This window comes from Lathyrus oleraceus, chromosome 7 (assembly GCF_024323335.1).
Source record: "Lathyrus oleraceus cultivar Zhongwan6 chromosome 7, CAAS_Psat_ZW6_1.0, whole genome shotgun sequence".
Taxonomy (NCBI): Eukaryota; Viridiplantae; Streptophyta; class Magnoliopsida; order Fabales; family Fabaceae; genus Lathyrus; species Lathyrus oleraceus.
The window spans coordinates 388997494-389069582 of NC_066585.1; the positions used below are offsets into that span (position 1 = coordinate 388997494).

Here is a 72089-nt window from a genome sequence, read left to right on the forward strand (position 1 = left end):
TGGATCTTTTAGAAAAAGTGCAATGGCTCATGCATAACAATGTTGTGTCACATAGGATAATGAATGTAATTTTTAATAGGATTGGTTTTTCCATACAAAAGAGTAGCGATGCAACTTATTGTTCGTTTACCTATTATTATGTATAATCTTGATTATATATTAAAATTATTTTTTATTTATTAACATTTAAGTGTTTTTGAATAATAAATTAGTCAATTTTACAAGTTTATTAACAAATGAAGTTTACAAGAATTAAAGTATATCTTCTTAATAATATATTATTTTGGGAAAGGTTAAACATGTTTTTTAGGTTGGAGGAAGTCAATGAAATGACTGGAAAAAAACGCGATGAATTTTTAGAAGGATTCACAAATTCTATGTTTTTAGCACATTTTACATCATGATGTATGTGTGGCATTTAGATCATATCTAAAGTGTAGTAACTTTGATTGACGTGCGATAGAAGGCAAATGAAAGCTAACATCAAGAAATATAACTCTTATGAAGACACCAAAAGCTAATTCGACATTTTCTTCTTCTTCTTCTAGTCATACGTGTTTAGCCACCCTGTATGTGTTTCCAAACACTTACAAAACACCCTCAACCGCGTCCCAACATGTCCAAACGTGTCTTAACACCTCCAAATGCATTTTTAAACGCGTTCTTCATTGTTTGGGTGCCCAGATCTAGTCCACATGCCCTCAGATGTGTTTTGAAGCATCCAAATGCCCAAAAATCGGTATTTAAATGAAGGTGACCTAATTTTATTAAAAACTCTTGAATTCTGACGGCAAAATATCATCTTAGAGCAAGGAAAACACGATATGAATAACATGAAACACCAATTCAATGGATTCCTCCATTGAAGCTTCATTCTTTGTGATCATTGTGTAATATTTATGACTTTTATTATGACTTTTGTTTAAGTTATGAGTAACTAAACACTATAGTGCTAGGGATGAGTCACTATTCTTGATGAAACTTGTAATTCCGAATTATTATTTGTAATGACTGATATTTTATTTTGTTATGATTTATTTTTATCCGATTTTAATGTTTTTGCTCTCTGGTCAATTGTGAATTGTTCTACGGTTACTTGTTAGAAAGGAATTTCAAAAAGTAACACTTGACGAAAATATTCTTGATTAGCTATCACCTAGGCCTAGGTATATCAACTGGAAACTAAATGGTTCTTGATAACTGCATGCTTGATTTATCTATGGTTGACTAATATCGATATGAATCAATTTAAAATTCAAAGGTTTATTCGCTAAGGAATTATGAACAAATCATCTAGAGAACTAGTAATCATTAGGAATGAAGTTTAGTTGTTACAAGGTCAATTTAGGATAAAAAAGAATTCAAGATCAAATCTCATCCCTAACATGTTTTTCTTATATTGTTTTATACTCTGTTAAATTTATTTCCCAAAATACCTTTTTGTTCAACTAAATTAAAATACGAACCATATAATATCATACAGATCTTGAGATCTACATACTAAGATATTAATACACTTTCTGATTTACCGATCAGGTTATTTTTAGTTACTCCTCTCAACAAAGAGGCTCATGCGAAGGTTTGCACTATAAAGACATAACTAAGTATCGTTGTACGTGTTTATTAAGTTTTGGAGCCAAGACCATTTTTTAACGAGAAACTAGTCATATGTCTACAGAGAAAGTGACGTGTCTCAAGAGGAGCTCTATCTGATAAAATGGTTAATCACTTTCTTCAAATAATTAGGTTATGTAGGATGTTGCATCATGAAAAATACGATCCCTCGCGATGGTCGCGGAAAAAATGATTCGAATAGAGTCGCCACCAAAATTTATTTATTCCAATGAAGGAAAGGAAAATATCGATAAAACCTTTGAAAATAGAAAATGGTCATCACAACAATATTTGGGTTCGGGAGTCAATTATGCAAGGGGAAGTTATTAGCACCCCTCACGTCCGTTGTATTTAATGGAACCTTTTAGTCTAATTTGCAATTTGAATATTAGCTAATGTTATTGTTTTCTTCGAGTGAATAAAAGATTTAAAAGAGAAATGAAAGAAAACCTCAAAAGGGGAAAAAGAGAGATTTTTTATTAGTGTGCTCGCCAAGATCTCGTAATCTCGTGCCTACATATCCTTATAGTGCAATAAGGAAGTCACAACATTCGTAGTTTGGGGGTAGCTAAGAGTGTTGGTTGATTGTTTTTAGAGGACAAGTGTTTAGGTCACATTCTAACGGTTAAACATTGGCTTGTCTACTCTCGGTGGAGGCTTAAGTGCTAGTTTATATCCGTGTTAGAAAAGATTAGACAAATGTCCTATTATGAAAGGCTTTCAATCACATGGAGGCGAGAGAATAAGTTAAATTTGATTTGTTGTATGATTTTTAGGTGAATTACGGATACTCGGTAAGAACTAGACGTGAGCCTTGTAACCAATGAATCAGGGTATTATCGGAATGCTAGACTCCAACAATACATTTTCCATTCAATGTATTCATGAAATTGTTTGATGAACAATGAACATTCAAAAGATTGTTCAAAGGTTCCACTGGAATGCTAGACTCAAATGACCCCTATTTTCTTCCAAGTAATTAGGTATTTTAGAAACGAAAAAAGTGAATGAAAAGATAACTCAAGACGTGTGCCTCGAAAGAAACCTTCAAGGATTCAAGGATTGCGAGATTCCAAGGACCCATTTATTTCGTATTTGTTTAGGAAAAAAGTTTAACGAGTTGAGAAAGCGGAAGAGAAATTCGATGTTGATCAAGTGTTTTATCACATTAATGAAAATGGTTTGTGAAATGATTTGAAATGATACGGGGTACTTATTAAAGAAAAAAGCTTAGTGGGATTTTGAAAAATGTACTTGATGTTGATCAAATACCTTTTATCTTAGTATTTTTGAAAGGTTAATTTTAATGGTCATTTTGTCTTTTTGGATTAACAATTATGCATCAACTAAAAATATAATAAAATAAACTAAAAAATAAAGTAATAAAAAAGGTAAAAGAAATCCTAAAAGGAAGAGGGCACACTATCAATGCAAGAGGTAAAAGAATTAAAAAAAAACTAAAGGAAATAAAAGAAAGAATAAAAATAAATAAATAAAGTAATAATAATAAAATAATAAAAATATATATACAAAAGATAAAAATAAGCTTAAAATTGGGGGTGTAGCTAGGAAAATGCTATAGGCCTAAAGAAGGGAGCCTCACAATGGTGCATTGAGCAATTAGGAGGTGTCAGAGAGACTTCATCTTCTCCAACCCCATAATTGGTTACTATTCCCGTAGCAACAAAAGTGGAAGAAAATGGGTTCCAACAAAAACGTAAAAACACCATACCTTTCTCAAATTTTCAAGGAATTAAGCAAATAAGTAATGGAAATTTATCTACTTGATCTCACGAACATAATGGTATGTTCAAAATCAGCAAATAGACAATAAAAATTTTCAAAAATCAACAAAAATGCAGCAATATATATTTACTTGATTTGACCATTTTATCCACCCTCATGACAAACGAACTAGGAATTCATATTCGGGGTGATGTTGAGAAGTTATTGAATATATTATTTATGTAAAACAAGCATCAATTTTCATTTGACCATTTTTGTTCATGGAGGTTCAAGAACACTTAAACTCTTGATTTTGAAATCAATTGAGTTTCCATACAAAATGGTGATTATTAAGGTACTAAATAAATAAAGTAATAGTAAAAATGCAATATAATTAAATAAAGAATAAGCATAAGAGTTATTTAAACAAAAACATATCACTTTTGCATATGGAGGTTCAAGAACACTTTTCAACTCTTAATTTAAAATCAATTGAGTTTTCATGCAAAATGGTGATGATTAAGGTACTAAATAATAAAGCAAGAGTAAAAATGCAATAGAATTAAATAAAGACAAGCATAAGAGTCTACTTATTCAATAAAAAGAAAGAAATGACTTGAAAGAAAAGGAATAGAGTTTTGGCTTAGTTTTTGTGAATGATTGATGGTGTCATTTGTGAATGGAATGTGATTTATTTATTTATAGGCTCTAGAAAGGATAGTTTAGGAATTATACAAGAGTGTGAGTGTCTTCTAGAAACTTATTTAATTAAATAGTGACTAATGGTGTAATATATGCATGAAATAATAATGTAATATATACATGGAATAATGGTGTAATAAATGAGAGATATTTTGGACCTTCTAGAAACATTGATTTTTATTTTATGATGCATGAAAATGATTAATACAATTCAAATGGATATTTTGATGATAAATCAAATGATCATGGATTTATTTTTTCAATATACATAATGAAAAAAATGCAATTTTAGTCAATTTCTTCAACATGTAAAATGTTGACTTTATGTTGACTCTTTTACTATATGCATATATGCATGATTATTGTGACTTTATTTGATGATAAAAATGCATATATCTGAAAAATATAAAACTTGACAAATGGACATATATCAGATAAATTTGAAATACCCAGACAAAATTGGGGTATGGCAGTTGCCCCTATTTAATTACCTTGAACCAGAAGGTATGAATGACAACGGTATTCGTACATTTATGGTGAGAGATAATTAAATACGAAAAGACCCGGGTTTATCCTTCGAGATGCAAGGAAGAAGTGCGAAAAGAAAATGGAGTGAGAAATATAATGAGAAAGTTTATCATAAGGTAAATGAAATAATAAAGACTCTATGAGCATCATCGAAATAGTATCTTGGATGACATAATTGAGATATTCCAACAATGGAATGATACCTAAACTGTATCTAGATTTTCTGAACATTAACAGAACAATATCTTGAACTGAACACATGAGATTCCTTGAGGATCAACGAAATAGTGTCTTACATGATATAATTGAGATATTCCAACAAGGGAATGACACCTCAATCGTATTTAAGATTCTTCGAGGATACTAGAGTAGTTAAATAAGAGCTTATGAGATTCTCCGAATCAATAAAGTAGTATCTCAGGCAACAAATGAGATTCTTCATATTATTGAAGCAGTATCTCAAATAGGTAAATGAGATTCTCCGAATACATAAAACAGCATCTTATATGATCTAATCGAGATATTGCAAACAAGGGGAAATAATACCTCAATCGTATCTAAGACTCTTCGAGAATACTAGAGCAATATCTATAAAATAAATGAAATTCTTCAGATAAATGAAGCAGTATCTCAAATAGATAAATGAGATTCTCTGAATCGATGAAGCAATATCTTATATGATATAATCGAGATATTCCTGCAAGGGAATGATACCTCAATCTCATATAATACTCTTCGGGAATACTAGAGCAGTATCTCTAAAACAAATGAGGTTCTTCAAATAAATGAAGCAGTAACTCAAACAAATAAATGAGATTCTCTGAATCAACGAAGCAATATCTTAAACGTTCACCTATTGGGGGGGAATATTTCAGAAAAGACTCCCTTTTGGGGGAGAATTACTAGCAAAGCTCTGCAGGGGAAAAACTGATAAGAGACTTTTTAGGATATCCTCTACTTGGGGAGTAATGATAGCAAAGATGTTGGGGAATATCATTATCAACCATAAAGATTAAAAAAGACTTATTGGGAAATAATTCCATGAGCATATGCAGGGTAATAACACTACCGCTTTGAATAAGGACTGTCCTGGATACTTGTGATTGACCATGGATCCTGAATTATGTTATGTTTGATGTTTTGTATGACATTCCACTTTAGATGGAAGTGCTTATGCATGTAATGACGCATGAGATGCATGTGGTATACAGTTGTTGGGGATATTTAGGATGTGCATGCAGGAATGTGAATGATTTTTTTAATATTTTGTATAAGGCTATGCATAAGTATGCTAATGATTGATATGATTTTGTTTTTGAATCTTCATGTTTGGTAGGAAAAACATTTATGAATGATGCATGCGATGCATGTGGGAATGCAAATGGGAAAATGGGTAATTGGGATTTTATAGGGTTTTATTCTTGATCACCAATGATCTTGAACTTTGAAGGTGAACTTCCAGATGAGAATTGGTGAAAACGATTAAACTGTCAAACGAGAACTAGACTTAAAGGATAAGTTACCATACGAGAACTGGTGAAAAGGATTAAAATGCCAGACGGGAACTGACTTTATTTTTGTTTGTCAGACGGAAATTGACTTTGCTTTTTGTTTTTCATACGAGAACTGACTTTTAAAGTAAGCTACCAGGCGAGAATTAGTTAAAAAAGATAGAATACCAGACGGGAACTGGTATCAAAATAGGTGACCAAATGGGAAATGGTTTAAGAAATAATCTACCAGAGGGAACTGGTATTTGGTAAATGAATTTCCATACGTGAACTAGGCTTTGAAATGAACTGCCAGACGAGAACTGGCCTTTGGAAATGGTGTGCCAGACGGGAACTAGGCTTTGAAAATGATTTTCCATATGGGAACTGAACTTTTATTGAACTTCCAGACGAGATCTGGACTTTGGAAATGGTTTTCCAATGAATTTGGACTTTGAAATGGTTTGCCTGACGGGAACTGGACTTGAAAATGACCTGCCAACGAATTGTACTTTGAAATGGTTTTCCAGATGGGAACTGGACTTGAAATGGTTCGCCAGACGGAAACTAGTTTAAAAGATATTTACTAGTCATGAACTGGAGTTTGAAATGATTTTCCAGATGGGAACTGGACTTTGAATTGCCAAGCGATGTTGGGCTTTGATGTCAGATCTTGTTTTACATGGTTCTTTTATGTCAGATTCATGTTGTGGGGTTATGCTAGATGAATGATATGATATGCATGGCTTTATGCTTGAGCGAAGCGACATCACTAATGAATGAGGATGATTTATGCAATGATTGGAAGGTTTCCAAAAATGCCCTTGTACGGGTAATGAAAGAGAAGGTTCTTTGTAGCAAGGATTATATAGGAAGGCAAAGGTTATTGGATGGGGTGATAACATGATTCCCCGACACTTGTCTCAAAATCAGCGGTTGAGACACGACAAAAAATGCTTGAGCAACTTGAAAATATGGAGAGGGCTTGCTCCTATGTGGCTCATCTTGCCCCATTTGGTTGGACTTTGCAGAAGTTTTCCTTGAAAGGATGCTTTGGGAAGTAATCATACTAGAATGATGGTTTGAGATGGTCTGCCCCAGAATGAAAGGAGTTGTCCCTAATTAACCGACTTTTAGAGTGGTTGAATTTGACGTGCTTTTGAGGTAGCTTGCACCGGTATAAACTTTGAAGCAAATTAACTCACACTGATTGAATATTGAAGGGATTTTCCTTGGGTCAACAGAACCTCTAGGTGATCTACCCCTGGTTGATAAAGTTTTGAGTTGGTCTATTATGGATCAACCGATCCTTTAAATGATTTGCCCCCTGATCAACAGATGTTTGGAGACTTGCTTTAGACTGGTCAATTCTTGGAATAACCTTCTTATGACCAACTTGATGTTTTGGGTGGCATGCCCCTGATTCATGGGTTATGAAGTAGTCTTGATTATGGTAAATAATCAAGTTTCTCTGATTGCTCTTTGTTGAAATTTCCCTGATGTCAAATGTTGAATTGAAATTAAAGTTGTTCATTCATAACTGGTAATTTTAATGCGATGCTCATGCAAGTTTTGAAAAGAATCATTTATTGGAATGATGTGATAGTGTGTGATGAGTGGATCATGAGTCCAAATGCAATGTTGTCTTAACAATTTAAAGTGTGAAAGATACAACAAGAATAATAACATCAATGTAAAAGATTAGCAAATCTTTAGGAGTTAGTTTACGCAACCTTGCTATAAAGTGCTTTTAGAATAAAACCTTCTTCAATTAGGTCTTTTAAGGGTTGTAACGTGGCCTAGTTCATGGTTATCGAAACAAAGGATATGAGGCTCAAAATTGTTTTTGTACCCACCCTTCTTCTTGATAAACTCCAATCCTACGCTCAGTTAATTCAACATACACACGTCTTTTAAGAGAGTTTTGAAGGTGTAAGGATAAAGATGACGATTCAAGGTCTCTTGAATTGGAAGCCATCTTATTTCATTTTATGGATGTTGGTGACCCTTTGATTTTGGTATAGTGGTCACTAAATCTTGTTTTGTTTTTGATGAGGATTTTCATGACCTCTTTTGATTTTTGTTTTAATCCCTAACTTTTTCTTGGACCGCTCTTTGAAGCTTTGAGTCCATCGGGATTGCCCTGATTTTTGCCTAAGTCGTCTCTTGGGTGTTCTACTTAGCGATCTTTTTTATTGACTTTTTTGTTGCTGAAGGGTTGTGACTGCCAAGACATTAGTCATTGAAGAACAACCGACATAACCTTTGGATGTTTTAATGGTGCTTTTGACACTTAAAATGTGTTCTAAGAATATCATGCGGTTGATCCTCATATGAGATGTATTCTCTTGTAATTCGATCGTGTACTCAAATTAACTGAACACTATCCTGCCCCGAGTTAAGCGTAAAGGTTTATAGATCCGAAAGAAACACCTAATTCTAGGCTCAAAGTGGTTAACTAGGGATTAACTCCTTATCTCTCTAGTGTTTGGGGATTTGAAACAATGCATGTACATCATTAGCAAGATTTTATCTGAAAGCATACAGTCAATAATTATGGGTATTTTGTTATCGTCATCCTTCCTCAAATCTTTTCTAAAACAACAGTTATGATAAAGAAAGGTGAATGGGAGAAACACAAATGTATTTTTTGTTTTTGATATAAGAGAAGAAAAATGTGTGAATACGACATAATTGATTCAAAACATGCATCATTACTTCATTAATATTACCATTAAAAGCAACAATGTTTAAACACAAGTAGCTTTTAACAACAAAGAAATTACAAATGCAAATGAAAACAAATCAGTCCAATGATCGCCAATGTTGAGGATATCTTCATGTCTAGACCACTGGTTTTAGGAGATGCCCCTTGAAGTCTTCGAACTCATTCAGACGAGAGGTTGACGTGCACCAACAGGTTTCCTTCCGGAAAGGACATGTACTTTTTGTCCATCAACTGTTGTACTTTGGCCTTGAAAGCATTGTAGTCCTCAGTTGAGTGTCATATTGATCCATCATGATATCCACATTGCACCTCAGGATCATATCCAGATGGGCATGGTTCCGACAACGACCTAAGAGACTTGGGCTCCACCAGCGAGCTTTGAATCAGATATGGCAGAAGTTGACTGTATGACATAGGGATTGGATCGAGAGGAGCATTCCTTCTTTTCATATTATTTCTAGTCCTGGGTTGGTTCTGATGTTGATTATGATATCCTCGACCACAATATCTTTGATTTGCATAAGGAGCAGTCCATGGTTGTTGGTATGCCGCTCTAGGAGTCAGTGATTGTCCATAAGAATAACATGGTGTTGAAAATGGTGATTGTTTGAAAAAATGAGGGATCATAAGGTCTGGATGGTGCACCATAAGAATACCTAACATTTGCCATGACTGCCCTGATTTCATATTCCTTTTCCTTTTGGGAATTGTTGAGGGATTATATCTCGCTAGCTTGGCTGCTCGAGGCGCCTTGGATTCTTCTGCTTTTGAGGGCACCCTCGATACGTTCTCCAATTGTCACTAGGTGGGCGAAGTCTGATAACACATTACCTACCAACCTTTCAAAGTAAGGGTTCTGCAAGGTATCCATAAAAAAGTCAACCAATTCCTTATCCAAGAGGGTGGTTGCACTTGGGCAGTCAATTCTCTCCATCGTTGTGCATATCCTTTGAAAGATTCGTTGCTCTTTTGAGATAAGCTTTGCAGCTGCCTTCGGTCTAGAGCCATGTCCAAGTTGTAGTTGTACTTCTTTAAAAAGACATTAGCTAAGTCTTCCCATGACTGAATATGGCTTCTTTTCAACTTCATATACCAGCTCAAATATGGTCCAATCAAATTGTCTTGAAAATAGTGAATCATCAGCTTGTCGTTGTGAGTATGTGATGCCATTTTTTGGAAGAACATCACCAAATGGTGCCTTGGACAACTATCCCCTTTGTACTTATCAAAGTTGGGTACTTTGAATTTTGGCGAGATCACTAGGCCTGGAACTAAGCACATATCCATGACATTGAGACCATGGTTGTCATGCACCTCCATTGCTCGGATTTTATCCTCAAGGGCACGAAGCCTTTTGTCATCAAGATTGGTCAATGTCATCAACTGGGATTGGGTAGGAATGTTCACTTGTGGAGGATCATAGTTAGGGAGAAGATCGTACATTGGGTTGGTCATTACAATAAAGCCTGACGGGGAACCAACATTCTCTATGACAACATGCTAAAGATTGTTCTTCGACTGAGCTAGCATAGCTTCTAACATCTGGTCTACCTTGCCTTTCAAGTTGTTCATATCCTTTCTCAGCTCAACTTGATTTTGTTCCAAACACTCCCTTATCTTTTAGTAGCTCTCAAGATTCAATACAAGTATCGGGAAGTCAGCCTGTTGGTTATGGACAAAAGGTGGGATAAGTTTTTTTTGTTTATGAAAATGAAATGCAATTCATGTTGATGAAATGCGAATGCATGAATTTTGTATTTTGGTATGCAAAGAAATTGTAATGTAGGTATAGTCAGGGTCCAGGATAACATGAGTATCATAGAACAACCTACTAGGTAGGCTCCCTACAGTGGATAGTTTTACGCTCTCTACCCATAAACTACTCACATGGTTGGCTTTGAGGTTTTGGATAAGGTTCCAAGAGTCATGGACTCTAATTGTATCAACATCCTGCAACAGGCTAGCTGTTTTATGACAAGAGTAACGAAAGGTCAATTATGGGCGGGGTTCTCATGCTAGGCACACGAGGAGAGGTCCTCAGAGTCTAACACTACACAACCATCAAGATGGACACTGATTCTAAAAGTGGTTCCCAGAGTCATGGACCCTTCATGAATCAAGTCGTGCAATAGGCTAACTATTTTACAACGAGATCTACAAAAAGGTTTACTCTAGGGGAAGACTTCATGCAGGCACACAAGGAGTGGTCCTTGGAAACTAATACCACACAACTTCCAATTCTAAACTTAGGCGTTCCCTCTTCTTTTTCCAAAGCTCGGGTGTAGAGCTTTACTCATGGTATCATCCTAGATTTACAAACAAACAAGATGACAAAGCATATAATGAAAAATAAAGCATAAATCAAACAAATAAGCAAACAAGCATAAAGAAAACAATTAAGCAAAGTCAATATTTATCGCAAAAGCAATTATTCCCCAGCAGAGTCGCCAACTGTCGCATCTCGAAAAATACGATCCCCCGCGATGGTCATGGAAAAAATGATTCAAACAGAGTCGCCACCGAAATTTATTTATTCCAATGAAGGAAAGGAAAATATAGATAAAACCTTTGAAAATAGAAAATGGTCGTCGTAACCATATTCAGGTTCAGGAGTCAATTGCGCAAGGGGAAGGTATTAACACCTCTCACGTCCGTTGTACTCAACGGGAACCTTTTAGTCTAATTTGCGATTTGAATGTTAGCTAATGTTATTTTTTTCTTCGAGTGAATAAAAGATTGAAAAGAGAAATGAAAGGAAACATCAAAAGGGGGGAATGAAGTTTTTTTATTAGTGTGTTCGCCAAGATCTCGCAATCTCGTGCCTACGTATCCTTATAGTGCAATAAGAAAGTCAGAGCATTCGTAGTTCAGGGTAGACACGATTGTTGAGGTTGATTGTTTTTAGAGGATGAGTGTTTAGGCTATATTCTAACGGTTTAACATTGACTTGTCTACTCTCGGTGGAGGCTTAAGCGTTAGTTTGTGTCCGTGTTAGAAAGGATTAGACAAATGTCATATTATGAAAGATTTTCGATCACACGGGGGCGAGAGAATAAGTTAAAGTTGATGTGTTGTATGATTTTTAGGTGAATAACGAATATTCGGTAAGAACAAGATGTGAGCCTTGGAACCAATGAATCAGGGTATTGTCGGAATGCTAGACTCCAACAATACCTTTTTCATTTAATGTATTCATAAAGTTGTTTGATGAACAATGAACATTCAAAAGATTGTTCAAAGGTTCCACCGGAATGCCAGACTCCATTGACCCCTCTTTTCTTCTAAGTAATTAGGTATTTTAGAAACGAAAAGAGTGAATGAAAAGCTAACCCAAGATGTGTGTCCCGAGAGCAATCATCAAGGATTCAAGAAATGCGAGATTCCAAGGACCCATTTATTTCGTATTTATTTGGAAAAAAGTTTAACGAGTTGAGAAAGCGGAAGAGAAATTCGATGTTGATTAAGTGTTTTACCGCATTAGTGAAAATGGTTTGAAATGATATGAGGTGCTTATTAAAGAAAAAAAAACTCAGTGGGATTTTGAAAAATGTACTTGATGTTGATCAAATACCTTTTATCTTAGTATTTTTGAAAGATTAATTTTAATGGTCATTTTGTCTTTTTGGATTAACAATTATACATCAATTAAAAATACAATAAAATAAACTAAAAAGTAAAGCAATAAAAAAGGTAAAAGAAATCATAAAAGAAAGGGGGCACACTATCAGCGCAAGAGGTAGAAGAATTAAAAAAAACTAAAGGAAATAAAAGAAAGAACAAAAATAAATAAATAAAGTAATAATAATAAAATAGTAAATAAAAAATATATACAAAAGACAAAAATAGGCTAAAAATTGGGGGTGTAGCTAGAAAAATGCTCTAGGCCAAAAGAAGGGAGTCTTACAAGGATGCATTGAGCAATTAGGAGGTGTTAGAGAGACTTCATCTTCTCCAACCCCATAATTGGTTACTATTCCCCTAGCAACAAAAATGAAAGAAAATGTGTTCCAACAAAAACGTAAAAATACCATAATTTTCTCAAATTTTCACGGAATTAAGCAAATAAATAATAAAAATTTATCTACTCGATCTTTTGAACATAATGGTATGTTAAAAATCAGCAAATAGACAATAATTTTTTTTGAAAATAAACAAAAAGGCAGCAATATTTACTTGATTTGACCATTTTATCCACCCTCATGACAAACGAATTATGAATTCATGCTCGGGGTGATGTTGAGAAGCTATTGAATATATTATTTATGTAAAACAAGTATCAATTTTCATTTGACCATTTTTGTTCATGGAGGTTCAAGTACACTTTAAACTCTTAATTTTGAAATCAATTGAGTTTCCATACAAAATGGTGATTATTAAGGTACTAAATAAATAAAGTAAGAGTAAAAATGCAATAAAATTAAATAAAGAACAATAAATAAGAGTTATTTAAACAACAACAAATCACTTTTGCTTATGGAGGTTCAAGAACACTTTTCAACTCTTGATTTAAAATCAATTGAGTTTCCATGCAAAATGGTGATGATTAAGGTACTAAATAAATAAAGCAAGAGTAAAAATGCAATAGAATTAAATAGAGAATAAGTATAAGAGTCTACCTATTCAATAAAAAGAAAGAAATGACTTGAAAGAAAATGAAGAGAGTTTTGGCTTAGTTTTTGTAAATGATTGGTGGTGTCATTTGTGAATGGAATGAGATTTATTTATAGGCTCTAGAAAGGATAGTTTAAGAATTATGTAAATAGTGTGAATGCCTTCTAGAAACTTATTTAATTAAATAGTGAATAATGGTGTAATATATGCATGAAATAATAATGTAATATATACATGGAATAATAGTGTAATAAATGAGAGATATTTTGAGCCTTCTAGAAACATTGATTTTTATTTTATGATGCATGAAAATGATTAATAAAATTCAAATAGATATTTTGATGATAAATTAAATAATCATGATTTTTTTTCAATATGCATAATGAAAAAAATGCAATTTTAGTCAATTTCTTCAACATGTAAAATGTTGACTTTATGTTGACTTTTTTACTATAATGCATGATTATGGTGACTGTATTTGATGATAAAAATGCATATGGCTAAAAAATATAAAACTTGACAAATGGACATGTATCAGATAAATTTGAAATACCCGGACAAAATTAGGGTATGACATAGGGGACATTGTCCCTCGGGATGAAACCTCAAGGAATCGTTTAAAGCACCTCATTGAAACACTTAGTTGATGGATGATAATACCAAGGAGGAGATAAGGGTCTGTTTTGGTAACTTTTCACCATTTTACCTTTTTTATCTTGTTACCTTTGTCTATAATATTCACTGATGATTTGTTAATTATTATGTGTATACTTGATGAAGTGTGAAAGATTAATTCAACAAATGAAGAGGGAAGCTCGAGATATCCCATCGATGGTTGGTCATTTGAATTCTCCAAGACTTGCCACCATCCCTATTCTGAATGGAGTGACGAGGCAGATAACATGTCCTACTCTATTGGGTTTACCGAAACCCCAAAGGAGAAACGGATGTGGTTGGTTGAAAATATACATGTTGATACTCTTTATGACCGAGTATGATTGTCGGTGAAGACAATGAAAGTTTATGTATTATTTTCAATCAAGGTGGAGGTTGTCGGGGTTGGTTGAAAATATACATGCTGAAGAAGTCCCACGTTGCTTAGTTTTATGAATGAAGAGAGAGTCCAAGGCTATATATCAGATACAATTTTTTTGAAGTCCCACATCTCTTAGTTTTGTGAAGGAAGAGGGAGTTCAACGCTATATATATGATTCAAGTTTTTCATTCTAAGATACATCGGTCAAAAGCATTTTAAGCTTGTATTTAACTTTCTTTGTTCTCTAATACTCTTGTATTAGAGTGTTGTGAGATGTAGTTAAATATTTGTTTTGGAGGGTGTGTGTATTGAGGGGTCTAGGTTAGTTAAGGGTATATTATATGTTGTAACAATTTTCACATAGTGTTATTCTCTGGTTGTCTATTAACAATAGTCCTGGGTTTTTCTCCGATTTTGGAGTTTCCACGTTATGTTCTTGTGTTGTGATTATGTTTCTTTTTTCTCTATGCTTTGTTTTTTTCCTCAACAACTGGTATTAGAGCCCGATTCGATCTGGAGATACGTGTTCTTAGTATGCTTTATGATTGGAGTTTTGTCTGATCTTCCACATAAGAAAAGAATCATACCATAGCCAAAACATCCAAGGAACATATAACACCAACCTTTCCTCATACCATAGCCAAAACACTCAAACATTATACCATAGCCAAAACACCCAAACACCGCACCATAGCCAAAACACCCAAACATCACAACAACCATATGACTATCAAACACCACAATAACCATTTCAACATTTCTCCAACGAACCGTTCACACTAATGCCCCCTCCAATCGTCCAGGCCGCACACCAATGACCTCATCAACACATCCACACTACTCTGACATAGGTCGCAAACTAAGTTACGATAGTGTGTCGCTCCATACACAAGACTTCTTAGAAATGCAAGAACTTCTTAGGGATTCTGGTGATGTTCATAAGACCTAAAATCCTCAAACACATAGAGTGAATCAACAATGAGTGCAACAAGTTACGATAGCTAGGGGTATGGAACTGATGACCGGTATGACCAACTTGATCGTCATCGTTAGTTTCTGTAAAAGTATTTTTAATTAAATGTTAATTTTTGTTATTTATACTAAAATGATTCACAATGTACACGGGTGTTAGGCCAATTGACACCTCCATTTAAAATATGTACATTGACGCCAATTGAATTGTCAACACCATGTAATCCAATTGGCACATCCATTATAAAATATGGAGTTGTCGCCAATTCGTCTGCCAACAACACTTCGTCCTAAAAATTCTTTGTTTGAAAGTGGGGTACTTTAATAGTTTGTTTGAAACATGTGTTACTTTGTGAATTAATTTAAAAAATGAGTTATTTGGGTAAAAAAATGGACTCTTCCGACCCATAATTGAGTGATCAATTTGCAAGAAAAAAAGTTTCAAAATGAATGATTCGTTTCAATATGTAATACAATTTTTTTTTCAATTATACTATTTAATTATTATTATTTTCATAAGTTTCAATAGTTAATAATAGACACTTTAGTAAAACTATTGTTTTCTCTCTTTTATTTATTTAATTTTTTTAATATGTGTGAACTAATTCGTTGAGTCATTTATCATGAGACAGAGAGAATTACAAATAGTATAATAAATTAATGATAAATATAAAATTTTAAATTATATTTTAAATCATAGTATTTGAATACACCAATTTGATGAGACATGTCAGAAGAAACAATGCTTAAAGGAAATACAACTCTTTTTATCTATTTTTCTAATTGTTATTATTAAAGTTTAATGTTATTTATTAGTTATTTATTGTGGCAACTTTTATTTTATTTTTACTACATTATTCTGTTTTATATTTTTTTTAGGGATTAATTACTATACACTGTCAACGTAAAAGGTTTTACACTATCGATTCATCATCATCACCCGTTTGTATTACTTTATATGTTTTTAAAATAAAAGTCAAACTTGTTTCAATATCCAACGTCTATGATTAACTGACACTGTAAAATCATTTTACACTGTAGTATATATCAATTAAATTCTTTTTTTTAATCCAAATTAATATTATATTTGAAATATTGAACTTTGTCAATATAATTTTAGTTTAATAAAACACTATATCAAATATTAACTTGAGTGTATATTTCAAATATTACACCATTATAAACTTCATTATATATAAATACCTTATATTAATATTACTTTATATTCTAAACACTATATTAATATTTATATGATGATAATTATATTTTAAATATTTTTTCTCATTTTGTTGACTTTATTGTACTGGAAGGGTCTCTTACTAGTATAATTGAAATAATAAACGAGTGCATAACAATTAAATTGATTTGATACGAATCTGTAATTTATTAATGTAAATTGGTTTGGACATGGACGAAGAATGTAAGTTAAAATTTTCATTTTACGAAACAAACCCTGAAGTTTAGGAGTCCATGATAACATGAAATAATATCACATTTTTGGACTCGATTTAATTAAATTATATTATTATTTGATTCGATTTATTTCATATTATTCGATATTACTTGGTATTTTCCTTCTATTTATTTCAGGTCACACTATTTGAAGCATACGTGAAAAAGAAAGAAAAGGAGGTGCAAAAAGAGGATAAAAAGCAATCAACTAAAGCCCAGCCCACAACTACAAGGAGAGGCGCTGTGATGCTGTGACGATCGCCACACAAGGTGTGACGATCGCCACACAAGGTGTGACGAGCGTCACACCCTCCTGCTAAGTGTTACGAGCGCCACACAAGGTGTGATGAGCGTCACACCCCATTCCTATATTTTTGGCTTTGACGCGTAACAGAAGCACGTTCACCCTTTTCTTCGCTTGACCAGTTGACGTGTGACCAAAACCTACTGAAGGACGTTGGAAGAAACGGTCACTTGATGGATTGGTATAAATAGATCCAATGGTGGAACCCTGCGGGGGCTCTCTCAATTTTCCAGTTTTCGGCACCGTGCATTATTTTTACTGCTTTTTAATTTTCCAGCACTCTACTTTCCTAGCAATTTTTATTTCCTTTTCTTTTCCAGTCAATTTTCAAAGCATTCAATTAATTTTCTCACAATAGTTTCTACACCGGAAACTATTGTGTAACTTTTACTGGATCTAACCTTACGTTAGATCATAGTATTTTATTCCTTCGCCTTTATTTTACTGTCTGATCGAAGATTGTGAAGAACAAATCCAACCGGTCTGTGGTGGAGTGTTCAAGCATCGAAGCTAGGAATAATCAAGATCTCTATTAATTTTACAGGTTCTTTAATTTTATTGTTTTAATTTATATATGCTTTGTACTGCTGTTTATCTATACTGTTTGTCTGACATGGCTGTATTTAAGCATAATTATTGTTTAGGCTTGTTTAGCATGTCCGGCTAAATAAACTTAGGTATCGGTATGTAAAGTAAGCGAAATAAAGGAATCAAAACTAAGTTGGTTTAAATTTATTTAAAGATATAGTCACTCTTTTTATGGTCTCAATTTACAGGGTTAATACCAAAGTTTTTGTACGAGAGTAAAAGACGTAAAGAAGTTAAAATCAATAGAACGACGGTTTGAGTTTTTAACTGGACAGTGTAAATTGGACATTAACTTTAAATCAGGGCGAAAGCAATTTTTAGAGTTAATTAAATTCTAATCATTTTCAAAAAGTATTTTTAAAGGTTAAATGTGAGGACGAGAGTTAAGCATTTAAGTTTAATCATATAATCTAAGTCAACAGAGCGAGAGTTTGAGACGAGGGTGTTTAAACGGTTAGTATTTTAATAAAAAGAGTTTCTATAGATTCTATTGTTTTCAAAAAGTGATTTTAGTTTTAACTAAATAGTGAGAGCGTACGTTAAGGTAAAATCATAGTCTATTCAACAGAGCGAGAGTTTGAGAAAAGATTTTTAATCAATAGTGTCTAATGAAAGGACTTATTTTAAAACTAAGAAACCAACGAAGATTTGATTCCCTAATTACGACGAACTACATACCGATATCCGTGTTATTCGATATTTAATCTAGATCTCATTTTAGTTTTACTTTTCCCCCTAATCATCAAAGTATCATCCGCCTTAGCTTTACGAAGTGACCTTAGAAAACGGTATATCGATTCATAAGTCCATGTGGGATCGATATCTTTTATTACTACGCGATTAGACTGTGCACTTGCAGTTAATACCCCAATAGACTCATAAAGTCGCGATTCAAGTTTTTGGCGCCGTTGCCGGGGACTTTTATTTAGTCGATATCGTAACTCTTCTGTTACGCTGTAGAGACTAAGGCAATTTTTTATTATTTTTTTTCTTGTTTTTCGTTGATTTGTATGCCACACACTCGCTCACAAGGCGAACCGTATTACTTACGAATCAACGATGTTAAACGATATCTCCGAGTCTTACGACGAATTCGGGAGTATCGTGCTACAAACAATCTTCCTCCAATCGAAATTCCTGATCTCAAAAATCTTCTTCCTTCTCCGATACCCGAGATGGCAGAACCAGCTCGTGCTCTTCGAGATTACGCCGCTCCATCGCAAGATGAGTCGCATTCGAGTATTGCTCCACCCGCAATCGAAGCAAACAACTTCGAACTTAAACCTTCGCTGTTACAGGCAGTGCAACAGAATCAATTCTCTGGAAATCCTACCGAGGATCCAAACCTTCATTTATCCGTATTTGTTCAATAGGCTGATACTGTTAAAGCTAATGGTGTCACTTCAGAGGCAATTCAACTTCGTCTCTTTCCTTTCTCGTTAAGAGATAAAGCTAGAAGATGGCTTCAGTCTCTTCCTTCCAACTCAGTCACCACATGGAATGAGTTGAAGAAAGTCTTTCTTGCCCGATATTTTCCTCCAAGCAAAACAGCTATGTTAAGAGCCCAGATAAATGGATTTAAACAGAAAGATAACGAGTCTCTTTTCGAAGCATGGGAAAGATACAAAGACATGATGAGACTTTGTCCACACCATGGTTTAGAGGACTGGTTAGTAATTCATACCTTCTATAATGGTCTCTTATACAACACAAGATTAACAATAGACGCCGCCGCAGGTGGTGAGCTTATGGATAAACCTTACGCTGACGCATATCAACTTATCGAAAGCATGGCCCAAACCCGTTATCAGTGGGGAAGCGACCGAACAATGGTAGAAAAACCTCAAACGAAAAGTGGCATGTACGAGATAAGTAGCCTTGATCACGTTAATGCAAAAGTGGATGCTCTTGCCCAGAAAATTGAAAGTTTAAATGTATCACCTCCAGCCACCGTGGTTGTCGTGACTCAAAATTGCGAAGTCTATGGAATCCAAGGGCACACTCCTACAGATTGTCAACTCCTAACAGGAATCCAAGCAGAGCAGGTGAACTATGCTCAAGGAAATCCTTACTCGCATACCTATAACTCAAACTGGAAGAACCGTCCTAATTTTTCATATAAGAGTAACAATGCCTTATACGCACCAGGACAAGCTCCCAATCAAGCCCCAGCTATACCTCCTGGATATCAAAAGCCGACCTCATCTACACCTAACAATAACGTTCCTAGGAAATCCAACTTGGAAATCATGATGGAGAACTTCATAGCTTCTCAACAGCAAACCAATAAAGATTTCTTAAACCAGAATGTACACACTAACGAACAGATTAAACAATTAGCAAGTAAAGTAGATGCCCTGGCTACCCATAACAAAATGCTGGAAACACAAATCTCACAAGTAGCTCAACAGCAAGCGCCTACTGCTGCCCCAACTGGTACATTTCCTGGACAGCCCCAACCTAACCCGAAAAGCCACGCTCATGCAATTATATTGAGAAGTGGAACAGAGGTAGAAGGGCCATCTGATCCAAGAGTTGAGAATCAAAACTCTAAAAAGTCAACTGAGGAAGAAGATAAACCTAAGGAAAAGGAAGAGAGTAATAAGGAAACCGTAGAAAAGAAAGAACCTTATGTACCTCCACCGCCTTACAAACCACCTATCCCTTATCCTCAGAGGCTAATTAAAACCAAAGACGCGGGCCAATTTAAAAAATTTGTTGACCTACTAAAACAATTAAACGTCACCATTCCTTTCACAGAAGCTATTACACAGATGCCCTTGTATGCTAAGTTCTTAAAAGAAATTCTTTCTAATAAAAGGAAACTTGAAGATAGCGAAACCGTTACACTCACTGTTGAATGTAGCGCTATAATCAAGAATATGCCTCCTAAACTTAAAAATCCCGGTAGTTTCTCTATACCCTGTCACATAGGAAAATTTGTCATAGACAAAGCTTTATGTGATTTAGGAGCCGGTATCAGTGTTATGCCCTTGTCCATATGCAAGAGACTTGAAATGGGAGAATTAAGACCAACTAAAATGTCTATGCAATTAGCAGATCGTTCTGTTAGATATCCCGTAGGAATTCTTGAAAACGTTCCTGTGCGCATAGGTCAATTCTACATTCCAACCGATTTTATAATTATGGACATAAGAGAAGATGAAGTTACCCCCATTATATTGGGAAGACCATTCTTAGCAACCGCCGGTGCTATCATAGACGTAAAACGAGGACGACTCACTTTCGAAGTAGGAGAAGAGAAAATTGAATTCATTCTTTCCAAATTTTTGAAAGCACCTGCAATAGAAGACACATATTACTTCATGGATATCATCGATGAATGCATAAAAGAAACAGAATTAGAAAATGAAGAATTAACTGACTGTCGTGTAGAAGACAGACTGAACCAATGTTTAGCAGTAACATCGGATCCTACGCAATGCCTTAAGAAACCTACCCTCGACTTGAAAACACTTCCCAAAAATCTGAGATATGAATTCCTAGACTCAGAACTTGAAGGACCCGTGATAGTCAATGCAGACCTAGGAAAACTCGAAACCGAAAAACTCCTACATATCTTAAGAAAATATCCGACCGCACTAGGCTACAACATCACCGATCTTAAAGGGATAAGTCCTTCTATTTGTATGCACCGCATCATGCTAGAAGAAGACTGTAAAACTTCTAGGGAACATCAGAGGAGACTAAACCCGATCCTGAGTGAGGTAGTGAAGAAGGAAGTAACGAAGTTATTAGAGGCAGGTATCATATATCCTATATCCGATAGCAAATGGGTTAGTCCTGTACACGTAGTACCAAAGAAAGGAGGTATAACAGTTATCGAAAATGAAAAAGGAGAAACTATAACCAAACGAATCGAATCGGGATGGAGAATGTGCATTGATTATAGAAAGCTAAACAAAGCAACCCGAAAAGATCATTTTCCTTTACCATTCATAGACCAGATGTTAGAACGATTAGCCAAACATTCTCATTTCTGCTATATGGACGGTTACTCAGGCTTCTTTCAAATACCAATTCATCCTGATGACCAAGAAAAGACAACGTTCACATGTCCTTTTGGTACCTTCGCTTATCGACGAATGTCGTTTGGCTTGTGCAATGCTCCTGCAACCTTCCAAAGGTGCATGATGGCAATATTCTCCGATCTTCTTGAAAACATCATGGAAGTCTTTATGGATGATTTTTTCGTATGCGGACAAAGTTTTGAAGAATGCCTTGAAAACCTAGAAAGAGTTCTAGAACGATGTGTAAAAGTAAACCTAGTACTTAATTGGGAAAAATGTCACTTTATGGTACAAGAAGGAATTGTTTTAGGACACATCATATCAAATAGAGGAATTGAAGTAGACAAAGCCAAAATAGAAGTAATCGAAAACCTTCAACCTCCGAAAACTGTGAGAGAAGTACGAAGCTTCTTAGGACATGCCGGTTTTTATCGACGATTTATTAAAGATTTCTCTAAAATAACTAAACCTTTAACCGGATTATTAATGAAAGATGCTGAATTCATCTTCGACAATAAATGTTTAGAAGCATTTCAAACGCTTAAAGAAGCATTGATCTCCGCGCCCATAATGCAGACTCCGGATTGGAATGAACCATTCGAAATAATGTGTGACGCAAGCGACTACGCCGTAGGCGCTATTTTAGGACAACGAAAGGATAAAAAACTTCATGTCATATATTATGCAAGTAAAACTCTAGATGAAGCACAGATGAATTACGCCACGACCGAGAAAGAACTTTTAGCAGTAGTGTTTGCACTTGATAAATTTCGTTCTTACTTGGTCGGAGCTAAAATAATCGTTTACACTGACCACGCTGCCATTAAGTACCTCCTAACAAAAAAGGACGCTAAACCTAGACTCCTAAGGTGGATCTTGTTGTTACAAAAATTTGATTTGGAAATCAAAGATAAAAAAGGAACTGAAAACGTAGTAGCAGATCACCTTTCTAGACTTGAAAATCTGGAACCGGAAAGAACATCGATCAACGATGACTTCTCGTACGATAGACTTATAGCTAATTTGGAAGAAAATAGAGCTGATGAACAGGTAGAGACCACCTTGGCTATATGCGTTACACCATGGTACGCCGACTTTGTCAATTATTTAGCCGTCGGGATGGTTCCACTTGATTTGTCCTACCAACAAAAGAAACGATTCTTCCATGACATAAAACATTATTATTGGGACGACCCTTTACTTTTCAAAAGAGGCCCCGATGGTATTTTCCGTCGGTGTATACCTGAAGAAGAGATAGAAAGTATAATCCAACATTGTCATTCCGCTCATTATGGTGGACACGCAAGTACATCCAAGACCTGCTCTAAAATTCTACAAGCCGGTCTTTATTGGCCAAACATATGGAAGGATGTGCATGCTGCTGTCAAGAAATGTGATAGATGTCAACGCATAGGAAATATATCTAGACGTGACGAGATGCCACAAAAGGGCATTTTGGAAGTAGAGATTTTCGACGTGTGGGGAATAGATTTCATGGGACCTTTTCCACCTTCTTTCGGTAACAAGTACATACTCGTAGCGGTTGACTACGTATCAAAATGGATTGAAGCTATAGCTTCTCCAACAAACGACACACGAGTAGTAACTAGACTCTTTAAGAATATAATCTTTCCAAGATTTGGTGTCCCAAGAATAGTAGTCAGCGATGGTGGATCGCATTTCATATCTAAGATACTCGAAAAACTATTGTTTAAATATGGTGTAAAACATCGAGTAGCGACAACTTACCATCCTCAAACCAGTGGACAAGTGGAAGTGTCTAACAGAGAAATTAAACAGATATTGGAAAAAACAGTCGCCACGTCAAGAAAAGATTGGTCATCAAAATTACCTGAAGCTTTATGGGCTTATCGAACTGCTTACAAAACTCCCATAGGAACAACCCCATTTAGGCTTATTTACGGAAAATCTTGCCACCTCCCGGTAGAATTAGAACATAAGGCCTATTGGGCTATTAAAAATTTAAATTTAAACTTTAAGGCCGCCGGTGAAAAGCGAATCCTTGATATAAACGAATTAGAAGAACTTAGACAAGACGCATACGAAAATGCCAGAATCTACAAGGAAAGAACGAAAAAATGGCATGATAAGCGCATATCAAGGAAAACTTTCAAACAAGGCGATGTAGTCCTTTTGTTTAACTCTAGACTTAAGTTATTCCCAGGAAAACTACGCTCTAGATGGTCAGGCCCTTTCCAAGTCACTAATGTTTTCCCTAGTGGAGCAGTGGAAATTAAGGGAAAATCTATGGAAACATTTATCGTAAACGGGCAGCGTCTGAAACATTATCACTATGATGAAAACAATGAAGACTCGCAAGTCCTGAAATTAGACGTATTGTCTCCTAAATCTATAGATTAACATTTACTAGTTTTATGTCGAGCTTGCGACATTAAACAAAGCGCTTCGTGGGAGACAACCCACAAATTTTTACTATCTTTTCTTTGATTATTCTTTTGATTTTATTTCATATTCATTCTTCATTTATTTTATTTTATAAAACTTTTCTTCTTTTCTTCTTTCGGCATCTGGCCAATCCCTGACTAAATTCTTGTTTTTTCTTTTCTTTAGTTAACACTAACCTGATGGGACAAATTGATCGTATGGGTATCAAATTCAGAGGGAGAGCTCAGAGACAAAAATTTGAAGAACTTTCTGAGAGAGATGCACCCAACCTTCTATGCTGATGAAGATGCAATGATCGTACTTGGGCTAAGAGATAGTGTCCTGTATCTGCTGAATCAAATAGGGTGGGAAACCACTCCTATTCGCAGATAATTTGTTACTTACCGAAGGCTAACTCTAGAATTACTTAGCTCCCTGATCTATTTACCAAACCACGAAAAAGGAATAAACTGAGGTTTCATTCAATTCAGGATGTTCAATATGGAGTATCAATTTAACATTCAAGAGTTTACTAACCTTTTAGGGTTCCCTACCTCTTTTGATACATTCACCGTGAGCCAAGAAGAGCTTTTTGAGTATAGAGAGCTTGAACATTTTTGGGGAAGTTTGACGGGTAATGACGACCCTGAGGAACATGAGTTTCTCTCTGGAAACATACATAACCCGGCTTTTCGCTATTTCCACAAAATCCTAGCACACACTCTTTTTGGAAAGAGATCAAACATTACCACAGTATCACGTGATGAACTCTTCATAATATTCTGTGCTTCCCAGAACCGTCCAGTGAATGGTGCCACCTATATGTTGGCGAGTTTCGACCGCCTTATTCAAGCTGACTGGTGTGACGAGCATCACACAATCCATCATGGTCGTCACGCAAGCGCAATGTGACGCCCGTAACACCTTCTGTCACGAGCGTGACAGCTCCAGAATAAGTGAACGTTGGTGACCATTGGGGACACGACCGTTACCCCCCACCTTTTTATTTTCCCCATTCATTCACCTCTTTACTCCACCCCACTCACATTCCTCCACATTTATTTTTCTCTCACCCACTCCTCTTCCAACTTCCAAAAACTTTTCCTATAAATACCTACACTCCATTTCTCCCTAAACCACATCATTCCAACAAACCACTCTATACAAATACATTTGCATCCTCTTTCCTTCTTTCAACCCACCTATCAATATGGCGGAAAACCAACAATTCGGAAATATCATCTTCCGATCCGAAGATGATAACTATCAACGAGAGCAATTCGATTGGTTTCAACAACGAGGTGTCATCTCTACCAGGTATCCTGATTTAAATTGTTTACAAGAATTAGGATTACTTCAAGGTGTGCAATGGATGCTTCGGCTTGCTGATTTAACTTTTCTTTGCACACACAATCAACCTACCTACCCATCACTCACCTTAGAATTTTTAAGTTCTTATTCGTACACCACTCCAACCGGTGAAGACGAGTACTTAACCGGTACCGCAACTTTCCGCATGTTCAACACCGAGTACTCACTATCCCAAGATCAATTGAGTTCCATGCTACAGTTCCCTGTAGGAGACCAAGTCCACCCAAGAATCCCTCCGAACTCACAGTGGCCCATAAACGCCTTCGACCTCTTTAGAAAAATATCTGGTGTGGAAACCGATAATTGGGATGCACTACTTGCTTCACACATACATAACCCAACCATCCGGTATTTTATCCGCATTCTGCAAAACACCATTTTTGGTCGACCCAACAACAGCAAAGTCAATGCCAAGGAATTATTCTTCCTCCACTGCGTCTTTGCAATGGATACAAAGGTAAACGCCGCTTCTTTCTTATTTCACCATATCCGCACCCTATGTGCTAGAGGCCGCCAACCTTTCGTGATTGGAGGATTAATAACCTCCATAACACTTGGTTTGAATCTAGGGGACCGACTTCAAAATTTACAATCTCTGCCACCCCTATTTATGGATATAAGTTATTGTCGCTCCAGCCGCTTAATCAAAAATAGGGTAGGCGGACGGTATTATCTTATGGTGAATAACCAAGAAGTCCCAAGCGTTGTTTTACCCAACATTGCCCTCACAGATGTCACCAACCCCGACCGATTCATCTACGACCTTAATGCTCCCGAAGCTACCGAGCCTACACAAGCAAACCCGGCCCCGAGCGAGTTTGAAGAAATGGAGCAAGGTGATCAAGGTCTTGAACAACAGTCAGCCCCGCTTAACCCTTCCGATAACGCAACTGGTTCATCCTCCCGACGTCGTCGAAGAAGAAGGCCAATAACTAATGATGACATCATGGATGCTATTGATGCCATGCATGCGTAGAATAACGAAGTGATGCAACTGATGCGCCAGATGCAACATCAACAGGAAGCAAGGAATGCAATAACCGACCAGCGGTTCACTGATTTGCTCAACAGGTTTGATGACTTGGAAGTACGTCAACGCTCACCGGGCCCGAGAACAAGAGGGCGCAGGCAAAATTGAGCATATTTATTTTATTTTCCTTTCTTTTCGCTTCTCTTTAAAACATTGGGGACAATGTTTCATTTAAGTATGGGGGGAAAAACTTTGTTTCCGTTATGATTATTTCTTTTCCAACATTCCTCTTTCAAGTATGTTATCTTCCCTTTCATTGTTATTTCCTTATCTAAATATAATACATTTATTTTAAGTCGAGTGAGTCCCTAGTGTGAAAATTTTGTATTATCTTTTACCCTCAATTTTCTTGAGCCAAAAAAAAAAATAAAAAAAAATAAATTTTTTTTAACACTTAATACACTCAATAAGTATAAAGGTTGCTTATTTTATCAAACTTGAGTAAAATTAAGACGAAAATTATTACCTCCCCAACGCTCTAAACACCTCAACATGCTAGATCAGAAAAGTACCTATTATACCAATCCCTTGAACTTTTAGTTTTATAGTAACCCCGAGTAGTTTATACGAGAAGTCGGCACCATCTTAATAGCAAACTACGTGGAGAGCCGATGAATATAAGTGAATGATTCCCAAAACAACATAAAAAATATATATAAGGAAATGCACTAATTAAGTTAGGTGATCCTTACCTGATCATTTAATCCAAAGGTTGCGGACCCTACAAAAAAACGATATGAAAGATCCATTATGAGTTGGTTCAGCTGGTATCTGGTGCTGAACTTGGTAGGGCGAACTACGGTCCGATCCCCCGCAATTTACAATGGACTAAATAACGAAGTTATCCAACTTATGTACCAAAACTTCCAGCTAAAAAGGGAATCAGAATCGCTAACCGGTTACTCCACTATGTGCGCGAAAAGATAAAGGGCTTAATGTGATTTCGCTAGAATGAAAACGGGTGAAATAAGAGTAAAAGAACTAGGATAGCTACAATAGCGTGACTCGAACTGGTTTGCATAAGGTGGGGTTATCTGAGGTTGTAACGGTAGTTGTTGATGTTGAGATTAAGCTCAGGTTATTCCTAAACAAGATTTACTTGCAACCTGGTACGAATTGATGTGTGTTTTGAAATTTCATCTGGCTAATATTACAAATCGATTTATACATTGTATCTTGCTTGAGGACAAGCAAAAGTCTAAGTATGGGGGAGTTTGATAACATGAAATAATATCACATTTTTGGACTCGATTTAATTAAATTATATTATTATTTGATTCGATTTATTTCATATTATTCGATATTACTTGGTATTTTCCTTCTATTTATTTCAGGTCACACTATTTGAAGCATACGTGAAAAAGAAAGAAAAGGAGGTGCAAAAAGAGGATAAAAAGCAATCCACTAAAGCCCAGCCCACAACTACAAGGAGAGGCGCTGTGATGCTGTGACGATCGCCACACAAGGTGTGACGAGCGTCACGCCCTCCTGCTAAGTGTTACGAGCGCCACACAAGGTGTGACAAGCGTCACACCCCATTCCTATATTTTTGGCTTTGACGCGTAACAGAAGCACGTTCACCCTTTTCTTCGCTTGACCAGTTGACGTGTGACCAAAACCTACTGAAGGACGTTGGAAGAAACGGTCACTTGATGGATTGGTATAAATAGATCCAATGGTGGAACCCTGCGGGGGCTCTCTCAATTTTCCAGTTTTCGGCACCGTGCATTATTTTTACTGCTTTTTAATTTTCCAGCACTCTACTTTCCTAGCAATTTTTATTTCCTTTTCTTTTCCAGTCAATTTTCAAAGCATTCAATTAATTTTCTCACAATAGTTTCTACACCGGAAACTATTGTGTAACTTTTACTGGATCTAACCTTACGTTAGATCATAGTATTTTATTCCTTCGCCTTTATTTTACTGTCTGATCGAAGATTGTGAAGAACAAATCCAACCGGTTTGTGGTGGAGTGTTCAAGCATCGAAGCTAGGAATAATCAAGATCTCTATTAATTTTACAGGTTCTTTAATTTTATTGTTTTAATTTATATATGCTTTGTACTGCTGTTTATCTATACTGTTTGTCTGACATGGCTGTATTTAAGCATAATTATTGTTTAGGCTTGTTTAGCATGTCCGGCTAAATAAACTTAGGTATCGGTATGTAAAGTAAGCGGAATAAAGGAATCAAAACTAAGTTGGTTTAAATTTATTTAAAGATATAGTCACTCTTTTTATGGTCTCAATTTACAGGGTTAATACCAAAGTTTTTGTACGAGAGTAAAAGACGTAAAGAAGTTAAAATCAATAGAACGACGGTTTGAGTTTTTAACTGGACAGTGTAAATTGGACATTAACTTTAAATCAGGGCGAAAGCAATTTTTAGAGTTAATTAAATTCTAATCATTTTCAAAAAGTATTTTTAAAGGTTAAATGTGAGGACGAGAGTTAAGCATTTAAGTTTAATCATATAATCTAAGTCAACAGAGCGAGAGTTTGAGACGAGGGTGTTTAAACGGTTAGTATTTTAATAAAAAGAGTTTCTATAGATTCTATTGTTTTCAAAAAGTGATTTTAGTTTTAACTAAATAGTGAGAGCGTACGTTAAGGTAAAATCATAGTCTATTCAACAGAGCGAGAGTTTGAGAAAAGATTTTTAATCAATAGTGTCTAATGAAAGGACTTATTTTAAAACTAAGAAACCAACGAAGATTTGATTCCCTAATTACGACGAACTACATACCGATATCCGCGTTATTCGATATTTAATCTAGATCTCATTTTAGTTTTACTTTTCCCCCTAATCATCAAAGTATCATCCGCCTTAGCTTTACGAAGTGACCTTAGAAAACGGTATATCGATTCATAAGTCCATGTGGGATCGATATCTTTTATTACTACGCGATTAGACTGTGCACTTGCCGTTAATACCCCAATAGACTCATAAAGTCGCGATTCAGTCCACCCGAGTGAAAACTCTTGTCCCTTGAAAGAGAGTAAAAATACAGAGAGAGATGAAAAATTGAGAATAATCCTAGGAAGAAAGACGAGATAGATTAACAATTTCGTTTCGAGAAAAAAATGGAAGAAGCAAAGGCAATGCAGCAGTAGCAGCAGTTGATCCAAGAACAACATCGACAACAACAACAACAACATTTTCTGCTCTTACAGCAATTGCAAAAGCAACATCAATCATCCGCAATTTCTCGCTTCTCTTCCAACATTGACGCTCACTTGCGTCCCATAAGACCCCTCAATCTTCAACAAAACCCTAACCCTAACCCTAACCCTAATCCCATTCTCAATTTACACCACAACCCTAATTCAAACCATCTACCTCAGCAACAGCACCAAAAGATTATTCGACCCCCCGGGAATCAAATCGAGCTCCAGATGGCTTACCAAGACGCCTGGCGGGTCTGCCATCCGGATTTCAAGCGACCCTTTTCTTCTCTCGAAGATGCCTGCGACATGTTCTTTCTCTCATCTCTATTCAGTGTCGTGATTCGTGGAAAATGCTAAACAACTTAGCATGACCCATCTTTCGCTATAACTACCTTTTCAAATTCCAACTATATTTTCTACTTTTTTCATACTTCCATTTTCTATAAAATTTATGCAATGTGGTTATGGATCTTTTCTTCAAGTTAAATGACAAGTCAAACTGTCAATTGTATTTTATTAGTATTAGTATTAGGAGTATAGACTAGTATCAAGGCTACCTATAGTAGCTGGTTGTCAGGTGTTTCACATCGGTCATTGGGTCACTACAGCTTGTTCAAACTCATCCTTTGCGTCGTCAAATCCATGTTTCTGAATAGATTTCCCTGTTGCATTGCCCAACAAGTAAAAATGTTTATTCAGAATTGTCAAGAGTCCCATATTGGATGAGATAAGGCCCAAAAGCATTTTTATATAAGTCTGAGCTATTCCTCATCTTACAAGTTTTCGTTAGGTTGAATTCTAAGATTTTACTTTTCTCCAAACTGATTTATATTGGGAAACTTTTACTTAATGATATTGAATTTTGTGCTAGCAAAATGTAAGTATGGGATGTTATTGCTAGTTTTTCTTACTGTATGTTTGGTTCTGCGGTGAGTGGTTCTGCGGTGAGGAGAATTGATTCTAAGTGAATTAATTTTGTAGAATTGATTTTGATTAAAAGTGACTTGGATGTAAAGTGATTTATGTTTGGATACATTTCTATAAAACTGAGTTGAACAATAAATTTCAATGTAAAAATCACGTTTAAAGTCAAAAGCTACAAATTGTAGTTTCAAGTAGAATCAATCATGGAGGCCGAATCAGTTCTACTTTAGAAAAACCGAACACCTCAGAATCATTAAAGAATCAATTTTGCACCTCTAGAATTGCTTTTGCCTATTCCAAAAGCCAAACCAAACATACACTCAACCTTATTGGGATAAAAACTATGTTGTCAATCCCGGATAGTGAAGCGGAGCATACGAACTCAAAACTGGGATAGCAGGGAGATGGGTGGCCATTATTTAATAAATTTTGGAATTATTATAAATTAACACTAATAAACACATAACTTCTGAAAAATGAAACACTTTACTCAAATCATGAAATAGTAAGAATTAAAAATAAAAGTCACAGCTCTTAATCAAAAGATACTTGTAAATAACAACCTATGAAGCTCTGACACGCCATTCACACGATGTGTCGCCGTGTCCGACACGCGTACGACACGTATCAGACACATTTTTGAAGTGTCCAACGAGAAAAAAAATATTTAATTGTTGTGGACACGGACACGACACCTTATTTCAAATAAAGGACACGATCCAATTCAGAAAATTCCAGAATTTAAAAAAAAAACTCAACTCAATTTTTCAAAATTTAAAAAATAAATAAGTTTTTTAGCTTTCATATTCCACTTTTTTACTATAAAAACAACACAATTAGGATTCCTTATTTTTTTATATTTCACTTTCACTGCTTTTGTCTCCACAAAATTCTTTTATCTTCTCCGGTTATTTTCATCTTTGCGCACCATTGTTTCGGTTTTCACAAGGAATATATGAATATCAATTATCATGTTTGAAATTTGTTTGAAAGTATTGAAAGAATTTTTTATTGTTTTATCTTAAATAAATATAAATTTTGCTTCTCATTTTAAACTTTTTACAAATTTTGCCCATAAATTACATTATTATATTAATATATAAAATATATATAGTCGTGTCTGTGTCCTATAATTTGTACATTAGCGGGGTCCCCGTGTCCGTGTCCGTGTCCGTGTCCGTGTCCGTGTCTGTGTTTGTGTCGTGTCCGTGTCCGAGTCTGGGCTTCATATTAACAACAAAGTTCAAGGAAACATGCAGGTGAAGCCAAGCTTAAATTAACTAAACATCAAAACTCAAATAAAAGTTCTCATCAACAAAGCCAATTATCAGCATCATGACATAACTTCAATCAAATTTCAAAACAAAAATGAAACACGGGCTGAAAAACTGTTAACAGAGCCAAAACCAAAAATGGAACAGAAATAGAGGGAGGGAGATCTGCAAACCAAACCAGAAAAAGCAACGAACCAGAAACAGAGACAAATAAAGGCATGTGCGGAGGAGGTGGGAACCTGGAAAAGAGGAACTAGAAAGAATGAGGGGGTGCAAAAGTGGCAGACAAAGGCATGTACAACAGCGAGTGTGAGGATGGTGGGGCCTAGAAGTGGTGGTTCGCGCTCAGTGAGTAGAAAGAGAAGAGAAGGACTTTTTAGCATGAGATGAAAAAAAAGGGTTCTTGATTGGGGGTTAGGGTTTTATTGGGAGGGAAAACTGAAAATAGCCCCATAACTTATCAATTTTAAGGGTAATTTGTACTTCTTCTTTTGTCTTCTTCCCGCATACGTAGCATTGCAAAGCGTGTGAGCTTTTCTGTGATATACCGCCGTTAATGCAGCCACTGTGACTGCCACTCGTTTTTGGTACGGAACAACACGTTTAAGGGTGGCCACCTTTTGCCGCATTTAAGCCGGAGGCAGTCAAAACATGTAGGGTGCATTTGGGAAAACAACTTGAAGTGTTTATTGGACTGGTATTTTTCATTTTATAATACAAGCTCTTAAGAATAAATTATCTCTATAGTCAGGAAATGTGGTTAAAGTGTTTTTTATGCAGGTTGTATACGCCTTCTTTTTTTTCATATCATGAGTAGCTTATTGAAATAAGTTGAACACAACTTATGAACATGTCATAAGCTATTTCATAAACTCTCTGAAACTCTTTCACAAGTGCTTATGTCGTAAGATAAGTTCAAATAAGTCTTAAATAAGCTATTTCAATGCACCTCTAGTTAGTGTTTTTGTTATATCCCAATTCCCAATCAGTTCTATGCATCTAAATATTATTCAGTATCTATTTTGTGAACCGAATACCAAGTCTATCTCTTCGCTTGCAGTTTCTCTCAATGCAACCTGCTTTTTATTTGTATTTGCTACTCATCTGCGTTGCAGAACTCTTTCATGTTGGTTTCCCCATTTAATTTTATTTCAAGTTCTCTTTTCTGTATTATATATTCAATTTTCAGCCTTTGATTTCTGTATGTGAAGTTGAACCAGTGATATGTTATTTTCTCTGTTCTTAGAATTGTTCAGAACATGTTATCTAATGTTCAAACTTTACTTTCCTTGTCATCGACCCTGTTTCTAATAACATGAAATTATCTTGTTCTGTTGTCCTACTCATAATTTTACATAATGCATATTTGTTTTTTAGATGTAGTCTTGCAAAGCCTATAACATCAGGTTCTATCAAATCTAATTCTTACTCTACCATATGGCAATTGCTATGTGTTAATTTCTTTCACTCAATGGAAGCGGGACTAACAGTTGATTTATTTATCATAATATTATAAATCATTCTGGAATTCTACTGGTTTATCAATATACTGCAAATGTAGGTATTTTTACAACTAAAAAATTGCTTTGTTTGGATTCTAATGCAAATGAAAAGTTTGCTCTTACATTTATTTCCCTAAATTTTCTAGCTGCAGATTATTGCCATATCATGTTGTGGCAGATTATGAAGCAGAAGAGGATGATAGGATACTTGATTCTGATACAACTGGCCAGATGCTTTCGAGGTCCCAACAGTGGGATAATAATATTGCTGCTAAAATTGCTAAATTTACTACAACTTTTGAGAAGCAAACACTTGCCTTCAACATAATATCGCAGAAGAGAAGTTTGGGGGAATTTCGGTCCGAGGAGAGACTGATGATTGAACAGGCACTTCTTCAAGAGAAAAAACGGGCTCTGATAGACTTAAGAGCTGAATTAGAATCCAGGGAGAAAGCTGGTCGTGAAGCCCACGAGGCTAAACTACGAATGGCTGCAATGTATCAAGCTGAGCAGCAGGCAAGGGCTGATTCACAATCTCATGCTGAAATGATGTCTCGAGCCCCCATAAGAGGGAGTGCACTTGGTTCCCAAGGCAGTGACGTGATTGGTGGCCATGACCTAGGAGATCAGGATCACAGTGAAATGATGAATGGGTGGGGAAACAATGCACAGAGAGATGAGAAGGAGCCGTCTGAGGATTTCTTGAATGACGAAGCTGAGAATGGTGAAACTGGCACGCCCGATGGCTGGCGTGAGGTTGCTGAATTTGATTTAAATGCTAGGTGAGATGTTTGAATAAAACCATTTGAGATAGTTTTAATTATGTGTAAGGATAGCTATCCATTTCAAAAAAGCATTTTCCTATGTATGTATCTACAAGTTAATATTCTCGAGATTACTGTTTTCTCAAATTTACAGGGGCTGAAACAAGAAAACTATTGAACAAGTATTAGATTGGATGAATAGCCTAGTATTAGCGCACATGGTTGGATCATTATGTCCAAAGCAGTGTTATATAAACTCAAGTTTTTGTTCTTTAATTTTTCTGGGAAACTCTACTTTTATTTTTCGTTTAATAACGCCATTTGTATTGGTAAAAATGCTATATGAATTGTAGATGGCGGATTTAGATGTATGATTGGTAGGGTAAAATGCTATATGAGTTGTATATGACATTTTTTTTCCGGTACTAATCATCATTTTAATCCTTTTACAACAAATATTGACTCCTTTTACAACAAAGAATGTCAATTTTTATTGAACTAATGAATGACTAATTGAATTATGATGCAAATGCTTTGATGAATGAATGTTTGGGGTAAAATTAGGGTATGACAGTTGCTTATATTTAAACATCTTTAATTGGAGAATATGAAGAACTCTCGCCCTTAAATCGTCATGGTGAAAGATAGTTTAAATATTAAATAGATTTAAATGTTGTCCTCTTGATGTTAGGGATAAGATGTAGATGAACTATGAACAGAGAACTAGATGTAAAGTAGCCAACTTGGACTCTATTTCTAATTCTTTATCATGAATGACCGTTGGAATTTTACAAAGACACAAATAAAAATCAGTACCCTTGACACTTATCTCTTGGTATCTCCGTGATATGATGCCGTGAAATGAAATGATGAACTATGATTAAGAAATAATCTTGACTTTTTAATCTTAGATGATATGGATGATATGAAATTAAGAAATACTCTTAACTTCTTAATCATCAGATGATATGAATTCCCTAAGTCCAAGCAATACTCTTGATTACTTACTCATCAAATGCAGTGACGAAATTAAGAAATACTCTTAATTTCTTAACCATGAGATGATGAATGCATTGAAATTAAGAAATAATATTGATTTCTTAACATTAGATGCTATAGATGATATGAGATTAAGAAGTACTCTTGATTTCTTAATCATGAAATAAAATGAATGCACGAAGACTAAGAAATACTCTTGATTTCTTAATCATCAGATGTTGTAAAACGTGCTTAAGAAATACTCCTGATTTCTTAACCAACAAATATAAATGTATGAATTAAGAAATACTCTTGTTTACTTAATCATGAAATGAGTGAATGCAATGAGACTAAACAATACTATTGATTACTTAATCATCAAATGCTCCGGGAAAAAAATCCAGTTGCTCTTAACTGAAAGTAGACTCCTCAAAAGATTATAAGATCATGTCTAGTTGCTCTTGACTAGCAGTAGACTCTTATGGGGATTAGAAAATCTTGTTCAGTACTCTTGACAAAATCATATATTTCTAATGTTGACAGACCACACTCCGTTGCTTCTTGCTAACGGTGGATCGCAATAAACATGTTATGCGGCTCTGTAGGGGATGGATAATGCCATATCAAATATGATTGATGAGGATGAATTTGTTACAAAATATCATGTTCGACTGTTCTTCAAACTCTCTTCGTAGAAGGTAGACGCTTATGGGGAGAGAAATAATCATATTCAACTGCTCTTGCCTGAAGACAAACATATGCAAACAATGTATCCAACTGCTCTTGGCTGAAAAACATTACATTAAGCTACTCTTGGCTGAAAGAAAATCTGTGCAAATAAATATCTAATTGCTCTTGGCTGAAACTATTATGCAAACAATGTATCAGTTGATTTTGGCTAAAACTATTGCATCCAACTGCTCTTTGAAGGTGAGAAAAACAAGAAAGGGGGGGTTTGAATTGTTTGAAAAATAAGCGCTTTCCAAAATGAAAATCACACAATGATTTTATACTGGTTCGCTTATAACACAAAGCTACTCCAGTCCACCCGGCCAAGGTGATTTCGCCTTCAACAAGGACTTAATCCACTAATCTTGAAAGATTACAAACAACCCCTAAGAGAGAAGAAAATCTCTTAGTCCTCTCAAGTCTACAGACTACAAAGAGTCACTTGAGGAAATCAAATAAAGATAGATACAAGATATGTAATCTAGAGTGCTTCTAAGAAAGCAAGTATTACAAATTTAAGAACAAATTTTTCACTTGATAAGCAAAAGCTTAGTGAAATTCTTTGAGAACAAAGATGATTTTCTTGAGCGTGAAATAATTCAGTATAGTTTTGGCTAGTTTTTTTTTTTCTGTGCTGAATGTTGATTGCATCTCTATTTATATAAGAGTTGGAGTAGAGTAGAATCTGGTGGATATTAAACTGAGTTTACTCCATCACTTAAATAGCTTCTGCAGTTTAACTTTTCATCTTTGAAGTGACTACTTACCACAAGTAGTATCTTTTCTCTTGGAAGCGGAGATTAACGTCTCTTTCTCAATTAGGAAATCCAATTGAAAATCTTTACTTGTCTTCAACGTTACTCTTTCATGATTAGCAAATCCATAATCAGAGTAATTTTGTTTCTGGAGAATCTTGGAATCTTGCTTCTGATGTTGATCTCTTGAGAGTCAGATGGCGCTGATAACTTTCAGAATTACAGATAGCGTTGTCCAGAGTCAGAGCTTCTAGACTTTACTTCATGTTCAGATGCTTCTGATACTTTGCAGTTTTGTCCAGAGTCAGAGCTTCTCGAATGAGATTCCACTTCAGATGCTTCTGATACTTGAGAATTTGTATCTGATCTTGTTGTGCATCTGATGATATCATCAGATTTATTCCTTCTTTCTTTAGAACCCTGCACACTTAGAAACTTTTCGTTAGGGTGCCATTTTTGGTTTCATCCTTTGTTATCATCAAAATCAAGGAATCTGTTGTAGAACAATTTTTGTTCTTACAATCTCCCCCTTTTTGATGATGACAAAACAACTTAAAATAGCAGATGAAACATGAAATAAATAAGATCAGATAGACAAAAGCTCCCCCTGAGTTAGTGCTAGGGAGTTCAGAAGTTCTTACCAGAGCTTTCCAAGTAATGAGATTTCTGAAAAACTTTCTGCAATTTCTTAAATTTAATGTTAGAGCTATTTAATCAGAGTTATTTTTATCAAAGCTATTTAATCAATTGTTGCAGAGTGCTTAAGGTTTTAGACAATTTTCATCAGAGCTATTTAATGATTTCTCCCCCTTTTTGTCAGAATCAAAAAGACATAGTAATAAAAAAAATAACTGAAGAGAAAAACAAAACATTGTATTAAAATATAGCAGAAACGAAAAACAAGAGAACACAAGACATCATAGTCATCAAAACAAGAAAGCAAAAAAAAAAACAAGAAGGCAAGCAAAACATAAAATCCTAAGTGCCTAAGGGTTCTGAGGCAATTTCTGCAAGATCATGGCAAGCATCTTCTGGATGTTCTCATTGACCGTATCTTGCTTGTCCATTCTGTCACGGAGGATATTCTGATCTTCCTTAAGGTCCTTCAAAGTCTGAAGAATCATCGGAATAGCAGTTGAAGACTCCCCCTGAGTCAGAGCCTGCTGGGCTTCAGCTTCTGCAGCAGCTTGAGCTTCTGCATCTGCCAGAGCCTTAGCTTCAGCTTCTTGTTGCCTTAGAATTTCTGCTTCTTTTGCCAGTCTTTCTTCCTCTAGTCTTTTTGCTTCTTCCTCAGCTTCCTTAGCCAACCTCTCCTCTTCTAGCCTTTTGGCTTCTGCTTCTCTGGCTAATCTCTCCTGGAGTCTTTCCTCAGCATCTCTGATGTAGCCATTTCTGACTTGTTCAGAGACACTCTTCAGCCTATAAGACTCAGAGGTCATCCAACTAATGACTCTGTTCCAGTGTGTCCTAACAGATTTAGGATCATCACTGACTTCAGAGTTGTTAGCCAGAGACTTGATCTTCTGGATTGAAGCTTCTGCTACCTGCCTGATGGCTTCCTCAAGGGTAGGTATGGTAAGTTCAGGTTCAGGTTCAGGTGAATGAGGTGGAGAGTTTGAAGGGCTAAGATTTAGAGTTTGAGGTTCAGATTCTGCTTCTGGTTGAAGTTCAGAATCTGCTTCTGGTTGAAGACTGGGGGATGAAGCATAAAGTGGATTTAGGTCTAATGGGTCAGAGTCTGGTCCAGGTACAGCGGGAATAATTGGTGGAGTGAGATTAGAGGTGAAGGGATCAGATGGTTGAGTTTCAGAGGGGAGAGTTGTTGTTTGTTGTGGTGGAAGTGAAGTTTGGAGTGGTGAGGTTACTTCGGATTGTGTTAGAGTTTGTTGTTGAGAGGCAAATCTGTTGGCATAGAGAGTGGCTATGGTTGGGGATTCAGGATCAGAAAAATCAGGGTCAGAAGAGAGGGAAACATGAGGAGGTGATTCAGGTTCAGAGGATGAAGAAGAAGAAGAAGGGCTTAGGTGAGTTTGTGCAGGTATAGAGGGAGGAATGAAGGTTCTAGCTATGTTTAGAACTGGTGTAGGTTGGGAGGTTCTGGTGATTGAGGGTGGGATTTCAGAGGTAGTATATAAGGGAGGTGTTGTGAGAGGATGAGAAGAAGCCATCATAGGAACAGAAGTAGCAAGAGGAATAGACATACCAGAAGAAGAAGTTTGCAGAGGAGCAGAAGATTTGGTTCCAGAAGATTCTCCAAGTCTGGCTTTCTTTGCTTTCCTTGCCTCAGCAGCTATCTGTTTCTCAGAGACACCTCTCTTGTATCTGACTAGATCTTCTTCTGAATCCAGACAGTCATCGATGCTGAAATCAGAGACATCAACACCTTCTTCCAGCAGACGATGAAGATAGAGGGCAACAGCGTCTCTGGGCTCATTCTTGAAGAATCTGGCCAGGCCATGAGGCATCTTCCTCTGATCTTTTAGAGATTCCCAGGATACATCCAGAGTGGGCTTGACTCTAATCTCTTTGATGATTCCCATACTCTTCAGGTTTTTGGCATTCAGAGGCTTTCCCACATCAATTGCCAGATCGTCCATACATCTGGTCTTTTCCAGAGCGTCTACCAGTCCATGCTCAATGAAGATGTCAGAGAGCAATCTACCCAGAGGAATGTAGGATCTGGGCTTCATGTTATTCCTGGTTTCTCTGACTGAATCCCTCAGATATCTGAACAGGAGAGTAGGGAGGTTGATCTTGATACCCTTCTGAATGCAGTACAGAATGCATTTCTGGTCTGCATTGATATAATCTGAAGAGTTAGAGGCTGGACGGTGATGGATTGTTCCCAGAATTATCTTCAGCCACACTCGGAGGTTCTGATGTAGCTCCTTGTTCTTAGAGGGGTTTCCTTCAACATTAGGTTTGAAGATTGTTGGGTTGATGACTTCAGTGATGCGCTTAGACCTGGGAGGAATGTTGTAAATCCTTTTTCCTCCACTTTCCTCCATATTCAGCAAGGAAGCTATTGATGCTTCAGTGATGACAATCTTTACCCCTAGAACAAAAGAGACAATGAATTGGTCATCTGCATCAGCATGTCTCCAGAATTCCTTGACCAGAAGAGGGTAGATTGGACCATAAAGCCTGTCGAAGTAGGTTTCCCATCCTTGTTGACGAAGTTCCCTAGTGAGATCAACGCCATTTCTTCTTAGGTTGTCAAAATCAACCAAGGATTCACACAAAACATCCAAACCTTCAAAGGGAGTTGAAAGGTTTATGTGGCTTTCTCGGTCAAGAATGTGGGGTTCTTGATAAACAGGGGTTATGGTGACGCCTGTAACAGTGGGTGTTTGAGTGTTTGAGGTTTGGGGATTAAAAGCGGATTCCATCTGTTGGGAGAAGTTAAAAACTTCTTGCTGTTGAGCATCCATGAAGAAGATTGATGAAGAAGGTGAAGAACTTGCAGAGAGCTTGCAGAGAAGGGTTTAGGGTTTTAGAGTGAGTGAGAGTGATAAGTGTGTGAAATGTGAGAAAAGTGTTTATATACCTAAGTAAAAACGCATGCAAAACGACACACATACCAGCGTTAGCACAAAAACCAAAATAGCACGTTTGGGGGAAAAATGATTACAGCTAATAAATGAATGTCTAATCCCACAGTTTGCACACTGCTCGAGGAAAACTCAAACGTCTGCCTTTTTGAATTTCTTGACAGCTGTCTAGAAGTTCTAAGGTTTGACGCTCAGAGCTCCACGTGTTTAATGTATCTGATCTTCAGGAATACCAAGAGATTGGTTTCTGAAGATTTCTAACTCAGATATCTTCTTAACTTGTAGAAGTATCAGAGTCAGAGGCAGAAGTGTATTTGTTTTTATCAGAGTCTCATTTTATATGTTCAGAGCCAAATTTTACTCAGGGCAATTTTTAATGTTCAGATTTTCTAATATGAAAAGAAATCTATCTTCAGCTAGAGGCTTAGTAAAGATATCTGCCCATTGATGTTCTGTATCAATGAACTTCAGCGTTACTATCCCTTTCTGAACATAGTCTCTAATAAAGTGATGTTTTATTTCTATGTGTTTGGCTCTGGAATGCAAAATGGGATTCTTACTTAAACAAATAGCAGCAGTATTATCACAAAAGATAGGAATGTTACTCTCAAATATCTGAAGATCTTCTAGCTGATGCTTCATCCAGAGCATCTGAGTTGTGCACAGTGATGCTGAGATGTATTCTGCTTCTGCAGTTGATAGAGCGATAGTTGACTGTCTTTTGCTAGCCCAGGAGATTAGATTATTTCCCAGAAGCTGGCAATTCCCAGATGTGCTTTTTCGTTCTATTCTATCTCCTGCGTAGTCTGCATCACAATAACCAGAAAGCCTATACTCTGATGTTTTCTCATACATCAGGCCCAGGTTAGGAGTTCCTTTCAGATACTTAAGAATTCTCTTAACAGCTGTTAAATGAGATTCTCTAGGATCTGATTGGAATCTGGCACAAAGACAGACGCTAAAGAGAATATCAGGACGAGTAGCAGTCAGATAGAGAAGAGAGCCTATCATACCTCGATAGAGCTTCTGACAAACCTTGTTGCTTACCTCTTCCTTCTCCAGAATGCACGTTGGGTGCATGGGAGTCTTTGCAGAGTTGCATTCAGACATGTCAAACTTCTTCAGAACGTCTTTAATGTATTTACTTTGATGGACGTACGTGACTTCTGGAGTTTGATTAATTTGAATTCCCAGAAAGAACTTTAGTTCTTGCATTAAACTCATTTCAAACTCAGCCTGCATCAACTTAGAAAATTCTTGGCAAACAGAGATATTAGCAGAACCAAAAATAATATCATCAACATAAATTTGGCATATCATGAGATCATTATTAAGGTTTTTACAGAAGAGTGTAGAATCAACTTTCCCTCTGATAAAATTTTGTTCCAGAAGAAAATTGCTTAAGCGTTCATACCAAGCTCTGGGAGCTTGTTTAAGTCCATATAAGGATTTCTTAAGTTTAAAAACATGTTCTGGAAAGTTTGAATTTTCAAAACCTGGGGGTTGATTGACATACACTTCTTCTGAAATATACCCATTAAGAAATGCACTCTTGACATCCATTTGGTATAATTTGATAGAATGATTAATAGCAAAAGATACAAGAAGACGAATAGATTCTAACCTCGCGACTGGAGCAAAAGTTTCATTATAATCAATACCTTCTTGTTGACTATAACCTTGAGCTACCAGTCGTGCTTTGTTTCTGACAACTTCTCCTTTCTCGTTCAGCTTGTTTCTGAAAACCCATCTGGTTCCAATGACATGAGTGCCTCTGGGTTTAGGAACGAGATCCCAGACATCATTCTTGGAGAATTGATCTAACTCTTCTTGCATAGCTGCCACCCAATCGTTATCTTGAAGAGCTTCATCACAGGACGTAGGCTCAATCAGAGACACTAGTCCCAGAGGAATATCTTCAGAAGTTCTGAAGGTAGATCTGGTTCTAACAGGTTCATCTTTGTTTCCCAAAATCAAATCTTCAGATACGTTAATACGACTTTTAACTTTCCTTGGAATGTCTGGAGATTTAATTTCTTCAGAGTCTGGAGTGACAGTTGCTTCTGGAGTTTTCTCAGATTCTACCAGAGTGATCTCTAAATCTGCAAACTTTTCAACTAGCTTTGACTTTTCAGGGTCAAGCTTATCATCAAATCTAACATGAATTGATTCCTCCACAATTTTGGTTTCTGTGTTGTATACTCTATAGCCTTTAGAGCGTTCTGAGTATCCTAACATAATACCTTTCTGTGCTTTGGAATCAAACTTGTTCAGATGTTCTTTGGTATTTAATATAAAACAAATGCATCCAAAAGGATGAAAATATGAAATGTTGGGTTTTCTTCCCTTACACAGTTCATAGGGAGTCTTTTCCAGAATAGGTCTAATAGAGATTCTATTCTGAATGTAACACGCTGTATTTACAGCTTCTGCCCAAAAGTGCTTTGCTACATTTGTTTCATTGATCATGGTTCTGGCCATTTCTTGGAGTGTCCTATTCTTCCTCTCTACAACTCCATTTTGTTGTGGAGTTCTAGGGCAGGAGAAATCATGGGATATTCCATTAGAATCAAATAATTCTTCAAAATCTTTATTTTCAAATTCTCCACCATGATCACTTCTGACTCTAACAATTTTAGAGTCAAATTCTTTTTGCACTTTAGAACAGAAACTGGTGAATACAGAGTGAGACTCACTCTTGTGCTTTAGGAATTTTACCCATGTCCAGCGGCTGTAATCATCAACGATTACTAGTCCATACTTCTTTCCATTGACTGATGCTGTTTTCACAGGACCAAATAAGTCAATGTGAAGAAGCTCCAGAGGCTTAGAGGTGGAAACAACATTTTTCTTTTTAAAAGATGTTTTTGAAAACTTTCCTTTCTGACAAGCTTCACACAAAGCATCTGAAGAAAACTTCAGTTTAGGCAGGCCTCTGACTAACTCAAGTTTAGTTAGCTGAGAAAGTTTTCTCATGCTAATGTGGCCTAAGCGTCTATGCCATACCCATTGCTCTTCGTGAACTGACATTAAACATTTAACATTTTGATCTTTTAAATCAGAAAGATTTATTTTATAAATGTTGTTTTTCCTCTTGCCTGTGAAAAGGACAGAGCCATCGTTCTGACTAATGGCTTTACACGTTTTTTGATTAAAGATTACATCATAACCGTTATCACTTAATTGACTTATGGATAACAAGTTATGCATTAATCCTTCTACATAAAGAACATCAGATATAGAGGGAAGAGTACCATTACCAATAGTTCCGGAGCCTCTGATCCTTCCTTTCTGATCTCCTCCGAAGCCTACAAATCCAGCGTCTTTAAGTTCCAGGCTTTGGAACATAGACTTTCTTCCCGTCATATGTCGCGAGCATCCAGAGTCCAGGTACCATGATTGGTGTCTGAACTTTGCTGCATAGGATATCTGCAACATAGATGATCTTATCTTTCGGTACCCAGAATCTCTTGGGTCCTTTCAGATTAGTTTTCCCAGAGTTTCTTACAACTTTGGGTCTTCTAGCATTTTTAAATTTGTGTTCTTGTGTGTGTGTGTAGTGATATGAAAAAGGCGATTTAATTTGGTTACTAGTAGAGGTTTCATCTTCCTTAGGATCATACCCAATTCCCCTTTTATTATTCTGACTTACTCCATAAATCATGGATGCCATAATACTCCTATCTATTCCATTCTTCAGAAATTTTTGAAAGGCTTCTTCATATTTATAAATAATTTCATTTGAAGTTTGTGGTGCTTGAGACAACGCTTCTTCTAATTCTAAGCTTTTTGTTTTAGCTCCATCTCTTTCTAACGTTAAAGATCTGATAGTATCTTCTTGTGCTAGAATTGTTGTCTCAAGTTTACTACATTCTTCAGATTTTGCTTTAAGAAGGCCTTTAATGCTTTTAATTTTTTGTTTTAATTTTTGAAGAGAGGTAAGAGTTTCTGATAAACATGATTCTAAGTCAGATCTAGAAAGTTCAGAAAATACCTCTTCAGATTCTTCATCTGAGCTGCTGGATGTGGTAGCCATAAGTGCTACGTTGGCTTGTTCATCAGAGTCAGATTCTGATGATCCTGATTCACTATCGTCCCAGGTGGCCATTAATCCTTTCTTTGTTCTGAAGGTATTCTTCTTGAAGCTTTCTTTTCTAGGGTTGTCTTTCTTCAGCTTGGGGCATTCATTTCTGTAATGACCTGTTTCTTTACATTCAAAACAGGTAATATCTTTATTAGGTTTACCTTTTGAAGTTGACTCTGATCGATCCCCTCTGGGTCTTGATCTTCTGAAGTTGTTGTTGTTCCTTCTTTTCCAGAGTTGCTTAACTCTTCTGGTTAGTAAGGACAGTTCTTCTTCATCATCAGAGTCTTCAGGTTCAGAGTCGTCAGTATCTGCAGTTTCTGCCTGGAGAGCTTTGGTTCTGTCTGACTTCCGTCTTTCAGGTCTGGACTTCAGCGCCACTGACTTGTTCCTTTTCTGAGGCTCATCCTCCTCTAGTTCTATCTCATGGCTTCTGAGAGAACTAACAAGTTCTTCAAGGCTGATATTGTTCAGATCCTTTGATAACTTCAGAGCAGTAACCATTGGTCTCCATTTCTTTGGCAGACTTCTGACTATCTTCTTAACATGATCTGCAGTCGTGTATCCTTTGTCTAGCACTTTAAGACCTGCAATAAGAGTTTGGAATCTGGAAAACATAGCTTCTATAGCTTCGTCATCTTCCATCTTGAAGGCTTCATATTTCTGGATCAGCGCCAGAGCCTTCGTCTCCTTGACTTGGGAGTTTCCTTCATGGGTCATCTTCAGAGAGTCAAGTATATCTTTAGCCGTCTCTCTGTTGGTGATCTTTTCGTATTCGTTGTATGATATAGCATTTAGAAGTATTGTTCTGGCCTTGTGGTGATTCTTGAAGACACGTTTCTGATCTTCTGACATCTTGCTTCTGGGAACTTCAGCTCCATTTGAGATTGGAGGTTTGTATCCATCTGTGACAATGTCCCAGAGGTCAGCATCATAACCCAGAAAGAAACTTTCGATTCTATCTTTCCAGTAATCAAACTTTTCTCCATCAAAAACAGGAGGCTTGGCATTGTAAGAATCTTTCTCATTTGAGTGGGCCATTGTTTTTCTCGTACTGGATCTCTCTACACGGTTAAGTGTTTGATTAGAAAATCAATAACAGAGCCGGAGCTCTGATACCAATTGAAGGTGAGAAAAACAAGAAAGGGGGGGTTTGAATTGTTTGAAAAATAAGCGCTTTCCAAAATGAAAATCACACAATGATTTTATACTGGTTCGCTTATAACACAAAGCTACTCCAGTCCACCCGGCCAAGGTGATTTCGCCTTCAACAAGGACTTAATCCACTAATCTTGAAAGATTACAAACAACCCCTAAGAGAGAAGAAAATCTCTTAGTCCTCTCAAGTCTACAGACTACAAAGAGTCACTTGAGGAAATCAAATAAAGATAGATACAAGATATGTAATCTAGAGTGCTTCTAAGAAAGCAAGTATTACAAATTTAAGAACAAATTTTTCACTTGATAAGCAAAAGCTTAGTGAAATTCTTTGAGAACAAAGATGATTTTCTTGAGCGTGAAATAATTCAGTATAGTTTTGGCTAGTTTTTTTTTTTCTGTGCTGAATGTTGATTGCATCTCTATTTATATAAGAGTTGGAGTAGAGTAGAATCTGGTGGATATTAAACTGAGTTTACTCCATCACTTAAATAGCTTCTGCAGTTTAACTTTTCATCTTTGAAGTGACTACTTACCACAAGTAGTATCTTTTCTCTTGGAAGCGGAGATTAACGTCTCTTTCTCAATTAGGAAATCCAATTGAAAATCTTTACTTGTCTTCAACGTTACTCTTTCATGATTAGCAAATCCATAATCAGAGTAATTTTGTTTCTGGAGAATCTTGGAATCTTGCTTCTGATGTTGATCTCTTGAGAGTCAGATGGCGCTGATAACTTTCAGAATTACAGATAGCGTTGTCCAGAGTCAGAGCTTCTAGACTTTACTTCATGTTCAGATGCTTCTGATACTTTGCAGTTTTGTCCAGAGTCAGAGCTTCTCGAATGAGATTCCACTTCAGATGCTTCTGATACTTGAGAATTTGTATCTGATCTTGTTGTGCATCTGATGATATCATCAGATTTATTCCTTCTTTCTTTAGAACCCTGCACACTTAGAAACTTTTCGTTAGGGTGCCATTTTTGGTTTCATCCTTTGTTATCATCAAAATCAAGGAATCTGTTGTAGAACAATTTTTGTTCTTACACTCTTGGTTGAAGTTATTGCATCTAACTACTCTTGGTTGAAAGTAAATATGGGCAAATACAGTATCCAACTACTCTTGGCTGAAATTTGTTGGAGATATACAAAAGACTCTCCAAGGAATAAATACCCAAGAGACTTGCTGGAGATGCGCTGAGAATATTCAATAAATCATGTCTATTAGGGGTACTCTTGCCCATTAGAGTTATTGGGGAGATTGTTAATCTGAGGCATCCTTGTGAAGAGATGTCCATCCTAGACAAATACTTCAAAGAAACTTGTTGAGGATAATGTTGTTGGGGATACCTTTCTAAGGAATACTACTAAAAGAAAACTCGTATAGGGAGCTCATGGAGTCCTACTTGAGATAAATCCAGAGGAAACTCTGTCGGGAAATGTCTACTGGGGAAATTAGGCAGAACTTTCATTGACAGTAGAGCTCACTCGGGGATATCAATCACTTTGTCGGGGAAGAAATTCGTCTTGAGGATCATCACCATTATTGATTGACTTCTGAAAGCAGCTTGTACTGAAGAAAATAACCGTTCTACTCTTGAGAACACTTCTTGAATCTAGGTTCTGCTGAGGATTACACTGAACTTCCTTGAGAGGTTGCTTAATCCTGGCTTAGGCTATGCATAATATGCTTTGTGCATGATATGCCATGTGTTGACGCGTTGCATGATATGCTTGAGTGAAGAGACATGACTAATACATGATGATGATTGATCAATGCATGCACATGTTATTTGATGTGTGCCAAATGAAACTTGAACTTTGAAGTTGAACTGCCAGACGAGAACTGACTTTGAAAAAGAACTACCATATAGAAAATGGGGGAAATGATAACTGCCAAACAAGAACTGACTTTAATAAGGGTGATCAGTGCATTTTGATGCACCTTCTTCTACTATTATACTTAAGCAACTCTATGATTTATTATATTATTTTTAACATTTTAGTGTGTTTTTTATATTTAAGTTTATTTTAATCTTTATTTTATTTTCGCACTTTATTTTCAGCATAAATAATTATTTGATACCGTGTTACTATGCAGATCATAACTTGAGCTATAGAAGTTGGATTAACGCATTCTAATATGCGTTGGAAAGATAAGAGAAATAGCTACAAGTTTAATGTTGAAGTCAAAATCAGATTTGGAGTGAAGGAGGGACACATAATTCATTGAAGTTCCAGACTTAATTAAAATAGTTAGTTTGGGCCATTTTTTATAATTTTTGGGTCGGATCACATAAGGGCCCGAACTTACCTTTTATTATATTAGGTCTTTCACCGCTACATCAATCCTATTCTGAATTTTGAAGATGCAATATTGCTTAGACGATTTCATGGAGAACTAAAGTTCATAAGGTTGATCTGCTATAATCGGTTTCCGCCGATACTTTGAGGTTTCTTAATTTTCAATCAAATGTCTTTTCCCTTTCAATATTGTGTTCTATATATTGTATGCTTTATTCAAGTTCTATAGAATATGTGTTGATTAATTTCGATTGATCTATGTTCCACAATTGCATTTGCTTAATTCGCGTGTGCTGAACCTGTTTGCTTAATTCGAAATATGTTTGCTTAATTCATAAATTAGGAACACATATCATACATTAGTATTAATGCGCTTGTTATTGTTACTATAATCGAAAAGGGATTAGAATCCGTTTAGGGCATGGAAATTATATTAACCAATGATAAGTTAGGAAACCAAAACGGTAGATCAACTTATTTCATAATCACTTTTTATAATCACTTATTCTAAATCAGAATTGAAATTCCCCTATTTTATTTTCTTATTTGATTAATTTGTCAAGAGTCCTTGTGATACGATACTCGAGTGTCGCTTCCCTAGACTACCGTTCTTAGTTACTCGTTTTTGACCCATGTGCGACAGCGGATCAAATTGACGCAGTTGTCGGAGACTCTTGTTGATTTTAACCAATATTAGAGTCATAGGTGTTGCGTTTCAACATTCTTGCCCTAACTTTCTTACGTTATGGCATTTCCGCGTTTTAGCATAAAAAATCTGTTTTTAAGAATATCGTCTCAGATTATTCTGATTATTTGTTGATTCATTAGAAAAAAATCAAAGATCGAAAACCTCTATTTAGGGACTAAATAGTGGACGCCCCCTAAAAATCTAAAATTCCTTATTTTTCTATTTTTTATGATTTTTTTCTTTCTGTTTTGATAGTTCATAAAATGCCATTTTTTTTCTTATTTCACTTAATTAGATTAAATTTCGTGTTTTTGTATTTTTCTAAATTTATTTTAATCATTTTTTTCCGTATTTCAATTGTTTTTGCTTAATAAGGACATTGTCAGTATTTTCCTATTTGTTGTTGCATTGTTGAATTAGTTATGTATTTTCTCATTGTTTGTTGCATTGTTCAATTAGTTATGAACAATTGATAATACAATACTTTTATGAGGGATTGCTACCAATGGAAAGAAACATTTTAGACGCTTCTAGTGGTGGAGCACTTGTTGATAAGACTCCAACTGCTGCCAAATCCTTGATTGAGAACATGTCACTTAACTCCCAACAGTTCACAACAAGGGATAATTCTATGGTACAAGCAAAAAGTGTGAATGAGATTCAAGTTTCTTCTTCCAACAAAGCTTTAGAAACCAGAATTGATGAACTTACCTCTTTAGTGAAACAATTGATGCTACCCCTGCCACCACCACCATTGAACCCCCCCTAAGTAACCACCTCTACACATTCCGGACCTTCACTTGAGGATCTTGTCAAGCAAATGGGTGTAAATAATCTTCAGTTTTAACAACACGAACAAATTCTAGTATTCATACTTTGCAAACACAAATTGGATAGCTTGCCACTTTAATGAATGCCATGCAACAAGCTCAAGGATCGAAACAACTATCTGCCCAAACAGTAGTGAATCCAAAAGGTCCCAATGTGAGTTCAATTTCCTTGAGATCCGGAAAAGTTGCAGAACCAGCCCCAGAAAAAAATTAAAAAATTTGTTACTGCAACACTTGAACCTTCTATTGTTGTTGAGGCTGAAAAAGAGTATGTACCACCAATCTCTTTTCCATAAAGAGTTCTGAAAAATAAGAAAATTGACGAGGAAGACAAAGAGAGAGAGAGATTTTGGATGTATTCAGAAAGGTGGCAGTGAACATTCCACTACTTAATGTGATTAAGCAGGTCCCAAAATACGCAAAATTTCTGAAGGATTTGCACACATAAGAGGAGGCTTACCGGAAACGAGAGAGTGAATTTGGGACGTAATGTTTCGGCCCTTATTCAGCCTAACACTTCACCTACCAGTTCAGCTCTCACTCAGGACATGCCACAAAAGTGCAAGGATCCAAGAACTTTTGTTATTCCTTGTACCATTGGGGATAGTAAATTCGAAAATTGCATGCTTGACTTAGGAGCGGGCATTAATGTTATGCCTACTTCTTTGTATAATAATCTTGATCTTGGTCTTTTGTAGCATACATGTTTAGTCATTTAACTAGCGAACAGAAGCAATGTCTGTTCCGCCGGAGTAGTGGAAGATGTGCTTGTTCAAGTTAATGACTTAATTTTTCCTGCAGACTTTTACATTCTGGACATGTATGGAGAAACAAATTCAAGTAGATCACCAATCATTTTAGGCAGACCTTTCATGAAAACAGCTAAAACAAAATTCGATGTTGACGATGGAACCATGTCCATGGAATTTGGTGACATTGTCGCGAAATTCAACATTTTTGATGCGATGAAACATCCCGTGGAAGAGCATTTTGTTTTTTAAATAGAGTTGCTTTCTGAAATTGTTGATGAAGCTTATTTTGATTTGTTTTCAGCTGATTTTCCAACTTTATCTTGTTTTGATGATATTTACTCATGTGATTATTGTACTAACACTAACCTTTGTGTTGTTTGTGCTGAGATTGATGTTGCCTTGCAGGGTGACATTGTAAATGAAGTTGTTTATGTAGCTGAAGCTCTTGACATCCCGGTTGCCCCAAACATACCGTCCATTGAACAACCGCCTTCTTTAGAGCCTAAACCACTTCCTGGGGATTTATATTATTCATCAAAGCTTCAACTTGAGTAGGAACATAAGAATGGAATTAGATGGACCTTGACTGACACTCGTGATATTAGCTCATCCATATGTATGCATATGATCTCACTTAAAGATGGAACAAAATTAGTGAGGCAGCCCCGTAATATGTTGATTCTTGATGTTGTGAAAAATGAGATCACTTTCACGTGCTCGTTCAACACTTTTACTTATCGAAGATCCTTCTTTGATCATGGAATACAAGGCGGCGACACTAATCAAAATATTAAGGTCAATGGACATTACCCAAAGCTACTCCACGAGAGCCCCACTTTGGAATAAGAGACTATAAAAGAGCTCTCCTTGGGAAAAGCTGCTTATGCAATCATTTATCTGTCTTGACTCCTCGGGTGTGTTCTTTCCTTTCTCTGACTCTTATTTTATATTTACCTTCTTTCATTGAGGACAATGTATGTTTTAAGTATGGGGGAGGGAACCATTTACTATGTTTTATTTCATTCAGTTTCTTTGTTTTTGTTTTCTTACTAAAAAAATAAAGTAAAAACGCATGTTTTTTCTGTGGTTTTCGAGTTGCAATTGTGAGTATTTTCTCTCTTCTCTTGATTAAAGACATGTGGTGTGATGTTATTGATTCTTTTTGTGCATTCTTAGTATGATATGTAGGAGTAAACTCTAAATTGTACATCATTTGCGGTAGATCAATTAACCTTGTGAGATTTTGAGCCTTTTAATAGATAACATTAAAAAATCCATCCCTTTCTTTCTTGTGTGTTTCACTCATGTTTGTTAGTCTCTAGAACTTGAATTGACTCTTGTTGAAACTTTTTGTTTATTTATGCACATTGATATGATAAAGGCAAATTATTTTTGTTTTGTTTATTTTTAGCTACTAGCCAAAAAGCCAACCCTAAATAATATCATCCCTTGTTTGAAAATCCCTTTGAGCCTATCATCCCATTCTTTGTTTAAACTCATTACAAGTCTGAAAGTGAAAAACAATCTTATCACCCATTCATAGGGTTGAAAGAGTCTTGTTGGAGTTGTGTGGGGTTGAATAATTATAGTTGTGATATTTGATTCAAACAAAAAAAGTTGGTAGAACAAAAGAAAAAAATATATAAAAAGAAAAAAATTTAAAAAGAAAATATAAAAAGAAAAGAAGGATGTCATTACATATTCCTTATGATCTGAAAAAGAAAAAGAAAGAGAATAAAAAGATAAAAGAGAAGAAAAATAGTTGAGAAGTTGTTGTTTGAAAGTTAATGAAATACTTTTAGTTCAACTCCCGCAACACTTTCAATTTTCTTTTGATCATTTGAATTTTAGCCCAGTACCCTCTTAGGATTTATCTCACCCATACCCTGGCCAAGTTACAACCGAATAAAAGTCCTTTTGATCTTTGTGTGCATGTAATTCAATTGTGGATGTTAGAGTCTTTTCAAGCTTACGATAGTACTTTCTTTCATGATGTGTTTTGAGTGTAAACAGTCAACCTAAACACTTGAGAGTTGAGTGAATTTTATCTTGTGAGAATCTTGTTGCTTTTGATGTACTCTTTGGTAATCTGTTTTTCATATTTGCTTTGCATGTCACAAAAGAGTTACTTACTAATGTCATTTTCTTGAAGCTTAGGCTTAAAATTTTGCTTGCACCTTGTATCTTGATAACCTTTGGAATTGCATATTTTATTTGTTCTTGTTTTTTTTGTTTTGAGTTTTGAATTTATAATTTTGCTCGGAGTGAAAAAGTTCAAGTGTGGGGGAATTTGATAAGTGCATTTTGATGCACCTTCTTCTACTATTATACTTGGGCAAATACATGGTTTATTATATTATTTTTAATATTTTAGTGTGTTTTTTATATTTAAGTTTATTTTTGTCTTTATTTTATTTTCGTACTTTATTTTCAGCATAAATAGTTATTTAATACCTTGTTACTATGCAGATCATAACTTGAGCTATAGGAGCCATATTAATGAATTCTAATATGCGTTAAAAACCTAAGAGAAAGAGCTACAAGTTTCATGTTGAAGTCAAAAGCAAATTCAGAGTGAAGAAGGGTCGCATAATTCATTGAAGTTCCGGACTTAATTAAAATAGTTAGTTTGGGTCGGTTTTTGTAATTTTCGGGTCGGATCACATAAGGGCCCGAACTTCCCTTTTATTATATTAGGTCTTTCACTGCTACACCAATCCTATTCTGAATTTTAAAGATACAATATTTATTAGACGATTATTTTTCTAATTTTTATGATTTTTTTCTTTCTGTTTTGATAGTTCATAAACTTCCATTTTTTTTCTTATTTCACTTAATTAGATTAAATTTCGTGTTTTTGTATTTTTCTGAATTTATTTTAATCATTTTTTCTGTATTTCAATTGTTTTTGCTTAATAGGGACATTGCCAGTATTTTCCTATTTGTTGTTGCAATGTTGAATTAGTTATGTATTTTCTCATTGTTTGTTGATTATTTTTTCCTTTTCTATTGAGTTTAACATGGTTGACCAAAGAACTTTGAGAGAACTTGTTGCCCCTGATGTTAATTATAGTGCTTTGTATATTGAATATCCTGTTGCTACTGTACCTTTCGAATTGAAATCTGGTTTAATACACTTGTTGCCAAGGTTTAATGGTCTTGCAGATGAGGATCCACATAGACATTTGAAGGAATTTCAGGTTGTGTGTTCTACACCTTTGAGACCTAAAGGAATCACAGAGGATCACATCAATCTGAGAGCGTTTCCATTCTCACTACAAGGTGCTGCAAAATATTGGTTATATTATTTTGAGCCAAATTCTATTACAAGTTGGAATAATATGAAGAAAATCTTCCTAGAAATATTTTCCCTGCTTCAAAGGCTTTTCCAATCAGAAAATAAATATGTGGTATTAGATAGGTTGACATGGAATCATTGGCCGAATGCTGAGAGAGATCCAAGCAGTTAGTGTCGAGTTGTCCTCACCACCAGATTTCTGAACAATTGTAATACAATACTTTTATAAGGGATTGCTACCAATGGAAAGAAACATTTTAGACGCTTCTAGTGGTGGAGCACTTGTTGATAAGACTCCAACTGCTGCTAAATCCTTGATTGAGAACATGTCACTTAACTCCCAACAGTTCACAACAAGGGATAATTCTATGGTACAAGCAAAAGGTGTGAATGAGATTCAAGTTTCTTCTTCCAACAAATCTCTAGAAACCATAATTGATGAACTTACCTCTTTAGTGAAACAATTGATGCTACCCCTGCCACCACCACCGTTGAACCCTCCCTAAGTAACCACCTCTACACATTTTGGACCTTCACTTGAGGATCTTGTCAAGCAAATGGGTGTAAATAATCTTCAGTTTCAACAACACGAACAAATTCTAGTATTCATACTTTGCAAACACAAATTGGACAGCTTGCCACTTTAATGAATGCCATGCAACAAGCTCAAGGATCGAAACAACTATCTGCCCAAACAGTAGTGAATCCAAAAGGTCCCAATGTGAGTTCAATTTCCTTGAGATCCGGAAAAGTTGCAGAACCAGCCCCAGAAAAAAATTAAAAAATTTGTTAGTGCAACACTTGAACCTTCTATTGTTGTTGAGGCTGAAAAAGAGTATGTACCACCAATCTCTTTTCCATAAAGAGTTATGAAAAATAAGAAAATTGACGAGGAAGACAAAGAGAGAGAGATTTTGGATGTATTCAGAAAGGTGGCAGTGAACATTCCACTACTTGATGTGATTAAGCAGGTCCCAAAATACACAAAATTTCTGAAGGATTTGCACACATAAGAGGAGGCTTACCGGAAACGAGAGAGTGAATTTGGGACGCAATGTTTCGGCCCTTATTCAGCCTAACACTTCACCTACCAGTTTAGCTCTCACTCAGGACATGCCACAAAAGTGCAAGGATCCAGGAACTTTTGTTATTCCTTGTACCATTAGGGATAGTAAATTCAAAAATTGCATGCTTGACTTAGGAGCGGGCATTAATGTTATGCCTACTTCTGTGTATAATAATCTTGATCTTGGTCCTTTGCAGCATACATGTTTAGTCATTTAACTAGCGAACAGAAGCAATGTCTGTTCCGCTGGAGTAGTGGAAGATGTGCTTGTTCAAGTTAATGGCTTGATTTTTCCTGCAGACTTTTACATTCTGGACATGTATGGAGAAACAAATTCAAGCAGATCACCAATCATTTTAGGCAGACCTTTCATGAAAATAGCTAAAACAAAATTCGATGTTGACGATGGAACCATGTCCATGGAATTTGGTGGCATTGTCGCGAAATTCAACATTTTTTATGTAATGAAACATCCCGTGGAAGAGCATTTTGTTTTTCAAATAGAGTTGCTTTCTGAAATTGTTGATGAAGCTTATTTTGATTTGTTTTCAGCTGATTTTCCAACTTTATCTGGTTTTGATGATATTTACTCATGTGATGATTGTACTAACACTAACCTTTGTGTTGTTTGTGCTGAGATTGATGTTGCCTTGTAGGGTGACATTGTAAATGAAGTTGTTTATGTAGCTGAAGCTCTTGACATCCCGGCTGCCCTAAACATACCGTCCATTGAACAACCGCCTTCTTTAGAGCCTAAACCACTTCTTGGGGATTTATATTATTCATCAAAGCTTCAACTTGAGTAGGAACATAAGAATGGAATTAGATGGACCTTGACTGACACTCGTGATATTAGCTTATCCATATGTATGCATATGATCTCACTTAAAGATGGAACAAAATTAGTGAGGCAGCCCCGTAATATGTTGATTCTTGATGTTGTGAAAAATGAGATCACTTTCACGTGCTCGTTCAACACTTTTACTTATCGAAAATCCTTTTTTGATCATGGAATACAAGGCGGCGACACTAATCAAAATAAGAAAATTGACGAGGAAGACAAAGAGAGAGAGATTTTGGATGTATTCAGAAAGGTGGCAGTGAATATTCCACTACCTTATGTGATTAAGCAGGTCCCAAAATACGCAAAATTTATGAAGGATTTGCACACATAAGAGGAGGCTTATCGGAAAGGAGAGAGTGAATTTGGGACACATTGTTTCGACCCTTATTCAGCCTAACACTTCACCTACCAGTTCAACTCTCACTCAGGACATGCCACAAAAGTGCAAGGATCCAGAAACTTTTCATTACTTTAACCCATCTTAGTTTATATAAACTGTCATTTTCTTTATTTCTTTTTTTATTGTCATTTTTAAAAAAAACATATTATGATATTAATAAATTATATTTTAGAATTTTAGATTTAGAAAAACTCAAATATCAATACGTTACAATTTAAGCCAATTAATTTAATCATAATGTTTTTTGCATTATCTCTGTTTTTAGTGTTTAAAACATATATTTAACTTTTTTTTAATTTTTTTTAAAATAAGTAAATAATTCTACAAAGGTTGATTTGGAATAGTAAACATAGTCACCATTGAGAAGGCTACTATAGGTTTCATGTTACTAATAAAAGTAGTTGTACGTTATTTTCACAATTTGTTTTGTTTTCCATAACTTTAACCCATCTTAGTTTATATAAACTGTCATTTTCTTTATTTCTTTTTTTATGGTCATTTTTTAAATCAACATATTATGATATCAATAAATTATATTTTAGAATTCTAGATTTAGAAAAGCTCAAATATCAATAATACGTTACAATTTAAATCAATAAATTTAATCATATTTTATTTTTACATTTTCTCTGTTTTTAGTGTTTAAAAATTACATATTTAACTTTTTTTTTAAAAAAGTTTAAAATAAGTAAATAATTCTACCAAGGTTGATTTGGAATAGTGAACATAGTCACCTTGAGAAGGCTACTATAGGTTTCATGTTGCTAATAAAAGTAGTTGTACGTTATTTTCACAATTTGTTTTGTTTTTCATTACTTTACACATCTTAGTTTATATAAACTGTCATTTTATTTATTTCTTTTTTTATGGTCATTTTTTTAAAACAACATATTATGATATCAATAAATTATATTTTAGAATTTTAGATTTAGAAAAACTCAAATATTAATTCGTTACAATTTAAGTCAATTAATTCAATCATAATCTTTTTTGCATTATCTCTATTTTTAGTGTTTAATAAAACATATATTTAACTTTTTTTTAAATTTTTTTTAAAATAATTAAATAATTCTACAAAGGTTGATTTGGAATAGTAAACATAGTCAGTCACCTTGAGAAAGCTACAATAGGTTTCATGTTACTAACAAAAGTAGTTGTACGTTATTTTCACAATTTGTTTTGTTTTTCAAAACTTTAACCCATCTTAGTTTATATAAGCTGTCATGTTCTTTAATTCTTTTTTTATGGTCACTTTTTTAAAACAACATATTCTGATATCAATAAATTATATTTTAGAATTTTAGATTTAAAAAAACTCAAATATATATACGTTACAATTTAAGTCAATAAATTTAGTCATAATATTTTTTGCATTTTCTTTATTTTTAGTGTTTAAAACATATATTTAAATTTTATTAAAAAAAGTTTAAAATAAGTAAATAATTCTACCAAGGTTGACTTGGAATAGTAAACATACTCACCTTGAGAAGGCTACTATAGGTTTCATGTTACTAATAAAAGTAGTTGTACATTATTTTAACAATTTGTTTTGTTTTTCACAAATTTAAACCATCTTAGTTTATATAAACTGACATTTTCTTTATTTCTTTTTTTATGGTAATTTTTTTAAACCAACATATTATGATATCAATAAATTATATTTTAGAATTTTAGATTTAGAAAAACTCAAATATCAATTCGTTATAATTTAAGTCAATTAATTTAATCATGATGTTTTTTGCATTATCTCTGTTTTTAGTGTTTAAAACATATATTTAACTTTTTTTTATAAAAAGTTTAAAATAAGTAAATAATTCTACCAAGGTTGACTTGGAATAGTAAACATACTCACCTTGAGAAGGCTACTATAGGTTTCATGTTACTAATAAAAGTAGTTGTACGTTATTTTCACAATTTGTTTTGTTTTCCATAACTTTAACCCATCTTAGTTTATATAAACTGTCATTTTCTTTATTTTTTTTTTATGGTCATTTTTTAAAACAACATATTATGATATCAATAAATTATATTTTAGAATTCTAGATTTAGGAAAACTCAAATATCAATAATACGTTACAATTTAAATCAATAAATTTAATCATATTTTATTTTTACATTTTCTCTGTTTTTAGTGTTTAAAAATTATATATTTAACTTTTTTTTTTAAAAAGTTTAAAATAAGTAAATAATTCTACCAAGGTTGATTTGGAATAGTGAACATAGTCACCTTGAGAAGGCTACTATAGGTTTCATGTTGCTAATAAAAGTAGTTGTACGTTATTTTCACAATTTGTTTTGTTTTTCATTACTTTACACATCTTCGTTTATATAAACTGTCATTTTATTTATTTCTTTTTTTATGGTCATTTTTTAAAACAACATATTATGATATCAATAAATTATATTTTAGAATTTTAGATTTAGAAAAACTCAAATATTAATTCGTTACAATTTAAGTCAATTAATTCAATCATAATCTTTTTTGCATTATCTCTATTTTTAGTGTTTAATAAAACATATATTTAACTTTTTTTAATTTTTTTTTAAAATAATTAAATAATTCTACAAAGGTTGATTTGGAATAGTAAACATAGTCAGTCACCTTGAGAAAGCTACAATAGGTTTCATGTTACTAATAAAAGTAGTTGTACGTTATTTTCACAATTTGTTTTGTTTTTCATAACTTTAACCCATCTTAGTTTATATTAACTGTCATTTTCTTTATTTCTTTTTTATGCTCATTTTTTAAAACAACATATTATGATATCAATAAATTATATTTTAGAATTTTAGATTTAAAAAAACTCAAATATCAATACGTTACAATTTAAGTCAATAAATTTAATCATAATATTTTTTGCATTTTCTTTATTTTTAGTGTTTAAAACATATATTTAAATTTTATTAAAAAAAGTTTAAAATAAGTAAATAATTCTACCAAGGTTGATTTGGAATAGTAAACATACTCACCTTGAGAAGGCTACTATAGGTTTCATGTTACTAATAAAAGTAGTTGTACATTATTTTAACAATTTGTTTTGTTTTTCACAAATTTAAACCATCTTAGTTTATATAAACTGACATTTTCTTTATTTCTTTTTTTATGGTATTTTTTTAAACCAACATATTATGATATCAATAAATTATATTTTAGAATTTTAGATTTAGAAAAACTCAAATATCAATTCGTTATAATTTAAGTCAATTAATTTAATCATGATGTTTTTTGCATTATCTCTGTTTTTAGTGTTTAAAACATATATTTAACTTTTTTTTATAAAAAGTTTAAAATAAGTAAATAATTCTACCAAGGTTGACTTGGAATAGTAAACATACTCATCTTGAGAAGGCTACTATAGGTTTCATGTTACTAATAAAAGTAGTTGTACGTTATTTTCACAATTTGTTTTGTTTTCCATAACTTTAACCCATCTTAGTTTATATAAACTGTCATTTTCTTTATTTTTTTTTTATGGTCATTTTTTAAAACAACATATTATGATATCAATAAATTATATTTTAGAATTCTAGATTTAGGAAAACTCAAATATCAATAATACGTTACAATTTAAATCAATAAATTTAATCATATTTTATTTTTACATTTTCTCTGTTTTTAGTGTTTAAAAATTATATATTTAACTTTTTTTTTTTAAAAGTTTAAAATAAGTAAATAATTCTACCAAGGTTGATTTGGAATAGTGAACATAGTCACCTTGAGAAGGCTACTATAGGTTTCATGTTGCTAATAAAAGTAGTTGTACGTTATTTTCACAATTTGTTTTGTTTTTCATTACTTTACACATCTTCGTTTATATAAACTGTCATTTTATTTATTTCTTTTTTTATGGTCATTTTTTAAAACAACATATTATGATATCAATAAATTATATTTTAGAATTTTAGATTTAGAAAAACTCAAATATTAATTCGTTACAATTTAAGTCAATTAATTCAATCATAATCTTTTTTGCATTATCTCTATTTTTAGTGTTTAATAAAACATATATTTAACTTTTTTTTAATTTTTTTTTAAAATAATTAAATAATTCTACAAAGGTTGATTTGGAATAGTAAACATAGTCAGTCACCTTGAGAAAGCTACAATAGGTTTCATGTTACTAATAAAAGTAGTTGTACGTTATTTTCACAATTTGTTTTGTTTTTCATAACTTTAACCCATCTTAGTTTATATTAACTGTCATTTTCTTTATTTCTTTTTTATGCTCATTTTTTAAAACAACATATTATGATATCAATAAATTATATTTTAGAATTTTAGATTTAAAAAAACTCAAATATCAATACGTTACAATTTAAGTCAATAAATTTAATCATAATATTTTTTGCATTTTCTTTATTTTTAGTGTTTAAAACATATATTTAAATTTTATTAAAAAAAGTTTAAAATAAGTAAATAATTCTACCAAGGTTGATTTGGAATAGTAAACATACTCACCTTGAGAAGGCTACTATAGGTTTCATGTTACTAATAAAAGTAGTTGTACATTATTTTAACAATTTGTTTTGTTTTTCACAAATTTAAACCATCTTAGTTTATATAAACTGACATTTTCTTTATTTCTTTTTTTATGGTAATTTTTTTAAACCAACATATTATGATATCAATAAATTATATTTTAGAATTTTAGATTTAGAAAAACTCAAATATCAATTCGTTATAATTTAAGTCAATTAATTTAATCATGATGTTTTTTGCATTATCTCTGTTTTTAGTGTTTAAAACATATATTTAACTTTTTTTTATAAAAAGTTTAAAATAAGTAAATAATTCTACCAAGGTTGACTTGGAATAGTAAACATACTCACCTTGAGAAGGCTACTATAGGTTTCATGTTACTAATAAAAGTAGTTGTACGTTATTTTCACAATTTGTTTTGTTTTCCATAACTTTAACCCATCTTAGTTTATATAAACTGTCATTTTCTTTATTTTTTTTTATGGTCATTTTTTAAAACAACATATTATGATATCAATAAATATATTTTAGAATTCTAGATTTAGGAAAACTCAAATATCAATAATACGTTACAATTTAAATCAATAAATTTAATCATATTTTATTTTTACATTTTCTCTGTTTTTAGTGTTTAAAAATTATATATTTAACTTTTTTTTTAAAAAGTTTAAAATAAGTAAATAATTCTACCAAGGTTGATTTGGAATAGTGAACATAGTCACCTTGAGAAGGCTACTATAGGTTTCATGTTGCTAATAAAAGTAGTTGTACGTTATTTTCACAATTTGTTTTGTTTTTCATTACTTTACACATCTTCGTTTATATAAACTGTCATTTTATTTATTTCTTTTTTTATGGTCATTTTTTAAAACAACATATTATGATATCAATAAATTATATTTTAGAATTTTAGATTTAGAAAAACTCAAATATTAATTCGTTACAATTTAAGTCAATTAATTCAATCATAATCTTTTTTGCATTATCTCTATTTTTAGTGTTTAATAAAACATATATTTAACTTTTTTTTAAATTTTTTTTAAAATAATTAAATAATTCTACAAAGGTTGATTTGGAATAGTAAACATAGTCAGTCACCTTGAGAAAGCTACAATAGGTTTCATGTTACTAATAAAAGTAGTTGTACGTTATTTTCACAATTTGTTTTGTTTTTCATAACTTTAACCCATCTTAGTTTATATTAACTGTCATTTTCTTTATTTCTTTTTTATGCTCATTTTTTAAAACAACATATTATGATATCAATAAATTATATTTTAGAATTTTAGATTTAAAAAAACTCAAATATCAATACGTTACAATTTAAGTCAATAAATTTAATCATAATATTTTTTGCATTTTCTTTATTTTTAGTGTTTAAAACATATATTTAAATTTTATTAAAAAAAGTTTAAAATAAGTAAATAATTCTACCAAGGTTGATTTGGAATAGTAAACATACTCACCTTAAGAAGGCTACTATAGGTTTCATGTTACTAATAAAAGTAGTTGTACATTATTTTAACAATTTGTTTTGTTTTTCACAAATTTAAACCATCTTAGTTTATATAAACTGACATTTTCTTTATTTCTTTTTTTATGGTAATTTTTTTAAAACAACATATTATGATATCAATAAATTATATTTTATAATTTTAGATTTAGAAAAACTCAAATATCAATTCGTTATAATTTAAGTCAATTAATTTAATCATGATGTTTTTTGCATTATCTCTGTTTTTAGTGTTTAAAACATATATTTAACTTTTTTTTATAAAAAGTTTAAAATAAGTAAATAATTCTACAAAGGTTGATTTGGAATAGTAAACATAGTCACCTTGAGAAGGCTACTATAGGTTTCATGTTACTAATAAAAGTAGTTGTACGTTATTTTCACAATTTGTTTTGTTTTCCAAAACTTTAACCCATCTTAGTTTATATAAACTGTCATTTTCTTTATTTCTTTTTTATGGTCATTTTTTAAAACAACATATTATGATATCAATAAATTATATTTTAGAATTCTAGATTTAGAAAAACTCAAATATCAATAATACGTTACAATTTAAATCAATAAATTTAATCATATTTTATTTTTATATTTTCTCTGTTTTTAGTGTTTAAAAATTATATATTTAACTTTTTTTTTTTAAAAAGTTTAAAATAAGTAAATAATTCTACCAAGGTTGATTTGGAATAGTGAACATAGTCACCTTGAGAAGGCTACTATAGGTTTCATGTTGCTAATAAAAGTAGTTGTACGTTATTTTCACAATTTGTTTTGTTTTTCATTACTTTACACATCTTAGTTTATATAAACTGTCATTTTATTTATTTCTTTTTTTATGGTCATTTTTTAAAACAACATATTATGATATCAATAAATTATATTTTAGAATTTTAGATTTAGAAAAACTCAAATATTAATTCGTTACAATTTAAGTCAATTAATTCAATCATAATCTTTTTTGCATTATCTCTATTTTTAGTGTTTAATAAAACATATATTTAACTTTTTTTAAATTTTTTTTAAAATAATTAAATAATTCTACAAAGGTTGATTTGGAATAGTAAACATAGTCAGTCACCTTGAGAAAGCTACTATAGGTTTCATGTTACTAATAAAAGTAGTTGTACGTTATTTTCACAATTTGTTTTTTTTTTCAAAACTTTAACCCATCTTAGTTTATATAAGCTGTCATGTTCTTTAGATCTTTTTTTATGGTCACTTTTTTAAAACAACATATTTTGATATCAATAAATTATATTTTAGAATTTTAGATTTAAAAAAACTCAAATATCAATACGTTACAATTTAAGTCAATAAATTTAATCATAATATTTTTTGCATTTTCTTTATTTTTAGTGTTTAAAACATATATTTAAATTTTATTAAAAAAAGTTTAAAATAAGTAAATAATTCTACCAAGGTTGATTTGGAATAGTAAACATAGTCACCTTGAGAAGGCTACTATAGGTTTCATGTTACTAATAAAAGTAGTTGTACATTATTTTAACAATTTGTTTTGTTTTTCACAAATTTAAACCATCTTAGTTTATATAAACTGACATTTTCTTTATTTCTTTTTTATGTTAATTTTTTTAAACCAACATATTATGATATCAATAAATTATATTTTAGAATTTTAGATTTAGAAAAACTCAAATATCAATTCGTTATAATTTAAGTCAATTAATTTAATCATGATGTTTTTTGCATTATCTCTGTTTTTAGTGTTTAAAACATATATTTAACTTTTTTTTTTTTAAAAAGTTTAAAATAAGTAAATAATTCTACCAAGGTTGACTTGGAATAGTAAACATACTCACCTTGAGAAGGCTACTATAGGTTTCATGTTACTAATAAAAGTAGTTGTACGTTATTTTCACAATTTGTTTTGTTTTCCATAACTTTAACCCATCTTAGTTTATATAAACTGTCATTTTCTTTATTTCTTTTTTTATGGTCATTTTTTAAAACAACATATTATGATATCAATAAATTATATTTTAGAATTCTAGATTTAGGAAAACTCAAATATCAATAATACGTTACAATTTAAATCAATAAATTTAATCATATTTTATTTTTACATTTTCTCTGTTTTTAGTGTTTAAAAATTATATATTTAACTTTTTTTTTAAAAAAGTTTAAAATAAGTAAATAATTCTACCAAGGTTGATTTGGAATAGTGAACATAGTCACCTTGAGAAGGCTACTATAGGTTTCATGTTGCTAATAAAAGTAGTTGTACGTTATTTTCACAATTTGTTTTGTTTTTCATTACTTTACACATCTTAGTTTATATAAACTGTCATTTTATTTATTTCTTTTTTTATGGTCATTTTTTTAAAACAACATATTATGATATCAATAAATTATATTTTAGAATTTTAGATTTAGAAAAACTCAAATATTAATTCGTTACAATTTAAGTCAATTAATTCAATCATAATCTTTTTTGCATTATCTCTATTTTTAGTGTTTAATAAAACATATATTTAACTTTTTTTTTAATTTTTTTTAAAATAATTAAATAATTCTACAAAGGTTGATTTGGAATAGTAAACATAGTCAGTCACCTTGAGAAAGCTACAATAGGTTTCATGTTACTAATAAAAGTAGTTGTACGTTATTTTCACAATTTGTTTTGTTTTTCATAACTTTAACCCATCTTAGTTTATATAAGTTGTCATGTTCTTTAATTCTTTTTTTATGGTCACTTTTTTAAAACAACATATTCTGATATCAATAAATTATATTTTAGAATTTTAGATTTAAAAAAACTCAAATATCAATACGTTACAATTTAAGTCAATAAATTTAATCATAATATTTTTTGCATTTTCTTTATTTTTAGTGTTTAAAACATATATTTAAATTTTATTAAAAAAAGTTTAAAATAAGTAAATAATTCTACCAAGGTTGATTTGGAATAGTAAACATAGTCACCTTGAGAAGGCTACTATAGGTTTCATGTTACTAATAAAAGTAGTTGTACATTATTTTAACAATTTGTTTTGTTTTTCACAAATTTAAACCATCTTAGTTTATATAAACTGACATTTTCTTTATTTCTTTTTTTATGGTCATTTTTTTAAAACAACATATTATGATATCAATAAATTATATTTTAGAATTTTAGATTTAGAAAAACTCAAATATCAATTCGTTATAATTTAAGTCAATTAATTTAATCATGATGTTTTTTGCATTATCTCTGTTTTTAGTGTTTAAAACATATATTTAACTTTTTTTTTTTAAAAAGTTTAAAATAAGTAAATAATTCTACAAAGGTTGATTTGGAATAGTAAACATAGTCACCTTGAGAAGGCTACTATAGGTTTCATGTTACTAATAAAAGTAGTTGTACGTTATTTTCACAATTTGTTTTGTTTTCCATAACTTTAACCCATCTTTGTTTATATAAACTGTCATTTTCTTTATTTCTTTTTTTATGGTCATTTTTTAAAACAACATATTATGATATCAATAAATTATATTTTAGAATTCTAGATTTAGGAAAACTCAAATATCAATAATACGTTACAATTTAAATCAATAAATTTAATCATATTTTATTTTTACATTTTCTCTGTTTTTAGTGTTTAAAAATTATATATTTAACTTTTTTTTTTAAAAAGTTTAAAATAAGTAAATAATTCTACCAAGGTTGATTTGGAATAGTGAACATAGTCACCTTGAGAAGGCTACTATAGGTTTCATGTTGCTAATAAAAGTAGTTGTACGTTATTTTCACAATTTGTTTTGTTTTTCATTACTTTACACATCTTAGTTTATATAAACTGTCATTTTATTTATTTCTTTTTTTATGGTCATTTTTTTAAAACAACATATTATGATATCAATAAATTATATTTTAGAATTTTAGATTTAGAAAAACTCAAATATTAATTCGTTACAATTTAAGTCAATTAATTCAATCATAATCTTTTTTGCATTATCTCTATTTTTAGTGTTTAATAAAACATATATTTAACTTTTTTTTAAATTTTTTTTAAAATAATTAAATAATTCTACAAAGGTTGATTTGGAATAGTAAACATAGTCAGTCACCTTGAGAAAGCTACAATAGGTTTCATGTTACTAATAAAAGTAGTTGTACGTTATTTTCACAATTTGTTTTGTTTTTCAAAACTTTAACCCATCTTAGTTTATATAAGCTGTCATGTTCTTTATTTTTTTTTATGGTCACTTTTTTAAAACAACATATTCTGATATCAATAAATTATATTTTAGAATTTTAGATTTAAAAAAACTCAAATATCAATACGTTACAATTTAAGTCAATAAATTTAATCATAATATTTTTTGTATTTTCTTTATTTTTAGTGTTTAAAACATATATTTAAATTTTATTAAAAAAAGTTTAAAATAAGTAAATAATTCTACCAAGGTTGATTTGGAATAGTAAACATAGTCACCTTGAAAAGGCTACTATAGGTTTCATGTTACTAATAAAAGTAGTTGTACATTATTTTAACAATTTGTTTTGTTTTTCACAAATTTAAACCATCTTAGTTTATATAAACTGACATTTTCTTTATTTCTTTTTTTATGGTCATTTTTTTAAAACAACATATTATGATATCAATGAATTATGTTTAGAATTTTAGATTTAGAAAAACTCAAATATCAATTCGTTATAATTTAAGTCAATTAATTTAATCATGATGTTTTTTGCATTATCTCTATTTTTAGTGTTTAAAACATATATTTAACTTTTTTTTTTAAAAGTTTAAAATAAGTAAATAATTCTACAAAGGTTGATTTGGAATAGTAAACATAGTCACCTTGAGAAGGCTACTATAGGTTTCATGTTACTAATAAAAGTAGTTGTACGTTATTTTCACAATTTGTTTTGTTTTCCATAACTTTAACCCATCTTAGTTTATATAAACTGTCATTTTCTTTATTTTTTTTTTATGGTCATTTTTTAAAACAACATATTATGATATCAATAAATTATATTTTAGAATTCTAGATTTAGAAAAACTCAAATATCAATAATACGTTACAATTTAAATCAATAAATTTAATCATATTTTATTTTTACATTTTCTCTATTTTTAGTGTTTAAAAATTACATATTTAACTTTTTTTTTAAAAAAGTTTAAAATAAGTAAATAATTCTACCAAGGTTGATTTGGAATAGTGAACATAGTCACCTTGAGAAGGCTACTATAGGTTTCATGTTGCTAATAAAAGTAGTTGTACGTTATTTTCACAATTTGTTTTGTTTTTCATTACTTTACACATCTTAGTTTATATAAACTGTCATTTTATTTATTTCTTTTTTTATGGTCATTTTTTAAAACAACATATTATGATATCAATAAATTATATTTTAGAATTTTAGATTTAGAAAAACTCAAATATTAATTCGTTACAATTTAAGTCAATTAATTCAATCATAATCTTTTTTGCATTATCTCTATTTTTAGTGTTTAATAAAACATATATTAACTTTTTTTTAAATTTTTTTAAAATAATTAAATAATTCTACAAAGGTTGATTTGGAATAGTAAACATAGTCAGTCACCTTGAGAAAGCTACAATAGGTTTCATGTTACTAATAAAAGTAGTTGTACGTTATTTTCACAATTTGTTTTGTTTTCAAACTTTAACCCATCTTAGTTTATATAAGCTGTCATGTTCTTTAGATCTTTTTTATGGTCACTTTTTAAAACAACATATTATGATATCAAAAATTATATTTTAGAATTTTAGATTTTAAAAAACTCAAATATCAATACGTTACAATTTAAGTCAATAAATTTAATCATAATATTTTTTGCATTTTTCTTTATTTTTAGTGTTTAAAACATATATTTAAATTTTATTAAAAAAAGTTTAAAATAAGTAAATAATTCTACCAAGGTTGATTTGGAATAGTAAACATACTCACCTTGAGAAGGCTACTATAGGTTTCATGTTACTAATAAAAGTAGTTGTACATTATTTTAACAATTTGTTTTGTTTTTCACAAATTTAAACCATCTTAGTTTATATAAACTGACATTTTCTTTATTTCTTTTTTTATGGTCATTTTTTTAAAACAACATATTATGATATCAATAAATTATATTTTAGAATTTTAGATTTAGAAAAACTCAAATATCAATTCGTTATAATTTAAGTCAATTAATTTAATCATGATGTTTTTTGCATTATCTCTGTTTTTAGTGTTTAAAACATATATTTAACTTTTTTTTATAAAAATTTTAAAATAAGTAAATAATTCTACAAAGGTTGATTTGGAATAGTAAACATAGTCACCTTGAGAAGGCTACTATAGGTTTCATGTTACTAATAAAAGTAGTTGTACGTTATTTTCACAATTTGTTTTGTTTTCCATAACTTTAACCCATCTTAGTTTATATAAACTGTCATTTTCTTTATTTTTTTTTTATGGTCATTTTTTAAAACAACATATTATGATATCAATAAATTATATTTTAGAATTCTAGATTTAGAAAAACCCAAATATCAATAATACGTTACAATTTAAATCAATAAATTTAATCATATTTTATTTTTATATTTTCTCTGTTTTTAGTGTTTAAAAATTATATATTTAACTTTTTTTTAAAAAAAGTTTAAAATAAGTAAATAATTCTACCAAGGTTGATTTGGAATAGTGAACATAGTCACCTTGAGAAGGCTACTATAGGTTTCATGTTGCTAATAAAAGTAGTTGTACGTTATTTTCACAATTTGTTTTGTTTTTTACATTACACATCTTAGTTTATATAAACTGTCATTTTATTTATTTCTTTTTTTATGGTCATTTTTTAAAACAACATATTATGATATCAATAAATTATATTTTAGAATTTTAGATTTAGAAAAACTCAAATATTAATTCGTTACAATTTAAGTCAATTAATTCAATCATAATCTTTTTTGCATTATCTCTATTTTTAGTGTTTAATAAAACATATATTTAACTTTTTTTTAAATTTTTTTTAAAATAATTAAATAATTCTACAAAGGTTGATTTGGAATAGTAAACATAGTCAGTCACCTTGAGAAAGCTACAATAGGTTTCATGTTACTAATAAAAGTAGTTGTACGTTATTTTCACAATTTGTTTTGTTTTTCATAACTTTAACCCATCTTAGTTTATATTAACTGTCATTTTCTTTATTTCTTTTTTATGCTCATTTTTTAAAACAACATATTATGATGTCAATAAATTATATTTTAGAATTTTAGATTTAAAAAAACTCAAATATCAATACGTTACAATTTAAGTCAATAAATTTAATCATAATATTTTTTGCATTTTCTTTATTTTTAGTGTTTAAAACATATATTTAAATTTTATTAAAAAAAGTTTAAAATAAGTAAATAATTCTACCAAGGTTGATTTGGAATAGTAAACATACTCACCTTGAGAAGGCTACTATAGGTTTCATGTTACTAATAAAAGTAGTTGTACATTATTTTAACAATTTGTTTTGTTTTTCACAAATTTAAACCATCTTAGTTTATATAAACTGACATTTTCTTTATTTCTTTTTTTATGGTAATTTTTTTAAAACAACATATTATGATATCAATAAATTATATTTTAGAATTTTAGATTTAGAAAAACTCAAATATCAATTCGTTATAATTTAAGTCAATTAATTTAATCATGATGTTTTTTGCATTATCTCTGTTTTTAGTGTTTAAAACATATATTTAACTTTTTTTATAAAAAGTTTAAAATAAGTAAATAATTCTACAAAGGTTGATTTGGAATAGTAAACATAGTCACCTTGAGAAGGCTACTATAGGTTTCATGTTACTAATAAAAGTAGTTGTACGTTATTTTCACAATTTGTTTTGTTTTCCATAACTTTAACCCATCTTAGTTTATATAAACTGTCATTTTCTTTATTTTTTTTTATGGTCATTTTTTAAAACAATATATTATGATATCAATAAATTATATTTTAGAATTCTAGATTTAGAAAAACTCAAATATCAATAATACGTTACAATTTAAATCAATAAATTTAATCATATTTTATTTTTATATTTTCTCTGTTTTTAGTGTTTAAAAATTATATATTTAACTTTTTTTTAAAAAAAGTTTAAAATAAGTAAATAATTCTACCAAGGTTGATTTGGAATAGTGAACATAGTCACCTTGAGAAGGCTACTATAGGTTTCATGTTGCTAATAAAAGTAGTTGTACGTTATTTTCACAATTTGTTTTGTTTTTCATTACTTTACACATCTTAGTTTATATAAACTGTCATTTTATTTATTTCTTTTTTTATGGTCATTTTTTTAAAACAACATATTATGATATCAATAAATTATATTTTAGAATTTTAGATTTAGAAAAACTCAAATATTAATTCGTTACAATTTAAGTCAATTAATTCAATCATAATCTTTTTTGCATTATCTCTATTTTTAGTGTTTAATAAAACATATATTTAACTTTTTTTTAAATTTTTTTTAAAATAATTAAATAATTCTACAAAGGTTGATTTGGAATAGTAAACATAGTCAGTCACCTTGAGAAAGCTACTATAGGTTTCATGTTACTAATAAAAGTAGTTGTACGTTATTTTCACAATTTGTTTTGTTTTTCATAACTTTAACCCATCTTAGTTTATATTAACTGTCATTTTCTTTATTTCTTTTTTATGCTCATTTTTAAAACAACATATTATGATATCAATAAATTATATTTTAGAATTTTAGATTTAAAAAAACTCAAATATCAATACGTTACAATTTAAGTCAATAAATTTAATCATAATATTTTTTGCATTTTCTTTATTTTTAGTGTTTAAAACATATATTTAAATTTTATTAAAAAAAGTTTAAAATAAGTAAATAATTCTACCAAGGTTGATTTGGAATAGTAAACATACTCACCTTGAGAAGGCTACTATAGGTTTCATGTTACTAATAAAAGTAGTTGTACATTATTTTAACAATTTGTTTTGTTTTTCACAAATTTAAACCATCTTAGTTTATATAAACTGACATTTTCTTTATTTCTTTTTTTATGGTCATTTTTTTAAAACAACATATTATGATATCAATAAATTATATTTTAGAATTTTAGATTTAGAAAAACTCAAATATCAATTCGTTATAATTTAAGTCAATTAATTTAATCATGATGTTTTTTGCATTATCTCTGTTTTTAGTGTTTAAAACATATATTTAACTTTTTTTTATAAAAAGTTTAAAATAAGTAAATAATTCTACAAAGGTTGATTTGGAATAGTAAACATAGTCACCTTGAGAAGGCTACTATAGGTTTCATGTTACTAATAAAAGTAGTTGTACGTTATTTTCACAATTTGTTTTGTTTTCCATAACTTTAACCCATCTTAGTTTATATAAACTGTCATTTTCTTTATTTTTTTTTATGGTCATTTTTTAAAACAACATATTATGATATCAATAAATTATATTTTAGAATTCTAGATTTAGAAAAACTCAAATATCAATAATACGTTACAATTTAAATCAATAAATTTAATCATATTTTATTTTATATTTTCTCTGTTTTTAGTGTTAAAAATATATATTTAACTTTTTTTAAAAAAAGTTTAAAATAAGTAAATAATTCTACCAAGGTTGATTTGGAATAGTGAACATAGTCACCTTGAGAAGGCTACTATAGGTTTCATGTTGCTAATAAAAGTAGTTGTACGTTATTTTCACAATTTGTTTTGTTTTTCATTACTTTACACATCTTAGTTTATATAAACTGTCATTTTATTTATTTCTTTTTTATGGTCATTTTTAAAACAACATATTATGATATCAATAAATTATATTTTAGAATTTTAGATTTAGAAAAACTCAAATATTAATTCGTTACAATTTAAGTCAATTAATTCAATCATAATCTTTTTTGCATTATCTCTATTTTTAGTGTTTAATAAAACATATATTTAACTTTTTTTTTAATTTTTTTTAAAATAATTAAATAATTCTACAAAGGTTGATTTGGAATAGTAAACATAGTCAGTCACCTTGAGAAAGCTACAATAGGTTTCATGTTACTAGTAAAAGTAGTTGTACGTTATTTTCACAATTTGTTTGTTTTTCATAACTTTAACCCATCTTAGTTTATATTAACTGTCATTTTCTTTATTCTTTTTTATGCTCATTTTTTAAACAACATATTATGATATCAATAAATTATATTTTAGAATTTTAGATTTAAAAAAACTCAAATATCAATACGTTACAATTTAAGTCAATAAATTTAATCATAATATTTTTGCATTTTCTTTATTTTAGTGTTTAAAACATATATTTAAATTTTTATTAAAAAAAGTTTAAAATAAGTAAATAATTCTACCAAGGTTGATTTGGAATAGTAAACATAGTCACCTTGAGAAGGCTACTATAGGTTTCATGTTACTAATAAAAGTAGTTGTACATTATTTTACAATTTGTTTTGTT

At 32.3% G+C, this 72089-nt stretch overlaps 2 protein-coding genes and 1 non-coding gene across 3 annotated transcripts; 2 read left to right on the plus strand and 1 right to left on the minus strand.

Moving 5' to 3' along the window:
* Nucleotides 1–19303: 19303 nt before the first annotated feature.
* Nucleotides 19304–19410, minus strand: LOC127108617 (small nucleolar RNA R71). Its single transcript, XR_007796143.1, has one exon. It is a non-coding gene; the product is annotated as a small nucleolar RNA R71 (small nucleolar RNA).
* A 13219-nt stretch (nt 19411–32629) lies between these two features.
* Nucleotides 32630–34418, plus strand: LOC127107978 (uncharacterized). Its single transcript, XM_051045336.1, has 2 exons — nt 32630–32650; nt 33608–34418. Exon 2 carries the CDS (start codon nt 33687–33689, stop codon nt 34239–34241), a length of 555 nt encoding a protein of 184 aa, XP_050901293.1. The 5' UTR covers nt 32630–32650; nt 33608–33686; the 3' UTR covers nt 34242–34418.
* An 18647-nt stretch (nt 34419–53065) lies between these two features.
* On the plus strand, nt 53066–53515 carry LOC127103975 (uncharacterized). Its single transcript, XM_051041199.1, has one exon. It carries the CDS (start codon nt 53066–53068, stop codon nt 53513–53515), a length of 450 nt encoding a protein of 149 aa, XP_050897156.1.
* The last annotated feature ends 18574 nt before the right edge of the window (nt 53516–72089 follow it).

Bases quoted from the DNA above. Each gene is read 5' to 3' on its own strand.
- LOC127107978 (XM_051045336.1), top strand. From the start codon at position 33,687: ATGCTTTCGAGGTCCCAACAGTGGGATAATAATATTGCTGCTAAAATT.
- LOC127103975 (XM_051041199.1), top strand. From the start codon at position 53,066: ATGGTTGACCAAAGAACTTTGAGAGAACTTGTTGCCCCTGATGTTAAT.